Genomic DNA, 72,089 nt, shown 5'->3' with positions numbered 1-72,089 from the left:
GCTTTTTAATATGCTGTCTCGATTGGTCATAGCTTTTTTTCCAAGGAGCATGCGTCCTTTAATTTCACAGCTGAAGTCACTATCTGCAGTGATTTTGGAGCCTCCCCTCAAATAAGTCTCTCACTGTTTCCATTGTTTCCCCATCTATTTGCCATGAAGTGATGGAACCGAATGCCATGATCATAGTTTTTTGAATGTTGAGTTTTACCAACATTTTCACTCTCCTCTTTCACTTTCATCAAGAGGCTCTTTAGTTCTTCTTCACTTTCTGTCTTAAGGGTGGTGTCATCTGTGTACCTGAGGTTATTGAAACTTCTCCTGGCAATCTTGATTCCAGCTTGTGCTTCATCCAGCCTGGCATTTTGCATGATGTACTCTGCATATAAGTTAAATAAGCAGGGTGACATTATAAAGCCTTGTTGTACTCCTTTCCCAACATGACGCAGTCTGTTGTTCCATGTCCAGTTCTAACTAATGCTTCTTGATCTGCATACAGATTTCTCAGGAGACAGGTCAGGTGTTCTGGTATTCCCATCTTTTTACGAATTTTCCACAGTTTGTTGTGATCCACACAGTCAAAGGATTTGGCATAATCAGTAAAGCAGAAGTTAGATGTTTTCCTGGAACTCTTGCTTTAACTATGATCCAGTGGATCTTGGCAATTTGATCTGTTTCCTCTGTCTTTTCTACATCCAGCTTGTACATCTTGAAGTTCATTGTTCATGTACTGCTGAAGCCTGGCTGGGAGAATTTTGAGCATTACTTTGCTAGCATGTGAGGTGAGTGCAACTGTGCAATGCTTTGAACATTCCTTGGCATTGCCTTTCTTTGGGATTGGAGTGAAAACTAACCTTTTCCAGTCCTGTGACCACTGCTGAGTTTTCCAAATTTGCTGGCATATTGAGTGCAGCACTTTCACAGCATCATCTTCTAGGATTTGAAATAGCTCAACTGGAATTTCATCACCTCCACTAGCTCTCTTCATAGTGATGCTTCCTAAGGCCCACTTGAATTCACATTCCAAAGAGTCATGTCAGACTCTTTGTGACCCCATGAATCACGGTACGCCCGGCCTCCCTGTTCATCACCATCTCCCGGAGTTCACTCAGACTCATGTTCATCGAGTCCGTGATGCCATCCAGCCATCTCATCCTCTGTCGTCCCCTTCTCCTCCTGCCCCCAATCCTTCCCATCATCAGAGTCTTTTCCAGTGAGTCAACTCTTCACATGAGGTGGCCAAAGTCCTGGAGTTTCAGCTTTAGCATCATTCCTTCCAAAGAAATCCCAGGGCTGATCTCCTTCAGAATGGACTGATTGGATCTCCTTGCAGTACTAGGGACTCTCAAGAGTCTTCTCCAACACCACAGTTCAAAAGCATCAATTCTTCGGCACTCGGCCTTCTTCACAGTCCAACTCTCACATCCATACATGACTACAGGAAAAACCATAGCCTTGACTAGATGGACCTTAGTTGGCAAAGTAATGTCTCTGCTTTTCAATATGCTATCTAGGTTGGTCATAACTTTTCTTCCAAGGAGTAAGCATCTTTTAATTTCATGGCTGCAATCACCATCTTCAGTGATTTTGGAGCCCCAAAAAATAAAGTCTGACACGGTTTCCACTGTTTCCCCATCTATTTCCCATGAAGTGATGGGACCAGATGCCATGATCTTCGTTTTCTGAATGTTGAGCTTTAAGCCAACTTTTTCGCTCTCCTCTTTCACTTTCATCAAGAGGCTTTTTAGTTCCTCTTCACTTTCTGCCATAAGGGTGGTGTCATCTGCATATCTGAGGTTATTGATATTTCTCCCAGCAATCTTGATTCCAGCTTGGGCTTCTTTCAGTCCAGCGTTTCTCATGATGTACTCTGCATAGAAGTTAAATAAGCAGGGTGACAATATACAGCCTTGACGGACTCCTTTTCCTATTTGGAACCAGTCTGTTGTTCCATGTCCAGTTCTAACTGTTGCTTCCTGACCTGCATACAGATTTCTCAAGAGGCAGGTCAGGTGGTCTGGTATTCCCATCTCTCTCAGAATTTTCCACAGTTTATTGTGATCCACACAGTCAAAGGCTTTGGCATAGTCAATAAAGCAGAAGTAGATGTTTTTCTGGAACTCTCTTGCTTTTTCCTTGATCCAGAGGATGTTGGAAATTTGATTTCTGGTTCCTCTGCCTTTTCTAAAACCAGCTTGAACATCAGGAAGCTCACACTTCATGTATTGCTGAAGCCTGGCTTGGAGAATTTTGAGCATTATTTTACCAGCATGTGAGATGAGTGCAATTGTGCGGTAGTTTGAGCATTCTTTGACATTGCCTTTCTTTGGGATTGGAATGAAAACTGACCTTTCCAGTCCTGTGGCCACTGCTTAGTTTTCCAAATTTGCTAGCATATTGAGTACAGTACTTTCACAGCATCATCTTTCAGGATTTGAAACAGCTCAACTGGAATTCCATCACCTCCACTAGCTTTGTTCATAATGATGCTTTCTAAGGCCCACTTGACTTCACATTCCAAGATGTCTGGCTCTAGATTAGTGATCACATCATTATGATTATCTGGGTTGTGAAGATCTTTTTTGTACAGTTCTTCGGTGTATTCTTGCCACCTTTTCTTAATATCTTCTGTTTCTGTTAGGTCCAGACCATTTCTGTCCTTTATCGAGCCCATCTTTGCATGAAATGTTCCCTTGGTATCTCTAATTTTCTTGAAGAGATCTCTAGTCTTTCCCATTCTGTTGTTTTCCTCTATTTCTTTGCATTGATAGCTGAAGAAGGCTTTCTTATCTCTTCTCGTTATTCTTTGGAACTCTGCATTCAGATGCTTATATCTTTCCTTTTCTCCTTTGCTTTTCGCGTCTCTTCCTTTTACAGCTATTTGTAAGGCCTCCCCATGTGGTCCACTGGAGAAGGGAATGGCAAGCCACTTCAGTATTCTTGCCTTGAGAACCCCATGAACAGTATGAAAAGGCAAAATCATAGGATACCAAAAGAGGAACTCCCCAGGTCATTAGGTGCCCAATATGCTACTGGAGATCAGTGGAGAAATAACTCCAGAAAGAATGAAGGGATGGAGCCAAAGCAAAAACAATACCCAGTTGTGGATGTGATTGGTGATAGAAGCAAGATCCGATGCTGTAAAGAGCAATATTGCATAGGAACCTGGAATGTCAGGTCCATGAATCAAGGCAAATTGGAAGTGATCGAACAAGAGATGGCAAGGGTGAATGTCGACATTCTAGGAATCAGTGAACTAAAGTGGACTGGAATGGGTGAATTTAACTCAGATGACCATTATATCTACTACTGCGGGAAGGAATTCCTCAGAAGAAATGGAGTCAACAAAAGAGTCTGAAATGCAGTACTTGGATGCATTCTCACAAATGACGGAATGATCTCTGTTCGTCTCCAAGGCAAACCATTCAATATCACAGTTATCCAAGTCTATGCCCCAACTAGTAACGCTGAAGAAACTGAAGTTGAACAGTTTTATGAAGACCTACAAAACCTTTTAGAACTAACACCCAAACAAGATGTCCTTTTCATTATAGGGGACTGGAATGCAAAAGTAGGAAGTCAAGAAACACCTGGAGTAACAGGCAAATTTAGCCTTGGAATGTGGAATGAAGCAGGGCAAATACTAATAGAGTTTTGCCAAGAAAATGCACTGGTCATAACAAACACCCTCTTCCAACAACACAAGAGAAGACTCTACACATGGACATCACCAGATAGTCAACACCGAAATCAGATTGATTATATTCTTTGCAGCCAAAGATGGATAAGCTCTTTACAGTCAGCAAAAACAAGACCAGGAGCTGACTGTGGCTCAGATCATGAACTCCTTATTACCAAATTCAGACTCAAATTGAAGAAAGTAGGAAAAACTGCTAGACCATTCAGGTATGACCTAAATCAAATCCCTTATGATTATACAGTGGAAGTGAGAAATAGATTTAAGGGCCTAGATCTGATAGATAGAGTGCCTGATGAACTATGGAATGAAGTTCGTGACATTGTACAGGAGACAGGGATCAAGACCATCGCCATGGAAAAGAAATGCAAAATATGCAAAATAGACCAGTGCAAGTTTCATGCATGAAGTAGGGCACTCACAGCCAGTGCTCTGGGACAACCCAGAAGGATGAGATGGAAGGAGGCGGGAGGGGGATTTGGGATGGGGGGACACATGTATTCCTGTGGCTGATTCATGTTGGTGTATGGCAAAAACCATCACAATATTGTAATTGTCCACCAATTTAAATAACTTAATTTAAAAAATAAGATTTTAAAAAGTGCCATAGGTCAGTATAAAAATAGCAGACAGAAGTTTGTCCAAGTGGTATTGAAGTTAAAGAAAAAAGAGACAGCTGAACAGTATTTATATTTGATTACTTTTAAAAGAAAATTTCAAAAAAAAAAACCCACTATATCATTTACACACACAGATATGGTTTATGATGGCTATGTCTTGGAATGTAATTAAAAACAAGAGTGAAGTGAACTTTGACTTTTGCATTAAATATATCTGTATTAGTTGACTTCATTATAGCATATAAGTTGTTTGATTAAGTTTTTGTAATTGAATATAATTTTTTAAAAGAAGCTGATTCATCTTTGTGATTCAGACTCAGAAAGATGTCATCTTATCTAGGAGTGAATTCTCTCACTTATGAAATGCAGTATATTTTTATACCAATTTTGTAATAGTTGCTGAACATTGCTGCAATGTTATATAGGGAACTGCTGTTGCTTGGCAGAGTTGATATATTTAAACTATGGAAAAGTAATGGAAAGGAAATTGATTATTATGAGCCAGTAATATAAATATGTGGTTAAAAAGACTTAGCACTAACAGAAAAATAGCGTACAAGAAGTAATAGTCCTGTGTACTCTAAGTATTCCTTTCACATTGGGAGCCATATAGTACTATTGAATGAACTCTAATATGTCTACTAGAATAGACTTTTTTTTTTTCGGTTAAAAAAATTAAGAAAATTATTAGAGATTAGCATCATTAAAGGAAATTGATATTTTTAGACAAAGGAGGAGCGAATATGGGATGATGTGACAAAAATCTACAAATATTTGAAGGGCTGATGGAAAAGGAGATAGAGATAATTTTCAAGATGGTAGCTAAGCTGGCTGCATATGCATATGTGTATGTAAAATGGAAATGTCATATTTATATTTCCATGTTCACATAACTACATACATGAGAATTAAAGGATTTCAACACAAGAATTGTTATGCTTCATGGTCCAGAAAGAGACAAAACATGGATAAGAACTTTCAAAGAAAGCCAGAGGTCAGGACTCTTGTGGAAGAATCTAGTTGTAAAGGTGGAACACAGCACAGATGATCCCTGTTCAGAGGCTATCTCTGGTGTCTCTCATGAGAGCAGCCAGGTTAATTAACCACCTTTGCCCACTTACACATATATACCAGAGGTAAGGTAACCAGCCTTGAGACGAGATAAGTGATCGTGGGAGCTTCAAACAGACACGCAGAGCAGTTCCTAGGTTGGGTGATGCAGGAGATGGTCTGGAAGTCTAGCTAATGGCACCGTGAGCCCGCCCTCTCCCAGAGGAAACAGGAGGACAGTGAGCCTCAGCAGTAGCTTCCACACCTCCTCTAAGGAAGCAGAATGCCAAACTGGAATCTCAACTGCAAAGATGAACATCAAATATCCTATGAAAATATACAATGTAACCATAAATTTATGTTCTAAAGCTGAGGGGAGGGAAAAATGGGAAGACTGGGTTTGACACACACACACTACTATATATAAAATAGATTACTACTAAGGACTTAGTGTATAGCGCAGGGATACTCAATACTCTGCAATGACCTTTATGGGAAAAGAATATAAAAAAAGAGTTCATATATGTATATGTATAACAGATTCACTTTGCTATACACTTTAATACAACATTGTAAATTAACTATATTCTAACAAGAATTAAAGATTAAATAAAATGAACCTCCTATGTTTAAGCCAAAAAAAAGCAAAGTAGCAGGAAGTTAGGCTGCAGCATAGGGTGAAGTAAGCGATTATCAAATAGTTATGAGCAACCAACATGGGACTTCAATTGACAAACTTTTGTCATGTTTTTTAAAACTCAGTAAAAAGCATACAGTGGTGCATTATCAAAATGGAACAGTTTAACAACAATAATAATATCTGTATCTATCTATCCATCTCTATATATTTAGTTGACTGAAATTTACTGGCCTAGATACCAGGGAAACTATCATCATTGGACCTGTATAGTAGCCCTGCAACAAGTATCAAATGTATGTAAGCAACATCAGGGTAAATATATGTTCATCTTATTTACCAGCAAAATGACAGGCATGGTGTTCACTGGATTTTCATTCTAGTAGGAAAGTTAGCTAATAAATAAATATATAACATATGCAAGCCCTGATGCTTTCCAGGAAGAAGAATGCAAATCAGTCAGGGGATAGAGAACACTCTGTGATCAGTTTGGTTGGTTCGGAAGGTGAGGGACTTCTTTAGACAAGGAGACGCTTGAGCAGAGACCTAAGTGAAGTGAGTCGCCTATCACTGTGCAGCCAGAATCTATTGGCTAAACAGCATTTCTTATCTTAAGGCTTCAGTGTGTCTGGAGCTTGGGCGTGGCTGAGCTGACCCCAGGGCTCAGTGTCTGCTTGCAAAGCTGGACATGATGGTAGGATTCTCTTCAGTCTCACTCAGGAGGTTGTTGGCAGGAGTCGGTTCCTCTCAGCCTGTTGGACAGAAGGTCTCAGCTCCTGACTGGATGCCGGTCAAGCAGCCACCCTCAGCTCTTTGTCATATAGGCCTCTCCGCAGGAGAGCAGCTCACAAATGGCAACTTGCTTTGTGAAAGCAAGTGGGAAGTGCCAGAGAGAGAGAGTGAGCAACCTTCTGCGTACACAAAACCAGTTCCTGGAGCCAGAAAGGTTGGGGGTCGTTGCTTTAGAAGCAAGTCACTGGGTGCAGTTCACACACAGGGGAGAATGTCACAGACATGAACCCCAGGAGGCAGGTCCCTGGCAACCAGTCAGAACGCCGCCTACCACAGGAGGGCGCTGTCCACAGACCTAGGGGAAGAGCTCTGAAGATGTGGAGAATAGCAGATGCAAAGAACAGGATGTGTTTGATGGACAGAGAAAGGCTGGAAACGAAGAAGAGGAGGGGGTGGAGCTTATAGGGTAGGCAGGGCTCAGATCTAGGTCGTATGGCACTTTGCAGGTCTTGGTAGTTCGGTTTTGAATATGAGTGTGAAGAAAATTCCTTGGGGGGATTTGAGTTAAAGAGATTGGAAAAAAACCTTCCTTTTATGAGATCACAGGGATAGCAAATTGTACATCCATTCTACTTGTTTATTTGTTATCATTTATTCTTAAGGACCTTCCTAAGGTGAAGCTGGCAATTCCATGTCTACAAATACTTCATATTAAAAAATTATGTTACTTTGTTGATTCTTAACACCCTGAATCCGATAGGCTAGCTGTCTATAATGAGATGATTTGTAATTGGGTATTTTAGTATTTGAGTTTCCCTGTGTTTCAAGGGGAAAAAGGATTAGCTGATTTATTATTAATAATTATGATTATTTCATTATTCTTCTTTGTAATCAATTGAGCTTGTCCCACTTCAACCACAGGCGAAGTCAAGAAAACAAGGAGCTGGGTTGAGAAGCAATATGGTGAACCTGATTCTGACTGTGCGTGGGGAGCCACAGGGAAGGTTCTCCTAGAGGTAGTCAGGAAGTGCAGGGTCTAACTCCTCTTGGAGGGCACATTTAAATTGCTGATTCCTTCTTCCTTGTTACCTGGGTCGGTTAATCCCAGCACAGAGCTGCCAGCAAAACTCTTGCCTGGCCAAGCTTCTCTGCTTTGAATTCTCCCACAAGTTACCTTGCCCAGTGACGTCAGAAGGCATGCATGCCCGCCAACCCTCCCCTAGTACAAGATGCTGTGTGTGCTCTCTTTGCTCAGGAAACATCTGCTTGATCCAGCGGGTCACTTGCTGTTTCATAAATTAGTGTCCAGAATCAGATGGGAAGACAGAACTTCAGCAATTACTCAACCCCACCAGCAAGTTACAAACTAAACTGAGAAGAGAGGAAACGGGCTCCCTGGGCCTCCCTCTCCAGCGACCCAGGACCTTGGCTGCACAATCACGTTTCCTAGCTTGTGATAGAAAAGGAATGCTGTTTACAACAGCTTGAAGCTGCTGGGAGGGGAGAGGAGCCAAGCAGCATGGTGGATGGGGAGCCCCTACTTGCACACTTTCAGCAATCCAGCAGTCATTTAACACCAGCCTGAAATCAGGCTCCCAATGAAGAGTGTTATTCACTGTTCTTGGAAAATGAAACCCCACATTCATTGATAAGCAGAATCCATGACCCCTTGGGAACAGACCCAGCCCCTTTGAAGCTGTTTGACACAGAACAAAAGTTGTTGTATGTCCTTTACTGAGCTCTAAGCATTATTTTTATTCTGCTTGGTTTCTGTTGGTTTTCTTCTCAGTTTATGAACCACTAGCGGCTTTCTTTGGAGAAGGAAATGGCAACCCACTCCAGTGTTCTTGCCTGGAGAATCCCAGGGACAGAGGAGCCTGGTGGGCTTCCGCTATGGGGTCACACAGAGTCGGACACAACTGACGTGACTTAGCAGCAGCAGCAGCAGCAGGGGCTTTCTTGGTGGTTTAGCTAGTAAAGAATCCGCCTGCCAATGCAGGAGATGCAGGTTTGATTCCTGGTCCAGAAGATTCCCCGGCAAAGGAAATGGCAACCCACTCCAGTATTCTTGCCTGGAAAATCCCACCCCCAGAGGAGCCTGGCAGGTGACAGCCGATGTGGTTGCAAAGAGTCAGACGCGTCTGAGCACTCACTCACACACACACATATGAACCACTAGAGAGGAACTGAGTGAAATAGACAGGGAACAATGGGTATGGTAACTGCCCCCCAGCCCCACCAACCTCCATATCTGTCCCTGAGGCAAGCAGTTTAACTTCCAGCACCCTGGCTGTAAATTAAAAGCTCTTTCCTTCTTGAACTGCTTTGCCTCCTGCCTCTTTCACCTCCCCTAGTTATACCAACAATAACTTTCTAGTGTGCCAACTTCTAGACAGTCATCATAAATTCACCAAAGGTGTTCGAACAGAATGAAGAAGCAAAGAAAAAACAAAAGTTGTTTAATTTTTAATAATAGTAAGCAAAAGATAACTAAAACACAAAACAATTATAGTTGTTAACAATTCTAAAAATTGATTTCTAAAAGCTCACTCTTTTGTTAAGAAATAAATACAAGACAGTGTAAATTTTTATATCGATCTTTCTGCCATAGGTTCAGATTGAGATCCTGGGGCTTTAGGGTTGCTGTGCCATAATTGATTCGTTCACTCCGTCAGCAGATAGTTAAAATACTGTGTGTGTTCTCTATATTGAGTGCATAGCTGGGAACAAGACAAAGGTCCCCACGTTCTTGGAGTCTTTATACCTATACATGTGTTAGGATGAAATAATCTAAAATGTGTGAAGTGGTCAGACTGTACCTGCCATTTAGAAAGTGGTCAGTAAATATTCACTATTATTCATTATTACCCACCTCTGTGCTTTAGACTCAAGCCATTCCTTTTGTCTCCCCAAATTTCCATGGAAATCTTCTTCACGTTTGGTCAAATTTCTGTCCAAATTCAATTTTATCACAAGGGATTGGCTCACACACACAATTACGAAGACTGAAAAGTCCCCAAAATGTCTATTCATAAGCAGACATGGCATGAAATGTAACTGTTGTGAAACTTTTAGTTATATACTTTCACCTGCTTTACATCTACTTGATTTCCTTCTTCTTAACACTGAGGTTTAGATCACTCATGAACATTTCACAAGGTACTAAACAGCTAACCGTCAGCTTGTTATCTTTCCTTTTCTCTCTTGGCTGTGCTGTGTCTCGGTTGCGACTTGTGGGCTTTCTCTATTTGTGACGAGTGGGAGCTACTCCTTGCTGCAACGCACAGGCTTCTAACTGTGGCGGCTTCTCTCGCTGTGGAGCCCCCAGTCCTGGAGCATGCAGACCTCAGGAGCCGTGGCTCACGGGCTCAGTGCTTATGACTCACAGGCTTAGTTGCTCCGTGACATGTGGAACCCTCCCGGGTTTGGGGATGTCCAAACCCATGTCCCCTGCATTGGCAGGTGGATTCTTAACCACTGGACCACCAGGCAAGTCCCTCTTCTCATCTTCCTTGCTACAAATTCTGTAATAGACACAAGATAAACTTATTTGACTTTTAGCAAACATGGGTAGAATAAAATGCTGAAAATGCTAAAGATATACCTGTTTTCATTAAACTGGCTAAACTAAAACTAGCTTTTCTTCTTTGACAAATGGACACAAACCTTTACGGTGAATCTTGCTTTTCTTTTAGTGATAGAGCACAATGCCACACACCATGACTTACGCAAAGCCACATTCCTTCATGTGTACTTTTCAAAATGATCTTCCATTGAAAGGGGAATCTTAGGGATGCAGAAAACTTCGGAGTTGTTTTTGGCCCAACCCTCATGAGAACTTAGGTACAATGACTGCCTTGAATGATGTAGGATATCAGAGACGGTGGTACAGCTGCCTACCAAAAATGAGGGCATTTTATTTAAAATGTTTAGTCTGAAGGTGTTGACTAAAAAAAAAATGCACAGCATGAGAATTGTGAGTTAAGCTCCTTTTGGGACAAAATAGGGACGATAGCCCTGAAGAAAGTTTCTCAGATCGCTTTGAGGAACTGGCAGATACATGCAGTCAAGCTCACATTTTGGCAGAAGGCTGCTGCCAGTCATGTGAAGTTTGCTACTAGTTATGAGGGGCAGATGTCTCAGACCCTTAATGATTTTAGTAACTTTCTAGATAGGGGAAGATGGAGAAGGCAATGACAACCCACTCCAGTACTCTTGCCTGGAAAATCCCATGGATGGAGGAGCCTGGTAGGCTGCAGTCCATGGGGTCTCTAAGAGTCGGACACGACTGAGTGACTACACTTTGACATTTCACTTTCATGCATTGGAGAAGGCAATGGCAACCCACTCCAGTACTCTTGCCTGGAGAATCCCAGGGACAGGGGAGCCTGGTGGGCTTCTGTTTATGGGGTCGCACAACTGAAGTGACTTAGCAGCAGCAGCAGCAGATAGGAGAAGAAGCAAGAAGCTGGTCTCATAAAATCTTCCCTTGAAAATATCTACCTTAAGAGACACCTGTTCTACTAGAACTTCCCAGAGAAGAGAGTACCTTATTCCTGATCTTTGCCCTGAGTTTCTTTCAGGGTATGTCAAATAGCAGTGACTGCAGTGGCTAGTGATATCATACTCATAGTGACAGATTGCAAGTGCCAATTTCAGTGGGCAGTGCGCTATCATGGTCATGAATTGGACCGTGGACTGGGAGGCGTTTCATGACTATTTCGTGCCAGAGTGCTAGGACTGCTTGCTCCGAGGTCAGGCTAAGGTTTTGTCGATGGGCCACTCGGTGTGCTGTTACTGGACTAGGCCCTATCAGAGCCAGAAGTCCCTGGACCATCTGTCTGACTAGTATGTTGTGGTCCAGGAAATGATTCCCTCTTGTTGCTACTTCCCATATCTAAATTTACACTATTACCACCATTGAAATACACGTCTGGTCCACTGTTTCAAGTCAGTCATTAATTCATGAGAGACTCAGTCACACATTTGGTGAGACATGAAACAACAACTTTATGACATAGGCAGAATATAAATAGTATAGTTAGTAGTATTTGTAAGGTTGTAAGTCAGAATTCAAGACAAGAATTTCCATTAGGTGCCACCCAGTGAATCCCCAGGGTATCTGATTTAGTGTATTCTATACTGATCCTATCCTTTAAAGGAATTGTTCATAAGGCCACTCACAGTTCTTCATGTTATTTGGCTGGTTACACTTAGTATTTACTTACTGTGGTGTTGGAGAAGACTCTTGAGAGTCCCTTGGACTGCAAGGAGATCCAACCAGTCCATTCTGAAGGAGATCAGCCCTGGGACTTCTTTGGAAGGAATGATGCTGAAGCTGAAACTCCAGTACTTTGGCCACCGCATGTGAAGAGCTGACTCATTGGCAAAGACTCTGATGCTGGGAAGGATTGGGGGCAGGAGGAGAAGGGGACGACAGAGGATGAGATGGCTGGATGGCATCACTGACTCGATGGACGTGAGTTTGAGTGAACTCCAGGAGTTGGTGATGGACAGGGAGACCTGGCGTGCTGCAATTCATGGCGTCGCAGAGTCAGACACAACTGAGCAACTGAACTGAACTGAACGGACACTTTTCCCAACATAAGGGAAGGGCTCTTTTATGTTCATGGCAGTGGTCAGAGTAGCTATAATTGATTGGCCAAGTGAGGGAGTCCCTTCTTGTAATATCTATAGTGGCCCAAACAGAATTATAACTTCTTCTTTCTAGACTAATTTCCTAAGGTCATTCAGTTAGAGCCTTGAACGGAGAAATCAACCATGGTAATCCAGAAGTACTGGAAATAGGTGATTGAGTATAAAGTCAATAATTCAATTAACTTTATCTGTACATATCATGAAATATGTCTATTTCATAAGCAAGTGTGAGCAATTATCAAAGTAACTGGTGTACAAGCTTGCTTTGGAATCTTGGATCAGCTGTCTACTTTTTCTTACCATTCTGTTCTGATACTTTCTCCTCTGTGTAAGCATTGTTTTAAGGTGATTTTGAAGTCAGCAGTCCTGTGTATAGCCCAGTTAATTTCAGGGACCCTCTCTAAGTGGAAATAGCAATCCAAGCATCAGTTTCCTTGAGGTTCACTGTCCATGGGCACCTGTTGATAGTCCTTCCATTTAGGTTGAAGATAGTACTTTAAATTGCGTCTTTCCCGGAATGCATAATCCCCTGGTTGCAGGTTGGGACCTCTGATCTTCACCCAAAGATGGACTAATGAGAAAAACTTCAGAAACAAACTAGATTGTCCTTTTAATAATTCAACTAAAATTTACAACAATGTAATAGCTAAGAGCTATCTGGGAAGTGACTCTTAGTAAATAAAGACCTCAGCTAACAAACTTGAATTTACTCTCCACAGAAATATAATCTTTTTCTCTCTAAAATTACCCTTCTTTCTACCAAGTGTAGCCAAATAATACTTATTTGTTTACAAATTAATTCTGGTGTCAATAAACTTGGCCTGATGGTTTATACAAGTGTAACTGTACAGGCTCTTTTGAAATTGGCTTTGCTGAAAGGAAAAGGCTTTGCTATAAGGAACTTCAGCCACATCAAAGGCTTGTGACAAATTCCACCCGAGTTAACAACAAATATGAGTAAATTCCTACCTTTTAAAGACAAAATGCTTTAAAATTCCTACACTTGTTGGGAGATGGCTTTCCTAATTTGCTTGATTTTTAAAGTTGCTGGGAACCTAAGACTTTCCAGTCTCTGGAAAGATCAAGGAGGGAGAAAAGATAAATATTTCAATTCTGCTTATAAGGTATAATTAACAAGTTTCTCTAACTCATAATTAGCTGAGGGGAAGAGTATCTTTTATCTGGAAAAGAAAAATGTTAGTAATACTTTAAATAGAAAGCATAAATGTATAATCTTATTCCGTAGTTCACATAGACCTATATAAATAATCCTTTTGTTAACAGTTTTATGAAGCCATCAGGTTTTCTAACAGAATTGTTTAATTTCAACCCAGGTCACCAGTATGGAACTGAAAGTTATCAGAATCTTGTACTTGTCCAAAAATCTTTGCTAATAATATTCTTGAAGAGGTATCAGAATAAAACAGCAACTGAAAAAGAAATTTGTTTACTCCTGTGACATAAAACATTTTAAAATGACTAAAATTATGACTGATAATATTTTGTCAGGATACACCAGATTCTTAGGAATTCCATATAATTTCTAGACTAATAACATTTACTCATACAGTATAACCTAAGAAGATTTATTACTTATTTGACAATACTTCCCTTGTAATTTAACATACCAAATAAACCTAATTAATTTATATTTCTTTAGAATGTTGCAATGCTCCTTTGAAGCATCCAAAACTTCACGAGAGGTCAAAGGAACTACACTAGAATTTGATTTGGGAAATTTGTCATCAAAATATCAAAAAGTTTCAAAGTACTTGGTCAAACAAGATCATAGGGCACTGTGAATCAATGTTTACTCACTTAAGCAAAAGGACAACCGAAGATTTCAAAGGCCAAACAAGAAAGTAATAACAGACTCCTAGTTAAAAGTAAAATAAACTTTACAATCTGCTATGAAAAGCAGATCAATATTTTAAGAAAGCTGTCCTCTTCACAGAAAAAAAAAGCAAATTCCGGTTTTGCACCAGCTTACTTTTTAAATGTACTCAATTAAATTAATTCCAAACAGCCAATTTTTACCATGCACAGAACTCTTTGTTCAAGGTTCCTTTTCCACAAGCCTTCCATAACTTTCTGCATCTGTATTAGTTTGTCATCGATTTTTTTATCCCATGAAGAAACAATCAACTCTAAAACAAAATTATTTTCCTTTAACAAAATGCAATTCCATTTGTCATACCTTTCTTTATTGAAAACACATATCCTGCTTTGCTACTGTGTACTGAAATGTTTTTCCTACTACTTCTAGTGGCTTTAATTATATATTTAAATTCAACACTTAAAAACCTTTATTTCTAGTGAAAGCTAATTATGAACTTTTACATTAGCGTTCTGTAGATTGGCAAACATAAACACCAATAATATTTTCTAAAAACATGTGCTTTCTTATAAAAAATATCTCAGTTTGACACCAAACATATTTATTAATCATCCTAAATACCTTTAGTTTCTTTGTAAAATGAAGTCAATGTTCAGTAATGTTTTAGTATCTTGTTTTATTTGGAATGACCTAACCAATAAACTTTCATCATTTAATTTATCACAACTTTTCAAGTTACCAAAATCTAGAGAGACTTTTTAATTTTTTTTTCTAATTTAAGTGTAATTGATTTACATTGTTGTGCTAGTTTCAGAGAAACGGTAAAGTGATTCATTTTCTTGTATTATAGGTTATTAATAGTAATTGAGCATAGTTCTCTCTGCTATACATTAGGTCCGTATAGGTTTGAGAGATTATTTTTAAGTAGATATTCCTAATATACAATTATTCCTAAGGAGTTCATCCAAAAGCTCTTATCTCATTTACTTATTAAAATATCATTATACTGTTTGGCTGAAAGTGTAGTTTCAGGTACAAAGGATTTGTTAAGAAAAGAAAGTACTCATTACACACAAACAATTTCAATATTTAATAGGGGGTTGTTTAATTTAATTTCAATATACAATCATTAAAAGAAAAGAGAAAGAGAAGCAATAGAGAAGAGTAATAGCGCATACATCACCAACATCTGGACTTCAACAGTATGCTGGGAAGTCCCTCGCTAACAGCAATCTAGAGTCCAGACTGGGAAAAGGTCCTGGGCGTGGTGTCCACTCCACGGGTGAGTCTTCAGATTGCAGTTTCAGGGACTCCCCCTTGTCATCCCAGGCCACAAACTGATACTATCATTTTGGGCACAAAAATGCAGCTCTGGGTTTTACTTTAGTCTTTGTACAATGCTATTTGTTTCAGCTTGTGAGTCATAGGATTTTGTTAGGCCCTGAGCAGTCGGCCAGACTTCCAGGGCTCGAGAATCCCAAGACCCGCTCCCTCTCTTATCTAAAGTGCTGCCTGATTTGCTGTGCTTTCAGGCAGGCATGGAATCCAAGCAGTGCCCAGGCAGGCCAGTAGCCAGGTCAGAGGCCTGCTCTCCTGCTACTGAAGCCTGAACAAGACTTACTTCATTTCAGTGTCCCTAACACATACAAAGTTATTTTTTGCAATGAAAAATTTGCAACAGGTATGATAAAGCCTTACTTCACTTCTATCAAACCTAGGTACAATTGCCTGAATTTAGAAAAACATATGGGTTAGTCTATGCTTCTGAGAGGATACTTGATTTGTATACTTTAAGCCAATAAAGTAGAACTTTAAAAAAAGAATTTTGGAAATACCATTCAGGGGCACAAAAACATCACCATCTATAGCATCCATATACAGAAATACAAAAACATACAAGCAGAGCTCTTCTAAATTTAATTTAAAATTTCTAGACATGAAAAAGATATAATATGAAACTCACTAGTTTATTTTTAAAAAAAAACAAAACAGGTCCAGTGTATTTCTGGAAGATGGAATAAATTAAGTTTACCTGATCAGATAGTATTTTACTAGTATTCGTAAAAGCAACTTTTAAGATTTTTGATAGATCTTATTTTTAAAATAACCTTTTCTTTTTTTTTCTCTTCTTCTGATAACAATTCCCTTGCTTCCTAGAGGAGACTCTGTAAATACCTACATCTCAAAGGCACAAAGAATGGAAGTTACACCATGGACTTTTGTTCCTTGAGTCCAGAACATTTACAATATATGCAAGATTTTTTACATTAAAGGGTACATTTGGGGCTGGGTGCAAAGGATAAGTGGGCTTTGAATTATTTCTAGAGCATTTCTGTTGTTAAAAAGGCTTGATCTGTAAGACAAGTACTACAAGTTCTGCTGCTGCTGCTCAGTCCCTTTCTTCGTGTCTGACTCCCTGTGACCCCAGGGACAATATTCCGCCAGGTTCCCCTGTCCACGGGGCTCTCCAGGCAAGAATACTGGAGTGGGTTCAGTTTCTCAGGCGGCAATCTGAATGATATGGAGGCCATCTCACCCATCCAACAGCGTTATTCTCAATTCCCTTCTTTACATCAGGAGAAGATCTTCAACTAAGCTGAAGATCAAAAGGTCTTATGTTCCAGAGTTAGAGCTATGTGTCTGTGGAATGCATGGGTAAATTCTTCCACAAGGGCTTCAGAATGTTTCTTTCCCTCTGGCAACATAGTTTCACTTCAGCTTAGAGGAAAAGGCTTTGAAAAAGTTCCCATCAGGTTCTGAACATCAACATCCACATTTGACCAATCTCTAATCAGAGGGCTACTCAAATTTAAAAAAAAAAAATCCTTTGAATATCCTCTCAGGATTCAACTGGACAAACAGTACATAAATATTTCTGGCAGTATGTATTCAACAACTCCATGGGGGCAAAGAGCTATCCCCAAAGAGTACAAAAGATATTATCCTCCCAATCCCAGTCCCAATCCAGTTTTTTAAGTCAGACCCACTCTGGCCAGTTTCTGGACAGTCAAGAAGATGTGCTCAAATAAAGTCTGAAATCTCTTGGAAAAGCTGCCAAAGTAGAACTGAGAGTGACTTACTCACCAACTCCTGAGATAGCCAGAAAGCAGTTCAAGGGCTCAGCAGGTATCCAAGTCTAGTTGCTTTTGCTTCTGGGGGTCTTTAGGAGGGGGGTCTCCTTCAGTTCCCTCTTCTCATACCAGAAAGGTTAAAAGATAAACTGAGGAATGTTAAATTTTTTAGGAACTTGTTTAAGCAAAAACCAGTGCAATGGGGTAGCACGCCCCCCAGGAGATAGAAAGGAGCAGCAAGTGGAAGTACAAAATAAAAGAGACTTTTGTGGGCAGAAGGGAGCAGAAATTAGGTTATATTAGGAAAACAGCATGCTTGTTATGGCAAGGCTGTTTTCCTTTAGGGGAGGGGTCTATCAGGCAGATTAACCAGCACTGATCAGGCAATTCCTGGTGGACTGGTTTGAGATGCCATTTCTGGGAAAGCCAAGCTATAATGAAGTCTTGGATTGGGATGCGGGGCTTTGCGTGAGGCTCCATTAGAGGCCTGCTGGCTTGTTTTTCAAAGCAGTTAGCCACAGAATCCTAGAACAGTACATGTCTTCCTTCCATATGGTGGTGATCACATCCTCTCATTACCATAAACTGTGTGCATATTTCATGCCCTCTGTAGTCTGCTAATTCCCTTTATGAACTCCACTGCCTAGCACTGAACCTGGCGCAGCAGGTAGAGAACCTGCAAACACATTCACATAACATGCTGCCTTGTTGCTATTTCATTATAGATCTGATGAAATGGAGAGTATTATACGTGTCCAAGTAGACACAGAAAAACACAAATAGATTAGCAATATAAACAGTTTGTTGAAGCCTTCCCATTTTGTTGGTTCTAAACTCTGAGAACCTAAACCTGTTTCAATATTCTCAAGAAAAAAAAAAGAAAGAAAGAAATCTTCCTTGTAGTTGGGGAGTTGTATAGAAAATTAAACTGTGGGGAAAGTTTCACAAGCTGCTCTGCTTATTTTGTGCATGACTTCCTGTTTTCTGTAGCACTCTGGGTCCTGCACTGACTCTGCCCTGACAGCATGCGTGATGCACTCACACTGCAAGGCATGTCGACAGCAGCAAGGGCCAGGAGCATCAGGGCGATGGGCATGGATGGTCCCTGCTTCCCTTTTTCTCTGGTTAAACTTCATAGGCTGATGGTCCACCTTCGACACTAGGTGTGGGTGTGGGTACTGAGTGTGCTGCCAGACAGATGACGAGGCTTCCCACAGCTTGGAGAGCACCTCCATGATGGTGCTGCAGGGGTGCGGGAGATGGTGGAGACCCGTGGGGAAATGAGCAGCTGTTAGGATTGATTATGTCTTATCAGGTCACTGCTGAGCCTAAAATCCTTCAAAGCTTTCTAGTATTCTGGATATAAAATAAAAGTCCTTGCCATGTCTCTCAGGATCTCCCACAGCCTCACCACCTTCTTCTTCAGCCACATGTGAGATGCCTCCCTCCACTCTCATTGCTCAGACCTACTGGCCTTCAGTTGGTCCTGCAACATGACGGGCTCTCCTGCTTCAGGGACTTTATGGAAATGATTCCTTCCATATGGAATACTTTTCTTCTCCAACCTCCATCCAGCCAACTCCAACATGTGCTCCGTGACCCCTCAGAATTGCTTGGTGCCCCAGGTCTAGACTTTCACTCACTTTACCTGCCCTTTCTCACAACTCATCATCCTTCAAGAGCTCTTCCACTGTGTCTTTCTCACTAGATCATAAGCTCCTTGAGGGTGGGCTCCAAGCCTGTCTCACTCACCCCAGGAACTACTATGCCTGTCCCCTTGCCAGATGGATGCCAAACCACTGAAAAGTATGTGAAGTGAATACAGATCTCAAAGCATTTCAAGATAATTCTCTGAGCCGACTGGGTGGTGCCCCCGGAAACATGAGAACTGAATGGGCTCTTCGGGCATTTCTTTCAAACCCAGCTGGGAAGGAGTTTTGAAGGGCAGGCATTAGAGGTGGGGATTCTGGGTGAGGAATCTCAGCCAGGGAGCCAGGCCAAGGCCTTCACCGTGATATAGCAACATTTTCAGAAAGTGACCCTCTGCTGGAATTCCTGTTCCAAGGTAGTCTTTAGCTTTAAACTGCTATGCAGTGTGAATAATTCCCCTGTGGAAGAAAATTTAGCACTGATAGTAATGCTACTTTCATCATGAAAATCCTGAAATCCTGACTAATCTCAGCTGAACTCAGTCTAGACAGCCATTTCCATAACATTAAAGTATAACCTGTAGCCACGCCAGCAAAGCCACCTCTTAACATGGACCTTTCAAGGAAAGACTAAGGAGATCTACAGCCTAGAACCACTAAAATGATGACTTAGGGAAATAATTTGGCTTGAATTAAATTGTTAAATGTTAAAGTAGAGTTTCATGTAATCAAATCAAATGTCTTTATCTGAATAGACTTTCCCTTCTGGGTGGTGTGTCATTTGGTCAATCTTCTCCAAATCATTAAAGTCACTCACTAGATACCATTTGAGTGCCTAGGATGCACTCTATTGCTGCTGCTGCTGCTGCTGCTGCTGCTGCTGCTGCTGCTGCTGCTAAGTTGCTTCAGTCGTGTCTGACTGTGTGCGACCCCATAGATGGCAGCCCATCAGGCTCCCCCATCCCTGGGATTCACCAGGCAAGAACACTGGAGTGGGTTGCCATTTCCTTCTCCAATGCATGAAAGTGAAAAGCGAAAGTGAAGTCGCTCAGTCATGCCCGACTCTTCGCGACCCCATGGACTGCAGCCCACCAGTCTCCTCCATCCACAGGATTTTCCAGGCAAGAGTACTGGAGTGGGGTGCCATTGCCTTCTCCGTGCATTCTGTTAGGAGTCAGTAATCTAAGTGAAAGAAGGGCTTCTACCCATGAAGATCTTATTGTCTATTCAGAGAGACAGACATGAGAAAGCAAGGGAAGCAAAGGATTAGATGAATGACAATACACTCATAACTTCCAAATTCCAAATGATACATTCAAACCCTGCAGTCACAGCTTGAAGAATCCAGCCAAACCTCCACGGCACCATGTGTGTTTTTGGGGTCGCTGGCATTTCCTGTTGGCTCAGGGGTTCTCAGTGCCTACACAATCTCATTTTTCAGTGCTGCTTAGCACCGCCATTTCCAACTTAGCAAGCTCAAACGCCACAGGACCTTTCCTAATTATAGCAAGCTCAGTGACTTTTTTAAAATCACCTTACAAAGAAATTAAGTATGCTTAGTATTCTCAGTGTTTTTCGCAGATTATTAAGCACTGTTAAAGATACACTTTGCATGACACCATTTCATGTGGAGTCTTTGCTCAAAGAATATAATCCCAGTGCTTCTGTTTCAATGACTTTATACATTTAAAAAAAAAAAAAACTTGACTTCTATTAGACATTCAGATTTAATTTACCTAAAATTAAATTCCAGCTACATTACTGATAGTGCTATTTTAATGATACATTTATGAAGCAGTCCCTGATGCGTGTAACTCTACCCCTATGACCAGTGTCCAGGGCAGGGATTGACACATGGTTTAAAGTGAATCACTGGATGCTTCACAGTCAACTGGAAAGAAACACTGTCTTTTATTGACTTGGTGTGAACTCGGGAAGACGCAGGTCTTTCATTTTCTGTTAGCAGCGATCCTGCCACCAAACTCGGCCCAACATTAAAGAAACCTTAAAGAAGGACAGAATTATTCCTAACCTCAGTTTGAGCACCTGTATCAACCCCTACCTCAGGCCATTCTATACCTGGCCTTGCATATAAGTGAGCCTAAAATGCCTTTTTATGTTCAGGGCTATGAGTCAGGTTAGATTTCACTGGCAAACCAGAGAGACCTAACAGTCCCATTCGCAGGGAATAAGGCAGAGAGGAGACTGCAGACAAAACAAGGATAAGTCATTCTGTATTTATTTGGTATTCAATGCACCTCCCTTTCCAGACAGAAAAGACACAGTCTGAGGTATACCATTTTAATAAATCTCCCACATCCAGCTTTACATCCTGAATTTTTACACCCTGAAATTAAGTTTTGTTACCATCATACAGAAGTAATTAAAATGTTTCCCTGAGATTATAAGGCTGTGCCTTTGTCCACAGAATACCCTTTCTTCCAAAATTCAAGAGAAAAGTAGGAAAAGGGAAGTCTTTTGGTTGGTGGGAGAGGCAGATAACTTAGATAGAATTCCTGAGAAAAAGGTGTAGAGTCAATCACACCACTAATAAATTTTCCCTGGCTGTGAACTCTTATCCTTTCAATGTCTCCAAGCATTTCAGAAGGGAAATTCATCGATTCCATATAAAGACATTTCAGCTCAATGCTATGTGCAAAGCAGTTGGCTTCTGTTAACTGCTACAGCTGCCTTGATGCCTCAGTGTCCAGAAAAATGCAGAGTTAGTGAGGTATGGACAGCCTTCCCCAGGGGCATATGGGAAAAAGGAAAACCCAAACATGTATGATGAGAAAAAAAAATTGTCATCATACTACACAGTTAGGCCTGCAATGCTTTTCAAAAGAGTTTGAAATCAAAACAGCCTATGATCCTCCCCAACTAGGAATGGGGAGGGACTTAGTGGGTGATTATCTCAAATTAGCGAATCCAAGTCAGCAAAGCATAAGGCAAACGGATGTGAGTCTTCCAGTCTTGGAGCAATGACAGTCATCTCTGTAGGCAATGCAACTTCAGCAGGAAATCACCCTCCCAGGTTGCAACAACTCACCCGTGGGAAGCAGCCAGCTGACTGGGGTCAGTCCCAGTGTTGCCAGTCCTCCACCCACCATTCCCCTAGATTGGCACATTGGAAGTACTGCGTTCCCTACTGAGGAGTCCACTTTTTAAGAATAAACAAACCAAGGTTGCTATAATCTGACCCACATTCCACAGTGGAGAATGGCAGTGGGTCCCGGGGTGGGGAGAATGGGAAAGGGAGCAGATGTCAGGCAAACACGCTTGGGGACAAAGTGCTAGAGAGCACGCAGGCCTCTGAGCACGGAAAAGGCAAAGGCAGGCTGAGCATCGGGGGCCGTCGCACTTCCAGGAACAGCATCCCACAGACACAAAGCTCCCAGTTTCCTCCCCTAGGTTCTCCTATAGTTCTGACAGGCCTTCACCATGTCTTTCAAGAAGTTAGGAACTCCATTCTGCAAAGAAAAGGAGACTGTCATTTCTGTATCCTCACAGCGATGACTCCTGATTCTTCAGGGTGTGGCCAAGGTGAAAGATGGCGGCTTTGGGAATCTAAATATGACAATAGGGACCCTGAGCAGATTTTCACAGAATGTTGCCACCGATGATGACAAAAGGGAAGATGCAGGACACGGGTAAGGCAGGAGCCACTGTTTTAAGACTTTGTTACATATTTTGGCTTTTGCTAATAAAAAACTAAGATATTTATGAGATATCATTTTTTGAAGGGAAAGATAAAACAGGACGGGGCATGGCAGGGGAAAGAAATGAGAGGAAAGACTTGCTTTATGAAATTAGGCAATGGTGAGGATTGGGGGGCAAGAGTGGGTATGTCATCCTTTAGTTAGTGTTGCTCACTGTTTAAGAAATTCCCCACAGGTTGCTCTGTTTACTCCTTCTCTACTGGGTGGGGCTATCCGTCTCCATTTTTAAGGGGGAAGAAATTGATGGTTTCTCTAGATTACACAGTCAGAAGCAGGGCCAAGATTCAAACCATCTTGTGTTTGATTCAGAGCCTTTTCACTCTCCCAGGGAACTGGTGAGCCCTCTCGCCAGTAAGTAGGACCTTACAAAGCAGGCTGAATGGTCAGCAGGATTCTAGGTCCTAGGCAGTCTCGAATGACCTGGTACCACTGGGGTTCCCTCTCCTTACAGTAAAACAATATAACCACAAAGAACCTGGAGACTTCTCCAGGCTTGAATATGGTTCATTGTCTCCCAAGCTAGGTCAGCCTAACTCCTCCATGAGCAGACATAGGATCCACAGGCACCCTTGTTCCTACAGGGAACAGGCTACTGTTTGGGAGGTTCCAGAGAGTGGTCCTGGAGGGGTCTTGGTGCAAAGCAGGGTGGGGCTGGCATTCCTTCTAAAGTTTGTCTTTTGTCCCAGCCTCTATTGTGGGTATTGGCCACCACAGGCCTAACATAGTCCATCAACCAAGCAGTTTCATAAAAGAGCATCATGAGGCCTGAGACAGCACATCTCTTCAAGCTGACAGCCCCACAGGCTAAGTGAACAGCTGTCAAACACACCTCCCCTCCTGCTTCCTGGGGTCTCACCTTAGCAGCCCAGTTAACGACCCAGGACGGAATCTGGCCACCTGGATTATCGAAGTAATACATGAAAACTGGAGAGAGAGAGAAAGAACAATTCAGGAGGGAACCTGTTAGGAAGATACAGTACAAACCTTGCAAACCTTCCACTTTCATATCCATCTCAGAAAGTAAGGAAGTGGGTTACACAGGACTCCAGGAGACTGTCCCCTCTGCCTTGCCTTGCAGGAGACTTACATAGAAACATTGTGGAAAACAGCCAAGGCACCTTCTGCGGCTATTTATTAATCACCTGGCAAGCGATACACTTAGACACAGTTTCTCATTTAATCATGGCTCTCGTTAATTATATTAATCCTAAGAAGTTGCTAAGATTAAACCCCCATTTATAAATGATGAAGTGAAGATTCAGAAGAGTGGGATGACATGCCCAAAGTGGCACATCTTAACACACATCACAACTAAATTTAGATTTCGCCTCAGCCTCGAGCCCACACCCACTCCAGGCCAGCAGGTGGCTGCATGGAACTCCTGCACCCAGGGTCTCTTCTGAGGCTGCAACTCGAGGCAGACAGGTTCTGAGTCCCTGGGTTTTTGCTGAGGAGGAGCTGCCTCGCAGAGGTGGTCCCACCAGCCCTCCTGCCCACCCCTGTCCAGCTTGTGCATGTGCAGGACCTTTCCGAACTGAGTTTTGAACTTTCTGATTCCCTTGGTGTGTGTCCTAATCTCATCGAGACCATGCAAGAGTCAGTAAAGAATGAACTGATCCACATGCTAGTCTACCCAAGCTTCTGGGGGTGAATTGATTCGCTCTTGTTTCTTTTGGACCCGTGGCCAGTCTCTGACTTCAGGGAATAAGCATCCTGCATTTTCCATGCCTGCAGTCAGTGCAGTCTTCACACGGGGGGCCCTGGCAGGCACCCCAACCCATGTCCCCTTTTTACCTTTGCTCCCCCTCTCGCCATCACTCTGGATTGCCAAACTCTGCTTGTACTGCTTCACCCGGATCACACCCGACTTCTCTGGAAACTGCGGCTCAGAGGTGCTCTGGGCCAGGATCGCGTGGACCTTCCGCCCCTCAAAGTCCAGCTCTCGCCGCTGCCGCACGTAAACATACTACACCACCAGTCAAGGCTCAACAGAAAGGCCTGCATCTCAGCTAAGCAGAAGGGAAGCCCACAGCAGAAACAAAGGCACAGGATTCCACCCCTCCACTCGGTGACTGCTCCCTTGCTGTTATCTCAGGTCCTGCACCGTCTGCCCACCCACCTTACAAAAGTCTGGCTCCTCCCACCTGGAGTTGTCATTTGAGAGGACGCATAACCCACTGGAGATTGGTTCCCTGCCACTTTCATTATATGGGGAACCCACTCCTCCTTTCTCCAAGAAGGCAACGAGATCTCAGAGGACTGGTCACTTATCAGCTGTGTCATCCTGGGTGTGCTACTCAACTTCTCTGCTATTGGTTTCCCTCTACAGGAGAAAAGGGTAACACTGCCCTGCAGATAAGCTTGGTGGGAGCATGGGAGAGAGACTGAAGCAAAATCTCACTCACTAGACAATGGGGTCATTGCTCTCTGTCTTCCCCCAAAGGCCCTAATCATTGACCTCTGAGCACAGAGGACGGTTAGGCAAGGGTGCTTACACCTGGCAATCATAGGAAGACGTATGACTAACCAAATAATGAGTAGGCAGATGGCCTCACTGGGTCTGGCTCACCAAGCATCACAAAGCCATTTCATCTCAATAAACACTCCCAGACCAGCCACAATTACAGGGAAGGTAATTCGATTTTAAGAAACAACAGGAGTCACCACTTACTGAGCCCTTATCACATACATATGTTTAGCATCAGCTTTGAAACTGAGAACGCTGCTGTAAATTCAGTATAAATATTCCCATCTTATAAATGACGAAATTGAGACTCAGAGCAGTAAAGAAAGTTGCAGAAGATCCCGCTGCCCAGCTGATGTGACGGAGTCTGTATTTGAACCCAGATGAGGCTCCAAAACCTGGTGAGACATTCATAGCCGCAGAGGGCTCAGCTCTTTAATACGTTCATTGGACCTTCCAATGATGGAAATGTAGGCTTCATAGTAGAAGGAATTAAAGCTTAAAAACAATCAAAAAAACCAGTAAAAGTATAATACAGGTTCACTTACTGCAGCAGCCACGGCCACGGCCGCAGGCCGCTCAGCCTCTGCGGCAGCCACGGTGGTCTGGCCCTCCTCCCCAGGCACGCTGCGGGACGTCTGTCGCCCCCACACGCTACTCCCTGAAGAGTAAGTGCTCACATGTTTCCAGGAAGGGATGATGCTGCCTTAGCTCTGCATTCCCTCCCTCCCAAGCCTTCTGTTTTTTCCTCAGCAAATACTGTCCCACAACTTGCTCAGTTCACGTGACAGATATCCCCTGACACTCACTGCAGAAACAACTTGATATATTAACTGCAATTTCACAGGGTTCTTTCAGCAGTTGGCAGGTCCAGTGTGGCACCCAGGCTACAGCTGGAGAACCACCCGTTCACTAAAGCCCAGAGAAGTGAAGGGCCTTTTCCAAAGTCATACAGCAAACCGGGAGTGAGTACACACTCACCCTGGGAGCCTTCCAAAACTAACGTTCTTTTCTTCTACACTGTTCTCTGTTCTCAAAACCTGAACAGCCCTGTAGATACAAAGACCGAGATACTCATCATGGGATTGTGTGGCATTGGAAAGACAGCGCAACAGAACTGCAAGGAGCCCCAAGCGCTGCTCCCAAAAACGCCCCCCAGCAGGGTCCTGCGAGGTCAGAGCGGTGGGTTTGCTCTGGTCCAGATCACTGTCTCTGGACACAGCTGGACCTGGGTCCACGCCTGCATCTGCTGCCCATAACGGTGAGACCCTGGCGAGAAGCTGAGCAGGGTCTGAACGTCCCTCTGCCTCCATTTTCTTCCCTGTCTGAGGGGGACGATGGCTCCTAGGCCTGCACAGTTTTGGCAGGATGAGAGAAAACCATGTAAAATCTCAGAGATTACATAACCACAGTTGGCTGAAATACACACCACCTGTACACAAACTACCTAGCAGTCTGTAGTTTGTGCCAAACAATAACTCCTTATGGAGTCTGTGATGGGCCGAGCCAGGGTACAGCAATCACACAGGAACAATACCCACATATACTCCCACGCCCCCTCTTTCTAGAGCACAATTAGTCAGGAGTATACAGGCTTACAGAATGTTTCAGCTGGAAAAGATTCCAGCAGTCATCCAGTTCAGTGGTTTCCAAGCATTTTTTTTTTTAAATCTCCAAGATCCTTTATTTAAAGGATCCTTTATGGAAATTCAGTGTGTAAGACAGTCAGCTGCCATGATTGAAGAAAAGAGTGAGGTCAAAATCACACCTACCCCCACCCCTATTCCACCCAATCTGTCTGCCCAGTAAACGTTCATCAAACCCTCCTAGCCTGGCCCTAAGGGGGCTTCACAGAACCCCAGAGTGTCAGCTAAAACTCCCCACATCTATTCAACTGCTTCACATCGTAATCAAGGAGACTGAAGGGGCAAAACATAACACACAGTGTCCAGAGCCAATAATCGGGAAGGAGGGGAGGTGGAGAGGGCTGGAAATGCGGGGCCTGAGTTCAGCCCCCAGTCGGCTGCTACGTAAGTCAGCCTCTGTCGCCTGACTTCTCTGGGTCTTAGCTTTCTCCTCTATAGACTGAGGGAATGTACTGAATACTCTTTGTGAAAAAGTTATCTCAGATGCCCAATTCTGTGGCACAAGGGCTTCCCAGACAAGGTTCAAGAAAGTATGAGCCGCCTTCCTGTGACCCCGGTTAAAGATGCTCCATGTTGTCAGGCCCAGAAGTCACACTCTGAGGTCTCTGAAAGCCACACAAGAAGGAAGAGCTTTAGCAGATGCTTCTGCAAGACTCAAAGACAACGTTGTCCCCACCTGCTGGACACACCACCATTGAGTGATGGCCACAGGGCACAGAAACACTTTAGAAAGCTGAGTAACAGTGCACCTTTGGAAAGGATACATCTCTGTTAGACATGGGAAAAGGGTACTTCACTTGCCAGTAGACCACCATTTCTCCATTGCGTTCTTTTTCATAGAGTTCTAAGAAAAGAAACAAAACAAAGAAGTTACTGAATCTGGAAGTCTCTTTGGTTTCAATTAAGAAAAAGCTTTGATATGCTGCCGACCCTTTAGGGATGATAAAACACTAACTCATAAGGCACAGAATTCTGGAAAAAGTCTGATAGATTCATTACCACTGAAAGCTTGTTGCCAAGAGGCCGAGTCTAATAGATATAAAAATGCAGTAAAAATAAAAGAGCCCAACAAAAATTGTTCATCATATAGCAAAACAGTCTCAAAACTCAGTGAAACCAAATTAGGAATTAAAATTTAAGGTTTAAAAATCAGGGTAACCACGAGATGCTGAAGCTGAAACTCCAATACGTTGGCCACCTGATGCGAAGAACTGACTCATTTGAAAAGACCCTGCTGCTGAGAAAGATTGAGGGCAGGAGGAGAAGGGGACGACAGAGGATGAGACGGTTGGATGGCATCACCCATCGGTGATGGGTTTGAGTAAACTCTAGGAGTTGGTGATGGACAGGGAGGCCTGGCGTGCTGCAGTCCGTAAGGTCGCAGAGTTGGACACAACTGAGTGAATGAACTGAACGGAACCACTAGATGTCGCTAGATTACCAACAGTTACACTGTTGTGCCCTTACTCCCCTCTTTAGATTTCTTGACTGAGTACAGGTGTCCTGGGACTCCACCACCCAGTCTGGTGTGTACAGTTGAGAAATGAAGCTTTCAGAGAGTTCAGAGTCCTTTCTAAAAAGCTAGGAAAGTGGCCTAACTGTGCCAACTCTGAGGTTCTTGCCTATCTCCCATGTTGCTTTCTGTCACAGTTACAGGGACCAATCCACCATGCTATTGCATGCAAATAGCGTCAGCAATTGGAGGGAGGTAGTAAAAGAAGGCTACAAAGTGTACAGACTCTGCCCCTAAGCTGTGTAGGAAGCTTCTAATTAACCATTTAGAGAAGGAGCCAAGCCAAGTCCACCGGAGGAAACAAAAGAGTACCTTTGGGAGATACTGACTTTGGCAATGTGTTAATTAATTTAGCTTTTGAAATACCAAAATCTATTAGAAGCAGACCATGGGTAAAGAGCTTGCCAGTCCATTGGTCCAAGAGGCTGCAGATGCCCTTGGAATGAAGGGAATGACTGTTGCTTTGCCTGTTTGGCTTTGACTCCCCTGTTCTTGTGCCAGCACCTCATTCTCCTTCAGAGCATCACCTTTCTCTCCTTCACTGTGTAGTTTACGCAGAAGCGACTGAGTGATAATTATAGGGCTGGGAAATTGAGCTAGACGTGGCCATGGTGATCAGTTTAGGAAAGGCATATGTGGGCAAGACTTGGCTTGCCACTCCTGTATGTTTAGGCCAAAAGTGCTTTCATAAAGGCTCTCAGGTAGCTCACAGAAGATCTAGGAGGGCTAGAGTTAGGTGAAGAACCTCAGGATTATTCCAGAGAAGTCAAACTCCTGTTGCCTCTGGACTTTATTCCACAGTGGGGACATCTGATGCCAAGTACCACACATCAGAAACTGCCAATGTCCACAGGACATGACTGAACCATGGCTGCCAGGGAAATGGACAGGGAACACCTGCCTTCACCCCTGAATAGGTGGGCATCACAATTCCCCCTACATAGGAAGCCCATTTGATAACACTGAGCGACCCAAAATCATGATAAACGTCCCCAGTACATGAGCAAGTGACTGATGCTGAGGCAAGTAGAGCCTGTCCTGTGACTCTGAATGCAATGAGTAGGAAAATTCCTATTCCTCTGGGGTGATGAACTTTGTTAGAATGTAAGCCTGCATCTTCTGGTGGCGTCTCTGTCATGACACAAGAATCTGTCCAATAATGTGGTCCGCACAGAAGGAAGCAGAGTCACGCTGGAGAAATGAAGCAGCAAATGCAACTGACTTGGAACGAGACACACACGCCGTTTCCAATGTCATAAACCAAAGCAAAAAAAGCTTTTTCCCTTTCTCACACTGGCATTCATTACCTTTTGTTTCTTGCAATCAAGATTCCTGCCCACAGCAAGGCTCTCTCAAGCTTTCTGGCCCCCAGGCTAGCTGTATTTATTTCACTGTGACTAACTGGGATGGCAGAAACTACTCCCCGCTGTAAGTGGCAGGAAGATCCTCTATCTATCGCTGCTCATAACTCTCCATTACTTCCAGGGAAAAATCGAAGAACCCTAGCCTGGTGGTCAGCTTAGGTCCTTGCGGCTCTGGGCCCGCCTTCCAGCCTAGTTCCAGATTCTGCTCCCCAGCTACTCAACAGCACCCAACTGCTCACAGTCCTCTAACATTTTATGTTGTCTCATGCCTTCTCTACTTTACTCATGCCATCCCCGTGGCCTTGAATGCCCTTAAACCACTCAGCCCCTCACCTCCTCACATACATATATATATAATCCTGTTGCTTGTAAAACATTGATTCAACCTCTAAAACAAAGCTTCAGTACCACCTTTTCCAAGAAGCCTTCCACGATCACCTAGGTTTATGGGACGACAACAAAACTTAAAATAAGAACAAAACAGCCCTCAGAGCGAACTGGAGAGTGACTTTAATAGTATGCAAGGAACAAATCCCGAGGACAGCAAAGTCATATTTAACTTAGCACTTTAAGGTGCGTTTGCTAAAATTTAAAACGAAAAATATAGCAAAGTTATTCCTTTTGCGTACTAATGGCTAGAATAAATAACATGGGATTCGACTTTCTAATTGGTTTTTGAAAACTCTGTCACTCACCTTTAACATATTGGTCCCACTGCTTCCTATAGGCTAAGTCCATATAGACATCTGCAAGCAGATCTGGTAAGCAGTCTTCCAGAACACCGAAGACCTTATACGCATACAATCCCGTCTGCTACAAAAGGAGAACAGGCAGAAACAACCTGTTGATTGCCATGTTAAGACTATACAGCATCTGAAAAGCTCCTGTTCATGTAACACCATTATTGAACACTTTCCCTTGGTCCTGGTGACACAATGGTGAAGAGGCAGACGGGAGCCTGTCCCCATCGGTCCTATATATCTGGCCTTAGGCATTGGTGCTGGTGACAGCTATGCGTTACCCTGGTAATTTAAAAGAGGGTTATGTGACAAATGGCGCCTGAGTTGCAGGGGAGCAGGGCTAGCAGTATCTCCTATCTTATCAGGTGTTCAGGAAATATCTCCATGAGGAATTTATCCAAAGAGTCTGTTCTAAATGCTAGAAGGAATTCAGCATGGGAAGATGAGGAAATCCTGTTCCTGGCTTGGGCGAAGGCCTTTAGGTTGACGGGCTGACTTACTCAGGGAACAGAAAGCCCATGGTTCCAGAGCACTGTGATGAGAGAGCTTTAGCAGCTGAGGCCAGACAGGTAGCAGCCCTGGGTCCAAAGGGCTTTGCAACTCAGGGTAAAGGGGCCAAGATTTTAGTTTAACTACTGTGGAGGACCAACTCACGACTTCAAACAGGGAAATGACTTTAAGTGGGGGTGGGAAACCTTTAAAAGATGATTCTTGCTGCTTGGTAGAACACAGATCACGAGGGAGCATGGAGACGGGTCAGAAGACCCGGGCAGCGGTCCAGAAAAGGAATGGCGGTGACTGGACAGGGAGGCCACAACAGTGATGGGGAGAGCCCAGAGATTCAGTGACACATTTTGGAAGTAGAATCAGTAGCAACTGCCGACAGATGGGCTGTGGGGACAGAGAGAGCCAAGAATTGAGGATAACTCCTGGGGTCTTTCTTGAGCAACCAGGTAGATGGGAGAGGAGGTTCTTTGTGGGCTGTGGGGTAACCAAGAGCTCTACCTTGGGCAAGTGGAGTTTGAGATGCTTATTAAATACCCACGTGGGTGTATCATATAGGCAGCTAACACCCAGGATTCAGACTACTATTTTAAATAACCACGGGCATAATGAAACCCAACACATTGTTTTACCAATTCCAAGACAAAATTTTTCACTAATTGCTCCTTTTTTTTTTTTCCTGTAAATGATTTATGTATAAAAGAAATGAATGGGGAAAGAAACATTAGCTTTAAATCATACTAGTCCCTTTTATTCAGAAAAAGGTCATTTCTATATTCTTAATTACAAGAGATATCTCTTCTCTTCATGTTAAGCTCTTCTGCGAGGGTTCTGGGCTGGAGTTGGTGACACTATACATTTCAGTCTGTACAATGGCAGCTCACAATTCCTGGCTCCCACCTTGTCAAAGGATCTATTATTAAGATAAAATCAATGGCTCAGATTAATTTCAGCACAAAGGCAAACGAACAAAAATGAAATCTTAGACATACTTTCAGGTGTGAAAGCAATCCTTTAATCAAACATGAGTGAACTTGTCTTTTTAAACACTGTTCCAGAGAATTATGTGAATTCAAGGTGTAAACATGGAGAATCTTTCTAAAGATCCTGAGGCTTCAAGGATCTCCTGACTCAGGTGGGATAAGTACACCCCAGTTTGGGAATCTCAGATGTACATGAAAGTGCCTGGCAGGTAATGGAAGGTAAAATTTAAAATTAATTCATAAGGTTTCAGCTCTAAAAGTCTGCGGCTTTATACCAAGGGTTTCCAACCAGCAAATAACAAACTGGTATGCCTTACCAGTGCTGTGCCATGGATGCCCCATAGGAAGGGCAGGACTAGGGAGAGATATCTTCTCCTCCTGCCCTCTCCCCTCAAACTCACACATGGGAAGATAGTGAGGGTTTATACACAACACACATCTACACCCACACACACTTAAATCAGCACCGACAGACAGACAATGCATTTCTGTGCGGGAATATTGGGTCCCCGTTTTCTATACTGTTAATCTTGGGTCAAAGACTAGTCTTGGGTCCAATACTAATAATATTGGGTCCCTATTTTCTATACTATTAATCTTGGGTCTAAGACTAATATTGGGTCCAATACTAATAATATTGGGTCCCCATTTTCTTGATATGGGCTTCCCTTGTGGCTCAGCTGGTGAAGAATCTGCCTGCAATGCAGGAGACCTGGGTTTGATCCCTGGGTTGGGAAGACCTCCTGGAGAAGGTAAAGGCTACCCACTCCACTATTCTGACCTGGAGAACTCCATGGACTGTATAGTCCAGGAGGTCGCAGAGTCAGACACGACTGAGTGACTTTCACTTTCACATTTTCTTTAAATAGAGAAATATCAGTAACCTCAGATATGCAGATGACATCACCCTTATGGCAGAAAGCAAAGAGGAACTGAACAGCCTCTTGATGAAAGTGAAAGAGGAGAGTGAAAAAGCTGGTTTAAAACTCAACATTCAAAACCCTGAGATCATGGCATCTGGTCCCATCACTTCATGGCAAATAGATGGGAAATACTGGAAACAGTGACTGACTTTCTTTTCTTGGGCTCCAAAATCACTGTAGATAGTGACTGCAGCCACACAATTAAAAGACACTTGGTCCTTGGAAGAAAAGCTATAAGAAACCTACACAGCATATTAAAAAACAGAGACATTACTTGGCTGACAGAGGTCCATCTGGTCAACGCTATGGTTTTTCCAGTAGTCATGTATGGATGTGAGAGTTGGACCATAAAGAAGGCTGAGCGCCGAAGAATTGATGCTTTTGAACTGTGGTGTTGGAGAAGGCTCTTGAGAGTCCCTTGGACTGCAAGGAGATCAAACCAGCTAATCCTCAAGGAAATCAGTCCTGAATGTTCATTGGAAGTACTGATGCTGACGCTCCAACACTTTGGCCACCTGATGCAAAAAACTGACTCCTTAGAAAAGACCCTGATGCTGGGAAACATTGAAGGCAGGAGAAGAAGGGGACAATGGAGGATGAGATGGTTGGATGGCATTGTTGACTTGATGGACATGAGTTTGAGCAAACTCCAGGGTTGCTGATGGACAGGGAGGCCTGGCGTGCTACAGTCCATGGGGTCTCAAAGAGTCACACATGACTGAGTGACTGAACTGAACTGATTTTCTATACACTGAGCAAAAGGGATAATTATGTATAGAAAAAAATGATCTTCCCAGCTTCATATGAGTTAGCTTTGGTTATCTGGATGCATGAAGACAAAGTGTTTCCTGGAGTTAGTCCCCTTCCCTTCTGAATGTAGTTTCTGCTCTTAGTGACTTCACTCCAGTAATATCACAGAAAAGAAAAGAAAGCCCTCTAGAAAGAGAAAAATAAAGTGATGCGACTTATGAGAATGCCCAAGAATGAACTACTATGACAACTTCCTTTAAACATTCCCTTCATGGCAGGACTGAGAAATGCACCAGAGAAGCAAAATGCTTGGTGATACCTTTGCTAGTCCATCAATGAAATGTTCTTTTCAAGCACCTAGTAGCCCCACTCAAATTCTGGGTCAAAGCAATTTTTTACCCCTCAATTCTTTCAAAAGAAGGGGTTTCTTTCAAAAGAAACAAACTCACATTTTCATTATGTCTCTTAAAAATGAAATTTTCATAATTATAAAAGTAAGTCATATTCATTGAGAAAAAATAGAAGATGCCAAAATAATAAAGAAAACTAAAACATGTAACTTCATAATCCTCAAATACCAACTGATAATATTTTGCATATTTTTGAGTAAATAAATATTTCTATGTTATAAAATGGGATAAGATAGTATAAACAGACTGTATTCTTATTTTTAACTACATCAGTTTGAAACTGAGTGATCACAGCTAATTTTATTATTCTACTAAGTTATTTCTGTTTCCATATATTTTCACAATTATGAACACTGCTGTAAAAATTATTCCAAATGGACAAACCTGGTTCATAATTCTAACTTCTTCATTAGGAAAGCAAAATGCTTCTTTAGAGATAAATTTTAGGGTAAATGACATTAACACTTTAATGCTCTTTATACTTTTTATAAATCTTTAAGAAAAAATTTTACCTATTTATACTCTCACCAGCAGCAAAGAAGCATCTCACCAGGACTGGGTACCACTGTTTGTACAAATAGTTTAGTAGGAGGAAGCATAAATCTTAGTTTTATTTGGGAAATGTACTGATGTGTAATTCTCTTTCAAATTAGAGATATAATTCTGGTGCAAAATTTTTTGCAGATACGTTTTGAAATTCTAACATTTCAATAAAATGACTCTAAACAAGTTTACACAAGAGATGTTTGGCTTTTCCTGAAGGTCCTCCAGAAAAACACTTCTAAGAATGGCTCAATTTCTTTTTCTAAAGTAAAATGCAAAGCATGCTTTTCTTTTTTAAATTCCTTTTAATTGCAGTATAGATGATTTACACTGTTGGCCTAGTTTCTGCTGTACAGCAAAGTGAACTAGTTATATATATATATATCCACTCTTTTTTAAGACCCTGATGTCGGGAAAGATTGAGGGCAGGAGGAGAAGGGGGAGACAGGATGAAACGGCTGGATGGCATCATCGACTCAAGGGACATGAGTTTAAGCAAACATTGGAAGACAGTGAAGGACAGGAAAGCCTCGCATGCTGCAGTCCATGGGGTCACAAAGAGTTGGGCACAACTGAACGACTGAAAAACAACATACTTTTCTAATGATCCACTGATCACAGGATCCTGTGATTTCCTACACTACAGGTGGTAAAAGAATTATTCAATGGTAGAGAATCAGTTAATATCATGTATAAAATATAATTCCCAGAAGAAACAGGAGATTCATTATAGCATATACTCTCTTTCTTACTAAGAAAATTGCACAGCTAATAATTTTCTATCTCTTTTACAGGTAGAGGTTGCCATAAGACAATTCCTTCTTCTTTTGAATATGGGTATGATGTCTAGAGCTGAAACAGCTGTTTTGTGATTAAGAGACAATAAAAATGAGAAAGCAGAGTGAAAATATTCAGAGTTTTACTGACATTGTTGATCAACTGATTCAATGCCAGCAACTGCTGACCTCTGGACTACTTGCTAGGTGAGAAATATAAACCTCTCTTTGGGGATTTCCCTGCTGACTCAGCTGGTAAAGAATCTGCCTGCAATGCAGGAGACCTGGGTTCGACCCCTGGATTGGGAAGATCCCCTGGAGAAGGGAATGGCTACTCACTCCAGTATTCTGCCCTGGAGAATTCCATGGACTGTATAGTCCAGGGGGTCCAAAGTGTCGGATATGACTGAGTAACTTTCACTTTCACTTTTCACTTGTTTAAGACTTTGTTAATCCAGTTGTCTGTTACTTGCAGCTAAAAGCAATCCTGCTTAATACAAGTGGTTCTTATTGAGAATTTTATTTGAGCTCTGTGATCCCAAAAAACAACAGAGATTAAGAAACTCTCCCATGCTTTGTGTTTCAAAAAACAGCTTATCACAATAGAATCACTTTTACACACACATACACACACCCTTTGTTTACCTATCACAAGGCCAGACACAACACCTCTAAATTCCCTTTGACGGTCCCACAAATGATCCGCTAAACTGCTTATTCCAAGGATCAATAGGCACAAAATGCTTGTTAACCAAACTAGTTGAGCATCTCCTTCCTCCAAACTCTGAATTTTGGCCCAGCCTCAGTCTAAGCAGCATCCAGCCCTGCTGAGAATGAACTGGCCTCAGGGTAAGATATTCTGTTTTATTCTCCAGCAGACCACCTTCACCTCACTTTCCCCACATGTGGTTTCAGTCTTGCTGACTCCTCTCTCTCTGTTAAAAAAAAAAACAAAAAACTTTTCTGCCTCACTCCTGAGAAACTCATAGATCTTATGGTCAAAGTATTCTTCCTAATACAATAACCTCCAACTCTAAGGCCAGATTTGTTTCTAATTTGACATTAAAATACACTGACAAAATAGTACTGATCAGACTTCTGAACATTTCCAAGCATGTAAGACCATGTAAATTCATTAAAATAGTACAAAAATACGTAAGCACTACCAAAACGAATAGTTAAGGAAGAGAAATAAGAGATAATGGACACAATTAATGGACATTAAACTGCAGCTTATTTAATTTTGCATAGAAATCTGAAACTTCACACACTCTATTATAGAAAGTTCCACCTCCTTCCACTATGAGGGAAAAAAAAAAAAGTAAAAATTAAAAAAAAGAAGAAAAAGAAAAAAAAGAAAATGAAAGCAGATCAACATCTGGAAGAAAAAAAAAAAAGAACAGCAACCACCACCATGGGCCCACTATATTCTTGGGCCTGAGAAAACAGTCAGCAAGGTTTACACTTGGCCTTTCAGCTTGGAATGGATCTGCCTTGGTGATCGGTCAGCGTCACTACAACTGTCATGCATTCTGCAATGGAAGCTGCCCAGTCACTCTGACCTGCTATAAACTCTTTCAATAACACTAACATTTATTTCTCTAAACACAGCGCAGTTTCCAGTTTTATGTTCACTATCTTGTGTAATCTCAACAGAGCCCTGTGGTATCAATAGGGATATTGGTGTCGTGCCCCTATGACATGAAGCTCAGAGAGGTGACATACTTGCTCGAGTTCTACAGTTAGCTCTTGGGACAGCCAGAGTGAGGAGGACACTGTCCCCTTCTTCTCCCCATGACAGCTCCTAATACGGCTCTACTCTCTCTGCACACTTGCTCCAAGCCCCTGTTCCAAACAACAAGCTAAGAATGTCAGTAAAGATGGCACAGGCTCTCAGAGCTGGAAGGAGTCTTAGATCCTTATGTAAAAAATGACAGCAATGCATCAAAAGGCAGCTGATGACTCCTGCTGGCAAAGCCTGGATGGGAAACTTTCCTTCCAGGCCCTAACCCAGTGTTCCTGCCCCAGACTACCCAGAAACATGCAAATCTGCAGAGACACCAAGTAGCTTGGTGGTTGTCTAAGACTGGGAACAGGAACAGGAGATGACTGCAGATGGGGAACAGGTTTCTTTGGGGATAACACAAATATTCGAAAATTAGACTCAGGGAAGGATGCATGACTCCATAAATTTACTAAAAATTAGTGAACTATACACTTAAAATGAGTAAATTTTGAGGTACTTAAATGCTCAGAGGATAAAGTGTCTGCCTCCAATGCGGAAGACCTGGGTTTGATCCCTGGGTGGGGAAGATCCCCTGGAGAAGGAAATTGCAACCCACTCCAGTATTCTTGCCTGGAGAATCCCATGGACGGAGGAGCCTGGTAGGCTACAGTCCACAGGGTCGCAAAGAGTCGGACACGACTGAGCGACTTCACCTCGACCTTCGCCTCAAAATGATACCTCAATAAATACAGCTGTTAACACTAGAAGATTATGAAACTCACTCAAGGTCACACAAGTAACGAGCTTGACCTGAAGCTCATTCGTTGCAAAAGAAGCTGGACCTGAAGCCAGCGATGTGACAACAGAGTTCACAGCCTACGATCCCGCCTCAAAGTGTAACTGGCCTCTCCCAACATATTATTAGGGAAATAACAAGCCATCAGAGTATACAGAGCTATGGCCAAGGTGACCCTGTAATTGACCATTCTAGTGGACAGTTCTGAGTGAAAGAGCTTTGTAACATGTTTTACCAAGACAAGCATAATGCAGGTCTTGAAGGGCAGAGTAGAACATAGATCACCCTACTCACAGCAAACACCATTTAATTTACTAGGGGCTTCAAAGTGTATCCTCTCATTGGATCCCTGGCACAAATCTGACAGAAAAGGAATTATCTCCAGCTTACAGATGAGGAAGCTGAGACTCAGCTAGGGCCCTAGGTTCATAAATCCTAAAACCTCAGAGCAATTAAGCATCAGAACTATATTTTAGACCAGGAGTTACTGAATCTGTCATGCTGTCTATTTTTCACAGTCCACAAGCTAACAATAGTTTTTAGATTTCAAAGTGGTTATGTAAGTCAATATACAGCCTCTTAGTCTATAAAGCCTAAAGTATTTTCTATTTGGCTCTTTACAGAAAAAAAAAATTGCAATCCCTGCTTTAGACCTTTGCCACCACCACTTCTAAAAACATACAGTCCAGAAAAGCTCTGGATTACTAGAGTCGTACTGCAATTCCACATGCAAGAGAGGAATCTTTGCCTTATAAACCCCAAATATGTTATATTTTATTTTAAATCACATGTGGGTTTACCATTTAATCTCAGACCACTCTTCAAAGTAAATCTGCTGATCTTGAGCACAACATACAGGATAAACAACAATCTTAAACAAAACATATTCAAATTCAGAAAACCAAAGAGAAAAAGGAAATCTTAAAAGAAGTTGGCAGGAAGGAATGGGCGATCACTTTACTTTTAGAGGAATACAGATGATCATTATAGCAGATATCTTATCAGAAACCACTCTGCAAAAAAAAGGGGGTAGGGTGACATATATACTATTTTGAATAAAATAAATCACTGACCTAGAATTCTATATCCAACGAAACTGTCCTTCAAAAGTGAAGAAGAAATAGAAACTTTTTCAGACAAACAAAAACAGAGAATTCATCAGCAGCAGACTTGGCTCTGGAAGAAATGTTAAAAGAAGCTTTTCAGGGAGAAAAACCCAGGGTACAGGTCAGGAACTCAGATGTACATTGCATAAAAGGTGACCATTTTATTGTCTCAAAGTTTCTGAAAGGTATGAACTTTCTGTCTTATTCATGAGGCATCACCAAAATGCAGGCATACAATAAGCTCTGAAAAACTGCCTGAATGGGTCATGAAGCAGTATTTTGGAGGTTTCTTCTTACTAGGGTGTATTCAAACAGCCCAAAAACCAGCTGTGGAATACAAAATTTGACTTACACCCACAGACAGGCATGGGGGATCCTGCTCACCCCTCCCCATTAAGGCATACCTTCAAATCTTGGACCAGCACCTTGCAATCGGTCAGCATCTTCATGCTGCCTCATACCACAAGCTCATCCTGAGAGAAGTGAGGAGAGAGCTGAGGCTCCAACATTATCTATCCAGTTACACTGAGGGGCGATGGGGTAGGAGAGAGACAGAGAGTGGACCTCCACCAGTGGCAGAAAGTAGAAGGAGGCTACACATGGTGCTCAGCTTTAAGCCACGGTGGTCTCGCCCACTAGTAAATATGGCTCCGTAAGTGTCCCACACGCACCAGCTGCTCCATCAGTCATGTTGGTGGCTGGGAAAAGGATGGGAGAAGGACGGGAAAAGGGAGAAGAGTCCTGTCACCCAGAAGTGAAGAGGTCCATGATGCAAGTTGGATTATGATCCCATCTGGGAAATCAGAGTGAAGCTTCTCACCACTGGCGCATATCTGTTTCCATGGCAGTTCACTTTCTGCTTCCTTCCAAAAGGCCAAGCTATCTCTCGACGCAGCACAGCTGAACCTATTTTCCCAGTAAGGCCAGGCTCTCAGTGGTTCAGCGGGGCAACAGCACAGGAAAGAACAGTCCCTGGGAAAGTACTGTCTGCTCTTCACCAAACTCACTAATAATGAGAAGACATTTGGAAGGACAAAGGCAGCCGCTTCGCACAGTGCCAGACACTCAGTTTCAAATCATAAGTCAAGCCCTCAGTCAGATCTTTCCAGACCAACATTTTCTCGGTCTAAATCAATGATGTGAGCCTCTGCATGCCTGTTTCACACCATCTACGGGCAGGTCACAGTGTCTACTGCATAGTATCCAGCCTAAAGCTCCAGGGAGACCTGACTGCAGATCTCTGGGAAAGCTTTGCAAGTGACCCACGACCCTTCTCTCCCGGGGAACCTTCTCCCTGCTGTTCAGGGGACCACATCCACTCTCAAGTGGCCACTAATTTAAAAACCAGGAAGAGTTCATCTTCAAGTGGACATTACTTCCACCTTAAGATATTCTTCCTTTACGCTCTTCCCTCTCCTGCCTCTCGGTGCCACCACGTGGGGTGGTGCAACTTGAGCACCACGTGAAAAGCTCCCCTTACTTCAATGGTTCACCAAGTATCATCCATGGAGCTTCAGTATCACCTCGCCATTTGGTAAAAATACAATTTTAAAAAGATGAAGGAGGAGAAGTAAAGAAATGTAAAGCCAACTCTCAAGTCCCACCCAGATCCACTGAATCGGAAACGGAGTAGGATATTAACCGTGAATGTTAGCAGGCTTTGCAGATGAGTCTAGGGTATGCTCACAGTCAAGAATCACTCTGCCATGTCTCATTCCATTCAATGTTTGTAAGAAGCCAATGATCCTAAAAAGCAAGAATTATACTTGTTTTGCAAATGAGGAAGCTGAGATTTTAAAATGAAATAGCAGCCGGCCAATATCCCCCAAGTAGTAAGTGGGCCCTAACTCCTGGCCACTCTCCAACACCAGGTTCACCCTGGTCCTGCGTCCTTCTGGCTCCTCCTGGAAAAGGAGGGAAGGTCAGCCTGGCTCTGGAACTTAGCACTCAGCGTTCCCTCTACTGCAATGGTTTATAACAGAGCACGCTCATTAAAATCTCTTGGGAAGCTTTCACATTAAAAAACAAAAAGAAGCAACAAAAGCATATTTTATTTTGAAGCATTACAAACACACCAAAGTACACAGGACAGAATAATCAGCCTCTATGCGAAAGGGGAACTTTTCAAAAGGGCCATCCAAGCTCCAATCCAACTCAGTTCAATATGGGGCTCTAATAGGGCTGAGAGGTGTCCTGAGAGCTCCCCAGGCAGCTCTTGACCTTTGAGGAACACCCTCTGGTCCATTTCTCCTCTGATCTTTGCAGGACGCAATCTCTTATTTCATTTATAGCTCTACTCAATTGTTACCTCTGGAAGAGGGTTTTTCCAGATTCCCTATATCTAAAGCACACCTGGATATCCCCACCTCCGCCATAACATCTCTGCATCCCTTCATCCCACTTTACTTTTTTTGTAGCATTTTTCAGCTGCCATTTCATTATATACTATGTTTATTACCATCAGTGAATACTGTTTATTGTTTAAGAAGCTCATTCTCTGAACCAGCAGCTCCAGCTTCCTGCTCCCTGCTTACGCCCAGTGCCTGTCAAGGCACTACGACATGGGAGGCATGCAGTGAATATCTCCTGAATAAATGAATGATAGTGGAACAGAGCAGAGATTGTAACCCAAGACTATCTGCCTCCAAAATCCATGCTCTTTCCCACAGCACCACACAGAATAGCACAGCACAGAGCAGCGTTGCACTAGCTTCACTTTCAGTTCAGTTCAGTCGCTCAGTCGTGTCCGAATCTTTGCGACCCCATGGACTGCAGCACGCCAGGCCTCCCTGTCCATCACCAACTCCCGGAGCTTACTCAAACTCATGTCCATCGAGTCGGTGATGCCATCCAACCATCTCAACCTCTGTCGTCCCCTTCTCCTCCTGCCCTCAATCTTTCCCAGCATCAGGGTCTTTTCCAATGAGTCAGTTCTCCATATCAGGTGGCCAAAGTACTGGAATTTCAGCATCAGTCCTTCCAGTGAATATTCAGGACTGATTTCCTTTAGGATTGACTGGTTTAGCTTTGCTTAGCTTGGAGAAAAAGAATGTAGCTCTGAATTGAAGCAAGCTATATATTTGGTACTGAGTTTATCCAAGTACACTGGTTCACGTCTAGTTACTTGCTATGAGGTCTTGTGTGGCTCGCTCTGGGTCTTACTGCCATTCATAAAATAGGAAAAGAAACCTGTCTCTACCCATCTTCTATATTGGTTGAGAGGGATAAATGAAAACGTATGTGCAATAGCATTTTGTATATTAAGGGGCCATGTAAAGATAAGTTAGCACTACACTTTGGGAGAGAAAAAGAAGGTGAGAATAAGGAAACAGAGTAGGCAAAGAAAGCAGGAAAAAGAAAAAAGAAAGGGTGGTGGTGATTGGACAGAATGGTTGCAAAGAGACTTTCTAAGTCTAAAGTTCTGTGATTTAATAGGAAAAGAGAAAATGGAAACGTATCAAAAGGTGTATATCAAAACTAGCCATTTGTTCAAGGACAAGATTCAGAATTATTCCTGTCTACTAAAAAGAAGCCACAATCTTTCTTATTTTAAAATGCAATTTATCTGTTACACTGCATACTCTTTCAAGTACCTCTATGCTTACGTCAGTCTTTTCAAATTATGTGATCGTAACTTTGTTACAGCATCATTTTTAGATCATGATCACACCTCCCTGATTCAGACTCACAGCAGGTTATTCCCTGTGGAACAGTCAGCCTGGTTCAATTGGATAAAAGTCACTGAAAAGTCCGAGAAGGGGGCCTGATTTTTCTTATTCCATAAATTCCAAATGGTATGCCCCTGATGAAACAGCTAATATGATTTGTATGCAAACCATGATGGACTGCCTATATCATAATCAGGACATTCATCCATTGAACATGTCCCTTACTCAACAAAGATTTAGCAAGAACTTTGATGAAAAGGGTTATTTTTGTATGGGTACCGAACATAACCTTACTGAAACAAAATCAAGCATTTCAAGAAGCCTTATCGGATTATCTCTCTTAGCTGCTGCTTATGGGTTTCACATTAACAAGAAATAGGAAGAGACAGGAAGAATCAAGGGACTCATTCCAGCAGGGTGGAAATCCGTAGATGGTTAAGAAATAAGATGAATAATGTGTCTATTGATGGAACTGAAGTAAAGGTCTTAATGCAACTCCATCAAAAGTCAGCTGGATCAATAAGACCCCCTGCCAGTCCCCTAACATTCTTCTTCTTCTTAAGTCGCTGCAGTCATGTCCGACTTTCTGCGACCCCATAGACGGCAGCCCACTGGGCTCCCCCATCCCTGGGATTCTCTAGGCAAGAATACTGGAGTGGGTTGCCATTTCCTTCTCCAATGCATCAAAATGAAAAGTCAAAGTGAAGTCACTCAGTCGTGTCCGACCCTTAGCGACCCCATGGACTGCAGCCTACCAGGCTCCTCCATCCATGGGATTTTCCAGGCAAGAGTACTGGAGTGGGGTGCCATTGATTGATGGGACTGAAGTAAAGGTCTTAATGCAACTCCATCAAAAGTCAGGTGGATCAATAAGATCCCCTGCTAGCCCCCTATCATTAAAGGGCCCCAAACAAGTCTCCTCTGTACACCAGTTGGAGGAATTGAAAAAGCCAGATGATAACAACTGCAATGAAAAACCTGACCTGGAATGACCTAGGCAATAGTCTGGATTGTAAACCAAGGTGAAAAATTAACACAGCGGCCAGGATTCTCTGGTTTGACCTCCAGTCAGGGACCTGGAGACCCAAGGCCATATGCGCAATGGCTCTGGGCAGGGAAGTGGGTGGAGGAGGAAACAGAGTCACATAATATCAACAACATGCATGGTGGATGAAACCACGCTGGATCACAAGACAGAAGAGGGCACAGGGTTTTAGGGGAGATAAGTGCAGGTCTAGGCAGGGTAGGACAAGCTGAATTCACCTGGACATGGAGTGGCATTCAGAAGACAAGATTTACTAACCAAGGGATTCGAGGGAATTCTCTTCCAGGAGGAAAGTAAAGGATGGGAGTCAACTTGGAAAGAAAATGAGGCTCTAGCAAAATGGGTCAGGCAGCAAATAACACTGGATGTGCAACTAAGGTTCTAGGAAAGGGCTTGCACCTGAACAACAGGGTCTCTGGACACTGAATACACGTGCAGATCACGGTGGCCATGGGCTGTGGCCCCCAGCCTAGCTGCTGAGGCTCAAGGCCACACCTATGGGAAGCGTATGGCCTCCAACTTATGGGAGCTCTCTGGAAAGACTTGTAGCTTACATCAGTGTACTATAACGGCCCTCATGCCCAGAACAGGTGGAAGTAAGACTTATATTATGGTTCAGAGAGATAGGAACAGTTCTGAATACCCATCATCACCCCAGGAGGGAGGTGGGCCCTGCTCCATATCAATACACAATGGAAACAGTACAAAACCAAACACTGTCTCAGCTCAGGCATCGGCTGTTGTGGGATAAGAGGCACAAAAGCAAAAGAGCACACAAGCCCTTCAAGGGACGTGAGGGGAGTGGTCAGGGCTGGCGGGAGAACAGGACTAGTGTGGAGGAGCCATGGGCCCTGGACCAGCCTAGTCCCCCGAGCACAGCCCACCTGGCATACTGCCCTCTCTCAGAGTCAGTGGAGGAGTATCATAGCATAGGTCTGGAGTTAGAGCTCAGTTCCAACCCCAGAGTGAGTCTTGAGCCATCAACTTAACCTTCCCATATATCCATTTCCAAACTGGTAATAAGGTGATAGTCTGTATAGTGCCTGACAACATGGCACCGATGTGAGGACTAAGTCAGTGTCTGCAGAGCACTTAACCATGCCTGGAGCATAAGACAGCATGCAATAAGTTAGCTATTACTGTAGGTAATATTTTTTACACAATCAACAGGGCCATTGGAAGGGGAACGATAAGATCACCATCTCTTTCAGGTGCTTGATTTCAGCTGTGCAGGATGGCAGGGAAAGGGTAGAAGGCCAAGAAGCGAGTCAGAAGATCACTGCAATTCTAGGTAAGAGGTGGCACTCAGAGTGACAAAGGTCAAGGGGAAAAAGGAAAGGGACAGGGGCCAGACAGCAGATACATCTGAGCAGTGAATTGCCAACATCTGGCAAATGCCTGGATGTGGCCGGTGTGGAAAACGAAACGATTTTATCGAGAAAATAAAAGGATTGTTTTCTGAAAACATGTCCATTTTTGCAGCAAGCTAAATGCTTAAATGACACTCAGAAATTAATTCTGCCTGCTCTACACTGAGCTTCCTGCTCATCTTGTTGTACCCAGTGACCCTGGGACACACAGACTCAGAGCTCCTCCCTACCCTAACAGTTTAATACTCTGATCTCTGCCAGGAAAACTGCACTTCACTTACCTTGCCTAAAGGCGACTTTTTTTTTTTTTTCAGTTTTCTCACTTTGATAAGTTTATGGATTTATCACCAAGAAAGATGAGAAATGAATACATTTTCTTTTCCCGTTTTATTTTATTTTTTAATATAAATTTATTTATTTTAATTGGAGGTTAATTACTTTATAATACTGTATTGGTTTTGCCATACATCATATCATATATCAAGGTGACTTTTAACCTAGTCACCATGCAGCAGCTAGCACACAGAGCAACCGATGACAGGCCATCATTCCACCTGGCCGGTTACCTGGCTCCAAAGGCCTGCAGGCACACCAGCAACTCCATTCCTCCTACCCTTTAACTTTTCCCCTGACTTTTTCTTCAGGCTAAAGTTATTCGGTGCAGTTTACAAGGAATGGGGCAGCACTCGAGCAAGTTAGTGAAATGACTAGAGACGACCTTAGGTCCCTTCTCAGCAACACTCCTCGCGCCACACAGACCACCCTGCACATCCACTCTCTGAAGAGCCCAGTCGCTTTTCTTCCTGGATTCAATCTTAACATAGTCCCCGCCACACAGATACCACTGGCAGCCACCCGGAGCGAGGCTCACGTCCCTTGCAGACAAGTGCGTGGGGCTAAGGAAGAATCCGCAGACCCACGTTTCCACTGTCATCAACTTGTAACAAAACACTTGCCCTGTCCGGTCCCCCCGCCCCCGCCCCCCGGAGCAACCTCCCACTCCCACCCCCAGCCCCCGGGAGCACCCCCCACCCTGCCCCCCGCAGACGGCCGCCCGGCCGTCCTCTAGCGGCGGACAGCTACCTGGTCCAGCAGCCGGTAGACGCTGATGCCCTGGGTCTCCACCAGCAGCTCCCAGGCGGCCCCGGAGAGTGCGGGCCGCTGGAGCTCGGCGCAGGCCTCCCGGAACTGCTCCTCCGAGAAGGCGCCGGCCCCAGGCTCCATCCTTCCGCAGCGGCGGCCCCGGGGCCCGGAAGGCAGAGGGGACAGGCAGGGGGCGGGACGAGGGAGTGGCCCAGCGCGACTGGCAGGGACCGGAGAGGGAGCTTCGGGGCGGGGCCTTGAGGGCCTCGAGGGGGCGGGGCCTTGAGGGCCTCGAGGGGGCGGGGCCTTGAGGGCCTCGAGGGGGCGGGGCCTTGAGGGCCTCGAGGGGGCGGGGCCTTGAGGGCCTCGAGGGGGCGGGGCCTTGAGGGCCTCGAGGGGGCGGGGCCTTGAGGGCCTCGAGGGGGCGGGGCCTTGAGGGCCTCGAGGGGGCGGGGCCTCGAGGGGACGGCCTGGAGGATTGGGCGGGCCCAGGGCTGCGCGGGAGGGCAAAGAGAATAGAACTAGAGAAAGGTCGGACTTGATCTGCATAAAGGTGGCTGCTAAGTCACTTCAGTCGTGTCCGACTCTGTGCGACCCCATAGACGGCAGCCCACCAGTCCCTGGGATTCTCCAGGCAAGAACACTGGAGTGGGTTGCCATTTCCTTCCTCAATGCATGAAAGTGAAAAGTGAAAGTGAAGTCGATCAGTCGAATCCACTCTTCGCCACCCCCTGGACTGCAGCCTACCAGGCTCCTCCATCCATTGGATTTTCCAGGCAAGAAGACTGGAGGGCTTAGGAAATGGGGAGGCTTTCAACAGGAAGAGAAAAAGAAGACACTACTACCGTCTCAGAAACATAATTTCCAAAGTGCATAATTTCCAAATTGCTTGCATGTCTCTCCTTTACTTTCTCTGAAGAAGGTTAGGGAAGGTCTCAGAGCAGTTGGATACAAGTGGGAGGTGAGATGGACAGAGTGGAAATGCTTGAAAATCTCAGGGGTCAAATGCTGCAGCAGTGTTCCGTTTGCTCTGTGATGCACGTTAAAACATTGTTCTGAGAAGAGGTCCATGGGATTCCCCAGAAGGCTAAATTAGGGGTCCATGGTACAAAAAAGATTAAGAAACCTATTCCATAATTGTACAGTGCCACCATCGGGAGGGTGAAAGATGATCTAAAAAGGTATCATGGTGTCCATCCAAGACTTCTGCTGCTTGTATAATTTAGATCTCAAAGACGTTTTTGTTCCCTCAAGTCCCTTTGTTTTACTATATTTCTTACCGCCACAGTGTACTTTGGTTTGGATAAAGTGGACAGTTGACATGTCATATCAGATAACACCGCATGGATGCCAGAAAACTCGCAACCCTTTCCTAATCTGTAAAATGGGGTAAAATTGTGCCACCAGTTAGAATTGAGGAGGTGACCACATAAGATACATATAGAACATGTTTGCACAGTGCCTATCAAAGTAAATCTTTATAAAAATTTCCACTTGCCTTACATTACTATATTGAAATGTTTCTCTTTCTATACTTGAAAGAAAGACTTGGAAGTTGATGGCAGACTCTACATTTATGCCCATTTCCAAGAAGAGAAATAAAATGAGACTTGGCAGCATAAATGAATTATGCCTTTATTCAATTCGGTGCTGGTTCTGTTCTGTTTCATGAGGATGGAAAGAGGGATGTGGTAGTTCCTGACACAGAATGCATGAGAGATCAGAGACTACTGTTTTTATAATGCCTTTTAAGTCTAGTCATTTTATTTTAAAACATATTTACACTAAATTTCAATTGTTTTGAAAAAGGAATTTCTTCAAAAAACATTGACTATGAAGTATTTTCATATATTGTCAAGGAATTCTATTTTTAAGGTGGGGGTTGATGAGGCTCCACCTTTATATTTTATACCAATTGATTAATGAAGACAACCATGAGGGTATAAATAGTATTATGAAAGATCAGTTCAGTCCAGTTCAGTTCAGTCACTCAGCCGTGTCCGACTCTTTGCGACCCCATGAATCACAGCACGCCAGGCCTCCCTGTCCATCACCATCTCCCGGAGTTCACTCAGACTCACGTGCATCGAGTCCATGATGCCATCCAGTCATCTCATCCTCAGTCGTCCCCTTCTCCTCCTGCTCCCAATCCCTCCCAGCATCAGAGTCTTTTCCAATGAGTCAACTCTTCGCATGAGGTGACCAAAGTACTGGACTGTCAGCTTTAGCATCATTCCTTCCAAAGAAATCCCAGGGCTGATCTCCTTCAGAATGGACTGGTTGGATCTCCTTGCAGTCCAAGGGACTCTCAAGAGTCTTCTCCAACACCACAGTTCAAAAGCATCAATTCTTCAGGGCTCAGCCTTCTTCACAGTCCAACTCTCACATCCATACATGACCACAGGAAAAACCATAGCCTTGACTAGACGGACCTTAGTGGGCAAAGTAATGTCTCTGCTTTTCCATATACTATCTAGGCCGCTCATAACTTTTCTTCCAAGGAGTAAGCATCTTTTAGTTTCATGGCTGCAATCACCATCTGCAGTGATTTTGGAGCCCCCAAAAATAAAGTCTGACACTGTTTCCTCTGTTTCCCCATCTATTTGCCATGAAGTGATGGGACTGGATGCCATGATCTTCGTTTTCTGAATGTTGAGCTTTAAGCCAACTTTTTCACTCTCCTTTTTCACTTTCATCAAGAGGCTTTTTAGCTCCTCTTCACTTCCTGCCATAAGGGTGGTGTCATCTGCATATCTGAGGTGATTGATATTTCTCCCAGCACTCTTGATTCCAGCTTGTGTTTCTTCCAGTCCAGCGTTTCTCATGATGTATTCTGCATAGAAGTTAAATAAGCAGGGTGACAATATACAGCCTTGACGTACTCCTTTTCCTATTTGGAACCATTCTGTTGTTCCATGACCTGTTCTAACTGTTGCTACCTGACCTGCATACAGATTTCTCAAGAGGCGGGTCAAGTGGTCTGGTATTCCCATCTCTTTCAGAATTTTCCACAGTTTATTGTGATCCGCACAGACAAAGGCTTTGGCATAGTCAATAAAGCAGAAATAGATGTTTTTCTGGAACTCTCTTGCTTTTTCCATGATCCAGCAGATGTTGGCAATTTGATCTCTGGTTCCTCTGCCTTTTCTAAAACCAGCTTGAACATCAGGGAGTTCACAGTTCACGTATTGCTGAAGCCTGGCTTGGAGAATTTTGAGCATTACTTTACTACCATGTGAGATGAGTGCAATTATCAAAGATATAAGGTAGGAAGTTTAAATTGTATTTATTACACACATTTAAAAGTGTGCTTATCTACTAAATTCAGAAGGTGAATGTATATATATTTGAGGATACTGAGATTTACAACAACATTTATTACAGATAATGAAGGAAAAATCATATTATAAAATAATTTCTATTTTGTGGCAGAAGTCTGAAAAAGACTTGGAAGGGGGTCCAGAAAGACCTGTTTTTTAATAGGACTTGTCTGTTGTAAAAGGCCAGCATGTTTCCTTTGTGAAAAACACTTTCTAGAGGAATTTCCAACAAGGCCATTGAAGAATAATATATTTGGGGTTGCCAGGTAGCTCAGATGGTGAAGAATCCGCCTCAATGCAGGAGACCCAGGTTCAATCCCTGGGTTGGGGAAATTCCCTGGAGAAGGCCATGGCAACCCACTCTAGTATTCTTGCCTAGGAAATGCCATGGACAGAGGAGCCTGGAAGGCGACAGTCCTTGGGGTTGCAAAGAGTCAGACACAACTGAGGCACTAACATTTTCACTTTTCAAAATCCAAAAGGACAAAAGTTCCAAGGGCTGGAGTTGCTGCTGCTGCTAAGTCGCTTCAGTCATGTCCAACTCTGTGTGACCCCATAGACCCTGTGCAGCCCACCAGGCTCGCCCGTCCCTGGGATTCTCCAGTTAGGGTTCTGATACTCTCACTGTGAGCTAAAGATGTAATGCTGGGCCATGGCTGGTGGAAATCTGGCTCAGGGACTCCTTCATAAAACCTGGCTCCTCTAAGAGCTGCCCCTTCCATTCTATGAAACCAGAAAATTCCCTGCCTGTAGACCATGGATCCTTCAAGGAAACTCATGTTTTCCTCAAAGCTGTAAGTAGAAAGAAACAAAAAGGCAAGTAGGGGAAGTCACACCCCAAGCCTATGCCAGAGATGGAATTTAAATTTACATTACCAGCAACTGTATGAGAGTCATAGGAGATAAATTAACACAAACGACCTTTGAAACCCCTGGGACTCTGCCAGAATCAAAGCCAGTGACACTTTCACAACTAGGACCCATGAAATTATCCAAGAGAAAACAGTACCCACAGAAGGTGCATGTACAAAAAGTGAGTTACAAAGAACTGAGGGAACAACTCTCCATGTCAGAAAGTTAGAAGATGTGCCAACTGAGCTGTCAGAACCAAAGAATGATAACAGACCAATATGAGAGTAATTATTGAATATGTATTCATAATATACATAAATTCATTTAAGAGGTCAAAGAAGGTCTAGAAACAGAACACTAACAGAAAGATTAATGAATCTAAAAAAGAACCAAAAGAGGTCGAGGTGAAGTCACTCAGTCGTGTCTGACTCTTTGCGACCCCGTGGACTGTAGCCCACCAGGCTCCTCCGTCCATGGGATTCTCCAGGCAAGAATACTGGAGTGGGTTGCCATGTCCTTCTCCAGGGGATCTTCCCGACCCAGGGATCGAACCCAGGTCTTCTGCATTGCAGGCAGACACTTTAACCTCTGAACCACCAGGGAAGCCTTTTCTACAAATGAAACTTCCACAATTAGAAGCATGAAAGGGAAGGTAACATAGCTGTCCTGCCACAGTTCAAGAGGGAAATAAGAAGGTGACTATAAGAAAATTCCCCAGAAAGCAACACAGAGATACGACACAGAGATATAAAGAACTGGAAAACATGAAAGATTAATTAAGAGACATGAAGGTCACACTGATAGGTAAAACATTTCTGACTGGAGTTTCACAAAAAGAGAACAGAGATATTAGGATGGATGGGTGGGGAGATAGATAAATAGACACATGGAAACAAAGTGAAACTAAAATTCCAAACAGCAAAAAAAATCAGAAATAAGGTGGGCAGGGCAGGGGGGAGGGCAAAGTCAGGATTTTGTTTAGAAGTGGATAAGAGATGTTAACTAATTAAGTCTCTTGTGAATGTTACATTTAATGGAATAAATTCTTCAAATGCATTAATAAAACAAGCCAGTAAAAATGGGCAAAAGATTTAAACAGACATTTCACCAAAGAATGTATACTGATGGCAACATGAAAAGATACTCAACATCATTCATTATCAGGATAATATAAATTAAAATCACACACAAAATATCAATATACACCTTTTAGATAGCTAAAATTAAAAAGATTGACCAAAGTAAGTGTTGGCAAGAATGTGGAAGAAATCGAACTCTCCTGCATTGCTGGTGGGAGTGGAAATGGAAAAACCACTGTGGAAAACAGTTTGACAGTTTCTTTAAAAGTGAAGACAGCCTTCAGAACAGGAGGAAATAATACCAGATGAAGCAACTGACAAAAAATTAATCTCAAAAATATACAAGCAGCTCAGGCAGCTCAATACCAGAAAAATAAACCATCCAATCAAAAAACAAAAAAAAGGGCCAAAGAACTAAACGGACATTTCTCCAAAGAAGACATACAGAGGGCTAATAAACACTTGAAAAGGTGCTCAACATCTCTCATTATTAGAGAAATGCAAATCAAAATCACAATGAGGTACCATCTCACACCAGACAGAATGGCTGCTATCAAAAAGTCTACAAAGAATAAATGCTAGAGAGGGTGCGGAGAAAAGGGAACCTGCTTACACTGTTGGTGGGAATGCAAACTTGTACAGCCACTATAGAGAACAATGTGGAGATTCCTTAAAAAGCTGAAAATAGAACTGCCAAACAACCAAGCAATCCCACTGGGCATACACACCGAGGAAACCAGAGTTGAAAGAGACACATGTGCCCCAATGTTCCTCACAAAACTGTTTACAATAGCTAGGACATGGAAGTAACCTAGATGTCCATCAGCAGACAAATGGATAAGAAAGCTGTAGTACATAAACACAATGGAATATTACTCAGCTATTAAAAATAACACGTTTGACTCGGTTCTAATGAGGTGGATGACATTGGCGTCTATTACACTGAGTGAAGTAACTCAGAAAGAAAAACACCAATACAGTGTATTAACACATACATATGGAATTTAGAAAGATGGTAACAATGACACTATATGTGAGACAGCAGAAGAGACCCAGATATAAAGAACAGACTTTTGGACTCTGTGGGACAAGGCAAGTGTGGGATGATTTGAGAGAATAGCATTGAAACATGCATATTATCATATGTGGAATAGGTCACCAGTCCAGGTTCCAAGCATGAGACAGGGCACTCAGGGCCAGTGCACTGGGATGACCCTGAGGGATGGGATAGGGAGGGAGATCAGAGTGGGATTCAGGATGGAGAACACATATACACCCATAGCTGATTCATGTATGGCAAAAGCCACCACAATATTGTAAAGTAATCAGCCCCCAGTTAAAATAAATTTAAAAAATAGTTAAACATACAACCTACCATATAATGTAGGCATTCCATTCCTAGATATGTATCCAAGAAAAAAAAACTACCACTGCTCATATTGACATAAATGTTCATGCCATCTTAAGTTTTAATAGCCAAAAACTGGAAGCAACTAAAATGTCCTTCAATGGGTGAATTGATAAAAACAAATTGTGATATATCCACCAATGAATTATTACTCAGCAGTACACTTTTAAATGATTACTATATATGTATGAGTTCATTCCAATCCCTAAGAAAGGCAATGCCAAAGAATGCTCAAACTACCACACAACTACACTCATCTCACATGCTACCAAGTAATGCTCAAAATTCTCCAAGCCAGGCTTCAGCAATACATGAACAATGAACTTCCAGATGTTCAAACTGGTTTTAGAAAAGACAGAGGAACCAGAGATCAAATTGCCAACATCTGCTGGATCATGGAAAAATCAAGAGAGTTCCAGAAAAACATCTATTTCTGCTTTATTGACTACGCCAAAGCCTTGGACTGTGTGGATCACAATAAACTGTGGAAAATTCTGAAAGAGATGGGAATACCAGACCACCTGACCTGCCTCTTGAGAAACCTGTATGCAGGTCAGGTAGCAACAGTTAGAACTGGACATGGAACAACAGACTGGTTCCAAATAGGAAAAGGAGTACATCAAGGCTGTATATTGTCACCCTGCTTATTTAATTTACATAGAGAGTACATCATGAGAAACGCTGGGCTGGATGAAGCACAAGCTGGAATCAAGATTGCTGGGAAAATATCAATCACCTCAGATATGCAGATGACACCAACCTTATGTCAGAAAGTGAAGAATTAAAGAGCCTCTTGATGAAAGTGAAAGAAGACAGTGAAAAAGTTGACTTAAAACTCAGCATTCTGAAGACAAAGATCATGGCATCCGGTCCCATCACTTCATGGCAAATAGATGGAGACATAGTGGAAACAGTGGCAAACTATTAAATCACTGCAGATGGTGATTACATCCATGAAATTAAAAGACACTTGCTCCTTGAAAGAAATGTTATGACCAACCTAGACAGCATATTAAAACGCAGAGATATTACTTTTCCAACAAAGGTCCATCTAGTCAAGGCTATGGTTTTTCCAGTAGTCATGTATGGATATGAGAATTGGACTAAAAAGAAAGCTGAGCGCCAAAGAATTTATGCTTTTGAACTGTGGTGTTGGAGAAGACTCTTGAGAGTCCCTTGGACTGCAAGATCCAACCAGTCCATAGTAAAGGAAATCAGTCTGGAATGTTCATTGGAAGGCCTGATGTTGAAGCTGAAACTCCAATACTTTGGCCACCTGATGCAAAGAACTGACTCATTTGAAAAGACCCTGATGCTGGGAAAGATTGAAGGCAGGAGGAGAAGAGGATGACAGTGGATGAGGTGGTTGGATGGCATTACCGACGCTATAGACATGAGTTTGAGTAGGCTCCGGGAGTTGGTGATGGACAGTGAGGCCTGCCGTGCTACAGTCCAAGGGGTCACAAAGAGTCGGACACGACTGAGCGACTGAAATGAACTGAACTGATGAGTTTGTGCGCAGATGTATGTGTAATAGATATATTATGTTATAAATATAATGTGATATGTGATATATTCTATAAATCATTCAATTCAGAGTAAAGTAGCATACAATTGCAACTTATGCTAAAATTGTGTAAATTTTAATAAAATGTAAAGGTGAGAAAACAACTGACAAATTTAGGTAAAGGTAGTAATATTTCCTGGAGAAGGCAATGGCACCCCACTCCGGTATTCTGGCCTGGAAAATCCCATGGACAGAGGAGCCTGGTAGGCTGCCTTCCATGGGGTCGCAAAGAGTCGGACACGACTAAGTGACTGCACTTTCACTTTTCACTTTCGTGCATCGGAGAAGGAAATGGCAACCCACTCCAGTGTTCTTGCCTGGAGAATCCCAGGGGCATGGGAGCCTGCTGGACTGCCGTCTATGGGGATGCACAGAGTCGGACACGACTGAAGTAACTTAGCAGCAGCAGCAGCAGCAGCAGTAATATTTCCTATTCTATTCCTTAAATTTTTTGTATACATGTAATTATTCAAAATACAAATTTTGAGAAAACCCAGCTGTACGTGTTTATATGAGATATAACTAAAATAAATTACACAGAAAATGAGGAGGTCATGTCATGGAAGAAATACATAAGTGAGCCTCAAACTAAAGAAAACTGATGTGGCTGTAAAAATATCAGACAAAACAGGCTTTAAGGCAAGAAAAGAAGTTCATGAGTTAAAAGTTAAAGGACAGAACTTTTCAGGAGTTCCGAATGCCTAAATTTATATTCATTTCACAGTATAATCTCAAACACATAAGAGAAAAATGTCACCAGTATAGCCTTCCCTCAGTTTCTGGGGGGATTGATCTAGGACCCTCGAAGATACCCAAATCCACAGATACCCACATCCCTTACATGAAATGGTATAATATTTGCATATAACCTATGCACATCCACACATACACTTTAAGTTATCTTTAGTTTACTTGTAATGCCTAATACAATGTAAATGCTACAAAAAGAACTGCCTGTGTTTAGCATTTTCAATTTTTTCTTTTTGATACTTTCTGGATTTTTTTTTTTATGTTTTCAAGGAAACTCACGGATATGAAGGGCTCACTGTACAAGAAGAAATCAGCAAATTCACAGTCACAGTGGGATATTCTAAAGGTTCTTTTCTAGGAAATAGATTGATCAAATAGACAAAAAAATTGGTAAAGATATGAAAGGTTAGAGCATATAGTTTATCTGCTTGATATTAAGGGTTTTATAGAACCTCCTAGCCAATAAATAGACACACATTACTTACAAACTGTCATAAAATATTCATTAAAGTTGATGATTCCATAAGTCACAAATGACATTTTCAACCAACTGGAAACACTCTACATCATTCTCTGGTGACAATATAAAAGACAAAAGAAGGGAAGAAAAAGGAAACAAAAATAGCCAATCTCTCCCCCGACCCCATATATTTGAAAACAAAACAAAACAAATGCACACTTATTCTAGGAACTTAACCAGCAATTAATTCCCTGCATCAAATTCCTTGGTGTTTAAAACAAACTGAAACTTCTTTCCTGCACCTACTCTTGATTGACTATTGTTTACATTAAAACACAGGAACTCCTGTTCAGTTGTATACTATAAATAAATCAAAACCCAACATATAAATTGGTAGAAGGCATTTGTTACTCACAAAGCCAACCAAGGATCAATACTGATAATATATACAGAACTAGGAATCAGTGAATAAACCCAAATAACAAAATTGAACATGTGAACAGGTAGAAAACCAGACACATGAAATAGGGACATATGAAAAGCAGCTAAATTTCCATAGCAACTGGAGAAATGCAAAATAAATTACATCATTGATTGTTTACGTTAAATTGGCAAAAACGAAAAAATTAGGTGTTGGTGATTATAGAGGAAAACGAGAGCTCTGACAAATTATTCTAGTTAAAATGTAACTGATAGTATGTAACACAAATTGAAAAGGTCAGTTAAATGTGAGGATACACATACTGTGTGTCCAGCAGCTGCATTCCTATTAGTATATTGACAGAACTGCTAATGTTGCATAAAGAATTCACGTTGTTTTAATGGCAAAAAAAAAAAATGTTAATAAAACATAATGATGATCTACCAACCAGAAAATCAATAAGTAAATTGTGTTTATTCATTATACATCTTTTAAAATTAAAGAAAAAATCTGTAAATCATGGACAAATCATGAAAATACTGATGACTAAAAAAGCAAGTTATAGAAGGATGTGCAGACTAAGATACTTAATAGTGTTTACAGACCATAAATTGGCCCTGAAAACTGTGAATGTGAATGAGAAGGATACTGTTAACTTCAACAATAGCTGATTTATTTTATTTCTTTAAAAAATTATGAGTCAAATAAGGAACAATATTAATGTATATGCTCGATGGTGGGTTCAAGAATGTTACACTCTACACATCCGTAATGCTTAAAATTCTCTAAGCTAGGTATGTGAATTGAGAACTTCACGTAAGTGAAAAATCAACAATACATGAACTGAGAACTTCCAAATGTTCAAGCAGGATTTAGAAAAGGCAGAGGAACCAGAGAGCAAATTGCCAACATCTGTTGGATCATAGGAAAAGCAAGACAATTCCAGAAAAACATCTACTTCTGCTTCATTGACTATGCTAAAGCCTTTGACTATGAGGATCACAACAAACTGTGGAAAATTCTGAAAGAGATGGGAATACCAGACCACATGACCTGCCTCCTGAGAAATCTGTATGCAGGTTAAAAAGCAACAGAACCAAACATGGAACAACAGACTGGTTCCAAATTGGGAAAGGAATACTTCAAGGCTTTATATTGCCATCCTGATTACTTAACTTATATGCAGAGAACATCTTGCAAAATGCTGGGCTGAATGAAGCACAAACTGGAATCAAGATTGCCTGCTGAAATATCAGTAACCTCAGATATCAGATGAAACCACTCTTATGGCAGAAAGTGAAGAAGAACTAAAGAGCCTCTTGATGAAAGTGAAAGAGGAGAGTGAAAAATTTGGCTTAAAATTCAACATTCAAAAAACGAAGATCATGACATCCGGTCCCATCACTTCATGGCAAATAGATGGGGAAACAGTGACAGACTTTCTTTTCTTGGGCTCCAAAATTACTGCAGATGGTGACTGCAGCCATGAAATTGAAAGACACTTGCTCCTTGGAAAAAAGCTATGGCAAATCTAGACAGCATATTAAAAACATTACTTTGCTGACAAATGTCCATCTGGTCAAAGCTATGGTTTTTCCATTACTGGTTTTTCCAGTAATCATGCATGGATGTGAGAGTTGGACCATAAAGAAAGCTGATGAAGACCATATGAAGACCATAAAGAAAGGAGAAGAATTGATGTTTTTAAACTGTGGTGTTGGAGAACTTGAGATTCCCTTGGACTGCAAGGAGATCAAACCAGTCAATCCTCAAGGAAATCAGTCCTGAAAAATCATTGGAAGGACTGATGCTAAAGCTGAAGCTCCAATACATTGGCCACCTGATGCAAAGAGCCGACTCCTTAGAAAAGACCTTGATGTTGGGAAAGACTGAAGGCAGGAGGAGAAGGGGATGACAGAGGATGAGATGGTTGGATGGCATCACTGACTTGATAGGCATGAGTTTGAGCAAGCTCCAGGAGTTGGTGATGGACAGGGAAGCCTGGGGTGCTGCAGCCCATGGGGTTTCAAAGAGTTGGACATGACTGAGCAACTGAACTGAATTGAACACTTCAGTATATTTAAGATTTGTGCAATTTAAACAAATAAAAGAAATAATTCTAATAAAGTTATGAGACTATAATTGTTATTAATAATAGCAGAAGAAAAAGAAAATACCATTCTGAGATGGTATTTGCACAGAGAACAAAGTTAGGCTTTACCTATTGTGATTGATCAGTGTTTTTGGTTTTATTTTTAGTTGGGGGACTAAAAGAATATGTGTTCTTATTCACTAATAAAAAGTATTAGGTACCAAGAAGCTGAAAAGCTAATGAAATGTATTATATCATAGACAAAAACATCTGTGTATAGATCGGAACTACTTTCCTTGGGACATTTTTCACAGTACCAATTTGGTTTGTGGGTTTCCAAGATAGAGCCATGGTCATGAAAACTAGCTTTGCAATTAAAAAATTTTAGTGTTTAAGAATCAGGCAAGTCACTTCAATTTTTTAAACTTGATTACATAACAGTAATATAAATATAATACAAATGAAAGCGCTCTGTAAAGTGAAAGCAAACACTTATGAAGTGTGTTATCTCAGAGTGTGTTCAGTCACCAAGTCATATCCAACTCTTTGCAAGCCTATGGACTGTGGCAAGCCAGGCCTCCTGGTCCCTCACCATCTCCCGGAGTCTGGCCAAGGTCATGCCCACTGAATCAGCGATGCCATCCAACCATCTCATCCTATGTTGCGCTCTTCTCCTTCTGCTTTCAATCTTTCCCAACATCAGGGTCTTTTCCAGTGAGTCAGCTGTTTGCATTAGGTGGCCAACGTATTGGAACTTCAGCTTCAGCATCACTCCTTCCAATGAGTATTCAAGGTTGATTTCCTTTAGGATTGACTGGTTTGACCTCCTTGCTGTCCAAGGGACTCTCAAGGTTATTCTAAAGTGCCAGAGTTCAAAAGCTTCAATTCTTTGGCACTCTGTCTTCTTTACGGTCCAACTCACATCCATACATGACTACTGGAAAGATCATAGCCTTGACTATATGGAACTCTGTCAGCAAAGTGATGTCTTTGCTTTTTAATACACTGTCTAGGTTTGCCATAGCTTTCCTGCCAAGAAGCAATGGTCTTTTAATTTCATGGCTGCAGTCAGCATCCACAGTGATTTTAGAGCCCAACAGGAAATCTGTCACTGCTTCCACTTTTTCCCTACTATTTGCCATGAAGTGATGGGACCAGACACCAAGATCTTATTTTTTTAAATACTGAGTTTTAAGCTGGATTTTTCACTCTCCTCTTTCACCCTCATCAAAAGGCTCTTTAGTTCTCCTCCTTCTGCCATTAGAGTAGTATCATCTGCATATCTAAAGTTGTTGATATTTCTCTAGTAATCTTGATTCCAGCTTGTAACTCATCCAGCCTGGCATTTCACAAGATGTGCTCTGCATATAAGTTAAATAAACAGGGTGACAATGAACAGCCTTGTCATACTCCTTTCTCAATTTTGAACCAGTCAGTTGTTTCATATAAGGTTCTTACTGTTGCTACTTGACCTGCATACAGGTTTCTCAGTAGTTAATTCTAACTTCTATAGCTGAGCTGGTGTTAATCTGTTTCAAAGGCCATCCAAATCAAATTTGTTTTATTCTATTCAACTTGTAATGTTGAATGTCTGCTCTTGCTAAATACTCAAGAGTTTTATCTTACTAAGGCAATGGAGTAGCAAAGTAGGCTGATGAACCTGTTGCCAGGCTCCAAAGCTCATAAAAGAGTTCCAGAAAAACATCTATTCTGCTTTATTGACTATGTCAAAGCCTTTGACTGTGTGGATCACAATAAACTATAGAAAATTCTGAAAGAGATGGGAATACCAGACCACCTGACCTGCCTCTTGAGAAACCTGTATGCAGGTCAGGAAGCAACAGTTAGAAGTGGACATGGAACAACAGACTGGCTCCAAATATGAAAAGGAGTACGTCAAGGCTGTATATTGTCACCTTGCTTATTTAACTTATATGCAGAGAACATCATGAAAAACGCTGGACTGGAAGAAACACAAGCTGGAATCAAGATTGCCGGGAGAAATATCAATCACCTCAGATATGCAGATGACACCACCCTTATGGCAGGAAGTGAAGAGGAGCTAAAAAGCCTCTTGATGAAAGTGAAAGAGGAGAGTGAAAAAGTTGGCTTAAAGCTCAACCTTCAGAAAACGAAGATCATGGCATCCAGTCCCATCACTTCATGGGAAATAGATGGGGAAACAGTGGAAACAGTGTCAGACTTTATTTTTGGGGGCTCCAAAATCACTGCAGATGGTGATTGCAGCCATGAAATTAAAAGACGCTTATTCCTTGGAAGAAAAGGTATGACCAACCTAGATAGCATATTCAAAAGTGGAGACATTACTTTGCCAACTAAGGTCCATCTAGTCAAGGCTACGATTTTTCCTGTGGTCATGTATGGATGTGAGAATTGAACTGTGAAGAAGGCTGAGCACTGAAGAATTGATGCTTTTGAACTGTGACTCTTGAGAATCCCGTGGACTGCAAGGAGCTCCAACCAGTCCATTCTGAAGGAGATCAGCCCTGGGATTTCTTTGGAAGGAATGATGCTAAAGCTGAAACTCCCGTACTTTGGCCATCTCATGCGAAGAGTTGACTCATTGGAAAAGACTCTGATGCTGGGAGGGATTGTGGGCAGGAGGAGAAGGGGATGACAGAGGATGAGATGGCTGCATGGTATCACTGACTCGATGGACATGAGTCTGAGTGAACTCCAGGAGTTGGTGATAAACAGGGAGGCCTGGCGTGTTGCCATTCATGGGGTCGCAAAGAGTCTGACACAACTGAGGGACTGAACTGAACTGAAATTGGTTAAGAGTAGATTAAGTCTGCTGAATACTTGTAACAGAAACTGTGCTAAGGGTTTTTGTTTAATCTTTAAAACACCAGTTTTAAAATCCATTCTATTATACTCTCCAGATTTTACATGAAGAAACTGAAGTTTAGAAAAGTAACGTAACTTGTCCAAGTTCACATAAGTAGATCAGAGGCAGAGCTGAGGTTTGGAGCCAGTTCTGTTCAATTCTAGAACCTATTTCTCATCTCTAGGTCACCTCTTACTGATATGGGATCTATAGACATGAAGCCGGAGAAGCCAATGGCACCCCACTCCAGTACTCTTGCCTGGAAAATCCCATGGGTGGAGGAGCCTGGTAGGCTGCAGTCCATGGGGTCGCGAAGAGTCAGACACAACTGAGCGACTTCACTTTCACTTTCCATTTTCCTGCACTGGAGAAGGAAATGGCAACCCACTCCAGTGTTCTTGCCTGGAGAAACCCAGGGACAAGGGGCCTGGTGGGCTGCTGTCTATGGGGTTGCACAGAGTCGGACATGACTGAAGCGACTTAGCAGCAGCAGCAGCAGCAGCAGAAGTAGACATGAAGCAGAGAACATAACTTCTAGTCCAATTAGATCTGCAAGCATTTTTATGCTTAAAAGACTATAATGAATCATAGCCATAAAACTAAAAATTTAATACTGAAAAAGAATTTAAATGTCACCCTTAGTTTATTCTTTTACTTATTTACATACTCATTTGTTTATAGATGTTTATTGATCAATATTTATCAAAGTGGCTACATTAAAAGATAAAAGAATTTTACTTCTTCGTTTCCAATTTGGATTCCCTTTATTGCTTTTTCTGCTCTGATTGCTGTGGCCAAAACTTCCAGAACTATGTTGAATAGTAGTGATGAAAGTGGGCACCCTTGTCTTGTTCCTGACTTTAGGGGAAATGCTTTCAATTTTTCATCGTTGAGGATAATGTTTGCTGTGGGTTTGTCATATATAGCTTTTATTATGTTGAGGTATATTCCTTCTATTCCTGCTTTCTGGAGAGTTTTTATCATAAATTGATGTTGAATTTTGTCAAAGGCCTTCTCTGCATCTATTGAGATAATCATATGGCTTTTATTTTTTAATTTGTTGATGTGGTGAATTATACTGATTGATTTGTGGATATTGAAGAATCCTTGCATCCCTGGGATAAAGCCCACTTGATCATGGTGTATGATCTTTTTAATGTGTTGCTGGATTCTGATTGCTAGAATTTTGTTAAGGATTTTTGCATCTATGTTCATCAGTGATATTGGCCTGTAGTTTTCTTTTTTGTGGCATCTTTGTCAGGTTTTGGTATTAGGGTGATGGTGGCCTCATAGAATGAGTTTGGAAGTTCACCTTCCTCTGCAATTTTCTGGAAGAGTTTGAGTAGGATAGGTGTTAGCTCTTCTCTAAATAAATGCTGGAGAGGGTGTGGAGAAAAGGGAACCCTCTTACACTGTTGGTGGGAATGCAAACTGGTACAGCCACTATGGAGAACAGTGTAGAGATTCCTTAAAAAATTGCAAATAGAACTGCCTTATGACCCAGCAATCCCACTGCTGGGCATACACACCGAGGAAACCAGAATTGAAAGAGACGCGTGTACCCCACTGTTCATCACAGCACTGTTTATAATAGCCAGGACATGGAAACAACCTAGATGTCCATCAGCAGATGAATGGATAAGAAAGCTGTGGTACATATACACAATGGAGTATTACTCAGCCGTTAAAAAGAATACATTTGAATCAGTTCTAATGAGGTGGATGACTCTGGAGCCTATTATACAGAGTGAAGTAAGCCAGAAAGAAAAACCCCAATACAGTATACTAACACATATATATGGAATTTAGAAAGACGGTAATGATGACCCTGTATGCGAGACAGCAAAAGAGACACAGATGTATAGAACGGACTTTTAGATTCTGAGGGAGAGGGGGAGGGAGGGATGATTTGGGAGAATGGCACTGAAACATGTATACTATCAGGTAAGAAACTAATCGCCAGTCTGTGTTCGATACAGGATACAGGATACAGGATGCTTGGGGCTGGTGCACGGGGATGATCCAAAGAGACGATATGGGGTGGGAGGTGGGAGGGGGTTCAGGATTGGGAACTCATGTACACCTGTGGCTGATTCATGTCAATGTATGGCAAAACCAATACAGTGTTATACAGCAAAATTAAGTAAAAATAAAAATTAAATAAATAAATAAAAGATAAAAGAATAAAACTAAATAATAAATAAATAAGAATTCTCCTTAAGTACTGATCCCCTGGAGAAGGGAATGGCTACCCACTCCAGTATTCTTGCCAGGAGAATCCCATGGACAGAGGAGCCTGGTGGGCTACAGTCCATGGGCTTGCAAAGGGTCAGACATGACTGAGCGACTGAACAAGAACAACAACGTGAGATTTTATGCGTTCATGGCTATTATAGCTATTATAGGGTACAAAGATGCATGCGATGCAAATTCTTATCTTTAGCTTGCTGTTCACAAGAACACAATTTACTATAGAATGTAATTAGTGTATGTTACATATTATCTAGTCCACCACTTCTATAGATGAGAAAATTGTAGCATAAAGAGGTAATACCTTGACTAATAACTTGATTATCCAGTTAGTCAAATCATGTTGTCACCAATCCAATGAAAACTCAGGGTCCCTAGTGTATTCCACCTGCTAATATAAATACAATGCACACAAATCAGCTGCTAGGGAAAGGAGTTTGTAGTTTTACTTGTTGAAATATATACCTTATGTGAACTTTATTAAATTAAAATGATAGTTCAAGAAACTAGATCCGTTTGACTCCTGAAAGGGATAGAAAATAAAGTTATCCACCACCTTTCAGTAAAGGGATTCAGAAAGTAGCTGGAAGTGCTGTATTACAAAGTCACTTCCGTTGCCCTGACTAATCACCACAGGGGATGTTTCAGGCCAAGTCTAGGGTTTCACTTCAGTTGTGATCCCCAGACTGAAAAGCTGCACTCTCATATTAATCGGCATAAAAATTGGTGCCTTGAATCTTCCCTTAGAGTAGAGCACTTAAGTTTGGAATCCAAAGCCTGACTGGGATTGTAGCCCATGTTCTTCATAACTTCTACCAACTTAATTTAGACCATTTCCACCTGGAAAAGTTCTCATTCAGGTCCTCTCTGCTCACTGTCTCACTAGGATTGCATGTCCATGAGAGTAGATCAGATTTCTTTGGAAGTTAAGAAACCTTACAATGATACTACTCTCTTTCCTTCAAAACCAAACTATGATTTTTCAAGTTTTTGCCATTTGTACTTCCCACATGTGAGCTTGGATTTATCCAATTCTTGCTATCTGCACTTCTCACCTCACCAAAGCCACACGACTGCTCCTGACGTCCTAGTGACCTGCTGATGGTCTCCCTGCTGGAGTCCTCTCCTGACGCTGAAGCAGAGAGAATTGCATTAAAATGCTGAGTCATCCTGTGATCCCACCCCACCCCCTGGCCTCCTTGTGACCATTCTTTGGCTTCAGGGTGCAGTAAACACCATTAACTTTTCTCCCCCCGGCCTGTAGAGTCTTCTGCCATCTAACTGGCCCTTCCTGCATCTCATCCCCATCTTCTCCGCCCTCCCTTAACTCACTGGGCCACAGTCTGCTGTTCTTTAGCTTCTGGTTATACCAAGTGTCTCCTCACCTCAGAAATGCAGCCCTCACTCTTCTCTGCCTCAGCTGCTCCCCCGACACCCTTCACTCATTCCAGTCTTTTGGGTTTCAGCCTAAATCTCCCTTCTAAAGACTCTTCCTCAGCCTCTTTTGTTATCTCAGCCATTTACCTTTTTTCCCGTATAAAATTTACTTCCTCAGTGGGGAGAGTGGAAAAGCAATGAAAAGTAAACAAATGAGCGCTATTTGCTCTCCAATAATGATATTGATCTATAGTTAGTTGAGCACATACCTTCTCTATCAGAGCATAAGCCCAACAGCAGAGACCTGTCCATCCCTTTCACCACTGTATCCCCAGTTATAAGCACATATCTGTACTTAAATAGGGCTTCCCTGGTGGCTCAGCTGGTAAGGAATCTACCTGCAATGTGGAGACCTGGGTTCAATCCCTGGGTTGGGAAGTTCCCCTGGAGAAGAGCCGCCCACTCCAGTATTCTGGCCTGGAGAATTCCATGGGCTGTCTAGTCCATGGGGTCGCAAAGCATTGGACACAACTGAGCAACTTTCATTTTCACACATAAATATCTGCTGAGTGAATTAATACACAAATTCTGTGGATCCTTCTATATATTCACATGTATGTATATATATATATATATATAATATGAATTGTATACTAAATTATTTTATCAATTCCATTAGTTTTCCAGTTGTTCTCAGTTTTGTACACAGACAATCATATTGTCAGGAGTGGGGAAGATAAATGTTTCATAGCTTATCCAATAACTATACCAATTATTTTCCTTTCCCATGTTATCATATGGACTGAAACATCTGAGGAGATATCTCCAGCTCCATCATGGGAAGTAGAGTACACGAGCAGGGAGAGCTCCAGACCTCCAGTCTTACTTCAGAAATAAGAGCTAAGCTTTTGCTGGTTTTCTAATTGCTTTCCTGAAGAGTTATGAGGGGAAAAGGATTCTACTCTCAAAACTAAACTTGAAATTCATCACTGGGCTAGAACTTCTGGAATAATATGAACAGTGGTATCCCAGTCATCCTTGTTTTTTTAGAAATGATCATTTATTCACTATTTAATATGAGTCAGGTACAAACTTTAGGCACTGTATATCAATATTTCCCTTAACAAATAGTTTTTAAAAGACTAAGTGAAATGTCCATAGATGCAGAGAAAGTAAGTATTATAGTCAGGATTCAAATTCAAATCTTTCTAATTCTAGCCATTTCTCATAACTATAAAGTTAAATAAGGCTTTATATAGGGAGATTTTGAAATACTTTCTCCCCTCTACTAATTTAACAAATTGTACTTCCTGAAAAATGGCCGTGACAATATCTCTCATCCCACATAAGCTCCTACGACGTGACTGTGACAGTCACACCGGCAAGAGGTAGTGCCTACGTCCCCTCACTGTAAGCCAGGGTGACTTCTCTGCCCACACCCAGAAGTGATACTCTAACTCCTAGGGCCAAGTCACAGAAGAGAATACTGCTTCCTGTTCCTCTGGAGGCTTGTCCCAGTTTCTAGACACCATGACATGAGGGAGCCCAAGAAGCCTTGGAGGGGATCCAAAGGCCCTAGCCCATAGCCCGGGCTGAAATCCTGGCTTGGCAGGCAGAACCACCTTGCCAGCTGTGCAAGTGCATCATCTTGAAAGTAGATCCTCTAAACCATTTCCATACTCCACTGAGTTGCCCCAGCATACACTGCATGGAGCAGAGGTGAGCTGGCTTCACTGAGTCCTGCCTAAGTTGCAGATACACAAGCAAAACAAATAATGGTTGTTGTTTCAAGCCACTAAGCTTTGGGGTGGTTTGTTAAGCAGTAATAGATAACTAAAACAGAAGACATATATTCTATACACCAGATAAGATGAAAAAATTCTACTAACAATTAGGTTTTTGAATATACAGATTATATGTATTAGTATCAAGAACAAAAAAAAAACTGACTAAGCAAAAAGACAATCTACTGAATGGGAAAAAATATTTGCAAATGGTATGACTGATAAGGGGTTAATATCCAACATATATAAACAGTTCATATAACTCAACATAAAAATTAACAGTAGAACTGAACAGACATTTTCCGAAAAGGAAATGCAGGTGACTAACAGGCACATGAAAAGATGCTCACCTTCAACAATCATCAAGGAAATGCAAATCAAAACCTCAATGAGATAACACCTCACACCTGTCAGAATGGCTGTCATCCAAAAGAACACAAACAACAAATGTTGGCAAGGATGTGGGGAAAAGGGAACCTTGTTACACTGTTGGCAAGAATGTACTTTGGTGCAGCCACTGTGGAAAACAGTAAGGAGATTACTAAAAAAAATAAAAATAGAGTTACCATATGATCCAGCAATTCCACTCCTGGGTGTATATCCAAAAAAAAAAAAAAAACACTAATTCAAAAAGACAAATGCACTCGTGTTCACAGCAGCATTATTTATAACAGCCAAGATATGGAAACAACCTAAGTGTCTGCCAACAGATGAAGGATAAAGGCGATGTGGCTCAGGTGAGGGGCTGAGTCTCGACATCGCCTGCCCACCATGGTGCTGGGCACTGGCCTGCCTTGCCTGTCTCCGGGGGCCCAGGATAAATATAGCAGTGATGCTGACGCTGGCAAGCAAACTGAGGCGTGAGGACAGTCTCAAAGGTCCTGGGTGTCAGCTGCAGCCTCTGACTCCACTCGGCAGGTTTCTGTGACAGACAGGCTGTTTGTTAAAGAGGTTGCAGAACTTGAAGCTAATTTACAGGTGTAAAGTGCATTTTTCCGACCCAAGTGAGCTTCATTGCTTTCAGCTGTCACCCCAGATAAGGGTTACTAACAGATGGAAAATTTCAGTTTGAAGCTGAAGTTTTCGATGCATACAACACTGTGCCTCCCAAAGTGAACTGTTTGACCCAGGTCTGGCACACCAACTCCACAGGAAATGGCGAGATACGTCTCAGGGCACTGACTGGGCCCCCACAGGCATGCTGAAGGATGTTGTTTGGGGACTAAACTCTTTATTTACTGATCCTTTGAATTTTGGTGATCCACTGGATATAGAAGCTGCAAAACATCATTTAGGGGACAATGAGGTCTTCTGGAATAAAGGGGAAGACTACATGAAGCATTACACCAGAAGACACGGGGAGAGGACTGCAGGGCCCTGGACTGTGCCTTAGAAGTTGGTCTCCAACTGAAACCAGAAGGGGGCTCCTCCTGAGTCCTCAGCTCCCCTCAGTCCCACTGGGCCATCTGAGTCCTGTGACCATGTTGTCCCGAGGAAGACCATTTTCCAGACCACCCATTGCAGACAGAGAGCCCCACGTAAATATAGCCAGAAAATATATTTGGGGTTCTAAAAGAGTTATCTGCTTACCTTAAGATGCTTATTTTTTGAAATTATACTGCATGGACTGTTGATGACATTCTCGAAAGGTTGTAATGATCTCAGCATTGAGGCTTGAGTTTGCTTTTCCCCCTCTGAGTTAGTCCTTGCACGGGTATTGCTAAGGATGTGCTCAGCACAGTCCCAGATTGGTGCTCAGAACCTCACTACAGACTGTGATTGGAAGCAAATTCTCGTAGCTGCTCCCGCAAATGTTGCCCCTACTTAGATGCAGTGAAGCTTCCCAGAGTACAGAGCCATTCACTGTAGAGCTCTTACTTCAATGTGTATTTTACTGAATTTGGAAGAAATAATCCATGTCCCAGGGCTTCCTTTGTGGCTCCGAGGGTGAAGAGCCCGCCTGCCATGCTGGAGACCGGGGTTTGATCCATAGGTTGAGAAGATCCCTTGGAGGAGGGCATGGCTACCCTCTCCAGTATTCTTGCCTGGAGATGCCCCATGGACAGAGGAGCCTGGCGGGCTACAATCCATGGGGTCTCAAAGAGTCAGACACGACTGAGCGACTGCCCACAGCACGGCAATCCATGTCCCAAGAGTTCCTGGTGCTGGAGAACAGACCACGGCAGGCCCTGGGCACCTCACACTGGGACCGATGGTGATCGGAGGCCAGGAGCCAGCAGAGAGGTCTGGCAGTGGCTGTGGGTGGCCTGGCATGTAATGAAGTCTCCCGGCAGTTCACATCAGGGGATGCGCTACCCCTCCACTGATACCCCTGTGAGTCCTATAAGATGTCCTCTCTGCCTGGCAGGACTCACTTGTCTGATGTATTTTTGGGTGCTGGATTCTGATTCCCTGAACCTCAGCCTCAACCTCCTCACAATGCATGGTTTCCAGGTGATGCATGGTGCTTGACAGTAAAAGATTTTTGTCTCTTAAAAAAGGAAGAAGAAGAAGTGGTTTATATATGCAATGAAATGCTACTTGATCATAAAAAGAAGGAAATGTTGCCATTTGCAGCAATATGGATGGACTTGGAGGGCATTATGCTAAGTGAAATAAGTCAGAGAGAGACTGACTACTGTACACAATCACTTATATGTGGAATCTAAAGTAGAACAAGCAAATGACTATAATGAGAAAGAAGCAGAGTTACAGATACAGAGAACAAACTAGCAGTTACCAGTTTAGGGAGAAAAGTGGGGAGGGCGATGGAGAGGTACAAACTATTAGGTATAAAATAGACTACGAAGACATATTGGACAGCATGTGGGACGCAGGCAATGTTTTATAACTAAAAAGGGAGTATAAGCTTTAAGACTGTGAATCAATGTAGTGTAGACCTGTGACTTACATAGTATCGTGCATCAACTATACTTCAATATAAAATATTAATCTCATCCCCCCAAACAAAAAAAAATACTGTGATTTTATGCTACCTTTCACTAAGCTATTACTGTTGTGGTTTACAACATCAATCCTTTCCTTAAAGAATTATGTTTTTACCTTTGCAGAATGCTTCAAAACCATGCTTTTATTGTTCAGTTTTAGCTCTTTTAAGTTATGTCTTTACTATTCTTGAATTCTTAATTTTGACCCATCCTCAAAGTTCTGTAAACATTGATGATTGGCATTTAGCTTTAGGAAGAACAGCTTGATTTGTGTTCTTCTCTGGAATGCATGATTTTCCGTGTTTTAAAAGCTTCAATTCATGCAAAAAGCTTGGTTTGTCTTTTATATTCAAGAATTTTGCCTGAGTATACCTAGGCATGTGTTTCATTTGTTTTTAGTGAGCCTTTTTAAAGCTTGTTTTTACTTTGGTAGCCCTGGGTCTTTGTTGCTGCATGCGGGCTTTCTCTAGCTGTGGTGAGTGTGGGCTTTTCAAGCAGTGGCTTCTCCTGTTGCCGAGCACAGGCTCTAGGCATGCAGGTTGCCGTAGCTGCAGCACACAGGTACAGTCGCTGCAGCTCCTGGGCTCCAGAACGTGGCCTCAGAAGTCGTGGCGCATGGGCTTAGTTATTCCCCAGCACGTGAATCTTCCTGGAGCAGGGATGGAACCTGTGTCTCCTGCGTGGGCACATGAATTCTTATCCACTGGGCCACGAAGGAAGTCTTAGTGGATCTTTTGAAAGCTTCAAACAAATATTTCTTTAACTCAGAAATGTCTTCTGTCATTTAATTGTTAATTGTATTCTTCTGGTTTCATTTCCTGCTCTGGAATTCCTATTTTGCATAATTACATCTGTTGGATTTCTTATTTCTTATCTTTTCTCTCATTATTTTCAATTATGTGTTGTTTTCCTGTGAGTCTTGAGAGAGCTCTTAAGTTGTTGGGTTTTTTTTTTTTTTCAGTTTCATTAATTGATTTTTTTTTCAGTGTAATTTAGTGCATTCTTTCCTTCAGCAGGGGGTGAATCTGGCAAAGACATTTCTAATTTTCACTCAATCTTTCCAGACCTCAATTATTTCCTTATTCATGATAATCAATCCTCATTTTGGAGATGAACTATCTTCTTGGGTCCTATTGCAAACAAGATTTTAACTCTTTTAAAATGTTTGCTCTTTGCTTATGACATATTTTGGTGCAATTTAGTAGGAAAAGATAAGTGCCGGGAATGGGAACTGACAGGAAAAATATTCGGCAGTACTGTGTATTGTGATTCTTAGTACTGATGTATCTCATTTAGATTCCAGGGTTAATTATGGAGTGTTATCAATTTTGGCTCTAGTTTCTAACATATCTTCATGGAGAATATGAGGCATAAAAGGAAACTTTAAAAAAATAGCAATGAGAAAAGCTGAGGCAGACTCAAAGTGCTCTCATAAGGATGGGACATCCTTGCAATGCAACACCATGTAGCCATTACAATGATACATTTATTGACATAGAAAGCTGTTTGCCATACACAGTTAGTGCTAAAAGCAAATTTTTATAAACATATGCAGCCTGATCCTATTTTTTGTGAGAAAAGTAGCATACATATTGGTCACAGTCACAGGCTGGAGAATTGTAATCTTTTTGTTCAAAATGGGGCTTCCCTGATAGCTCAATTGGTAAAGAATCCGTATGCAATGCAGCAGACCCTGGTTCAGTTCCTGGTTCGGGAAGATCCCCTGGTGAAGGGATTCTTGGGCCTCTCTTGTGGCTCAACGGGTAAAGAATCCGCCTGCAATGTGGGAAACCTGAGTAAAGAATCTGCTTGCGATGTGGAAGACCTGTGTTCGATCCCTGGATTGGGAAGATCCCCTGGAGAAGGGAACAGCTACCCACTCCAATATTCTGGCCTGGAGAATTCCATGGACTGTATAGTGCATGAGGTCTCAAAGAGCTGGACACGACTGAGCAACTTTCACTTTCACTTTGTTCAAATCGGTTCAATTTGCTAAATCAATACAAACTTGCAGTCAGTAGAGGGCGCAAAGAGAGAGAGAAAGAAGTGAGGTGAAAAAGCTGATGTATGAGTAGGATGAAAGTTTTCATTACATAAAGATTATTCTGATTTTCTCTCCATTTGTTTATCAAAGAAAATTTGAAAAGGATCATAGAAGCATTATTGCAGCTTGACTGTCACTTATTCTGCAGAATGTTTGGTGTTAGCTAGAGAGTCAAAGCATGTACTTTCAGTGGGTAAAGGAAACAGAAAATAAAAGAGTGCCTATTTTGTGCCAGGCACTAACATACACATAATACACTGTAGTATGCTACATAGAACATATTTTGATATTGCATCAGACTTTGCAAGCAGATTAACACAGTCTTGATGGGGTTTTGATTAAACTATAAATCTTAGAGATACTGACAAAATCTCACAGCTACAGATCACTTTACAGTTATTAAATGCTTTCAGATTTACTATTTCTTTTCATACAACATTCTGTAGAACAGACTCTTCTTTTAAAGATGAAGGTGGGGTGGTTTATGGAGGTGTGTCAAGATTAGAGATTCTCTCAGCAAGGTTTTTATATCTGGGTATGCTGATTTCCTCATGCTGTCTCTCAAATAATCAAGAAATCTTCAGACGTAAACAACAGCTTGGCCTCATGAAAGAACCTCATGATATTAGCAATAATTAATACCAACATACATCAAAGAATTTGTGTTCTCCATTATTTTTTTATAGGATTTGACATCATAACTCACATGTCTGACTCTTGGGTTAATATTGATTTGGTGGTTTCCAATGTTGTGAGAAGGCTCGAGAGAGGACTCCAGTGACAAACGGAAAGAAAGAGGGGCCCTCAGCCCT

At 42.2% G+C, this 72,089-nt stretch overlaps 1 protein-coding gene and 1 pseudogene across 1 annotated transcript; one reads left to right on the top strand and one right to left on the bottom strand.

The window, feature by feature from the left end:
* Positions 1–21,169: 21,169 nt before the first annotated feature.
* LOC128064582 (phosphatidylcholine transfer protein) lies at positions 21,170–46,233 on the bottom strand. Its single transcript, XM_052657395.1, has 6 exons — positions 46,078–46,233; positions 30,350–30,467; positions 27,542–27,621; positions 24,462–24,633; positions 23,524–23,591; positions 21,170–22,418 (listed from the first exon to the last, which is right to left on the bottom strand). The coding sequence occupies exons 1-6, from the start codon at positions 46,216–46,218 to the stop codon at positions 22,356–22,358; spliced, it is 642 nt and encodes a 213-aa protein (XP_052513355.1). The 5' UTR covers positions 46,219–46,233; the 3' UTR covers positions 21,170–22,355.
* A 20,884-nt stretch (positions 46,234–67,117) lies between these two features.
* On the top strand, positions 67,118–67,678 carry LOC128064754 (NEDD8-conjugating enzyme UBE2F-like; annotated as a pseudogene).
* Positions 67,679–72,089: the final 4,411 nt, after the last annotated feature.

This window comes from Budorcas taxicolor, chromosome 19, assembly GCF_023091745.1.
Source record: "Budorcas taxicolor isolate Tak-1 chromosome 19, Takin1.1, whole genome shotgun sequence".
NCBI lineage: Eukaryota > Metazoa > Chordata > Mammalia > Artiodactyla > Bovidae > Budorcas > Budorcas taxicolor.
The sequence above is the reverse complement of the archived record's forward strand: the minus strand, read 5'-3'. Positions and strand labels throughout refer to the sequence as shown.

Coding starts and splice junctions, on each gene's coding strand:
- LOC128064582 (XM_052657395.1), bottom strand. CDS start 46,218: ATGGAGCCTGGGGCCGGCGCCTTCTCGGAGGAGCAGTTCCGGGAGGCC. Junction 27,622..30,349: donor GTGGGACCAATATGTTAAAG/GTGAGTGACAGA, acceptor TTCTTTTCTTAG/AACTCTATGAAAAAGAACGC. Junction 22,419..23,523: donor TCGTTAACTGGGCTGCTAAG/GTGAGACCCCAG, acceptor TTTTCTTTGCAG/AATGGAGTTCCTAACTTCTT.